This window comes from Apodemus sylvaticus, chromosome 5 (genome assembly GCF_947179515.1).
Source record: "Apodemus sylvaticus chromosome 5, mApoSyl1.1, whole genome shotgun sequence".
In the NCBI taxonomy this organism is placed as follows: domain Eukaryota; kingdom Metazoa; phylum Chordata; class Mammalia; order Rodentia; family Muridae; genus Apodemus; species Apodemus sylvaticus.
In genome coordinates, this window is record NC_067476.1 from 53,652,975 (window position 1) to 53,725,063 (window position 72,089).

The 72,089-nt window shown below is 42.3% G+C and overlaps 1 protein-coding gene across 3 annotated transcripts; it reads right to left on the bottom strand.

Moving 5' to 3' along the window:
* Positions 1 to 2,534: 2,534 nt before the first annotated feature.
* Positions 2,535 to 47,464, bottom strand: Gpr155 (G protein-coupled receptor 155). 3 transcript variants are annotated; one of them, XM_052182711.1, is made up of 18 exons: positions 47,266 to 47,464; positions 46,203 to 46,293; positions 43,456 to 43,618; positions 42,510 to 42,995; positions 35,296 to 35,695; positions 32,715 to 32,880; positions 31,732 to 31,887; positions 29,807 to 29,890; positions 28,775 to 28,892; positions 26,096 to 26,180; positions 25,881 to 25,971; positions 24,579 to 24,789; positions 17,212 to 17,316; positions 14,748 to 14,884; positions 13,063 to 13,158; positions 10,696 to 10,760; positions 9,502 to 9,639; positions 2,535 to 4,930 (listed from the first exon to the last, which is right to left on the bottom strand). In XM_052182711.1, exons 4-18 carry the CDS (start codon positions 42,961 to 42,963, stop codon positions 4,630 to 4,632), a joined length of 2,607 nt encoding a protein of 868 aa, XP_052038671.1. In that variant the 5' UTR covers positions 42,964 to 42,995; positions 43,456 to 43,618; positions 46,203 to 46,293; positions 47,266 to 47,464; the 3' UTR covers positions 2,535 to 4,629. The 3 variants fall into 3 exon arrangements, with proteins under 3 accessions (XP_052038671.1, XP_052038670.1, XP_052038672.1); XM_052182710.1 differs by lacking the exon at positions 46,203 to 46,293; XM_052182712.1 differs by lacking the exons at positions 2,535 to 4,930; positions 46,203 to 46,293 and adding an exon at positions 8,560 to 9,125.
* Positions 47,465 to 72,089: the final 24,625 nt, after the last annotated feature.

Genomic DNA, 72,089 nt, shown 5'->3' on the forward strand with positions numbered 1-72,089 from the left:
TGCTGGGGACCCAACCTAGATCCTCTGCAAGAACAAGCACTCTTAACCCTGAGCCATCTCTCCAGCCATTCCCACCACTCGTCTAAACCTCCTAAGAGCTCACTGATCTTCGGGTAAAGTCTCAGTCCCTAGCAGATGCCAACATAGATACTCTTGTTTATCTGCTCATGCCTCCATTTCAGATGAGTAGGTCTTTTTAGTCTTAGAATTTGCTAACAAATGAGTTTCTTAGGTGTTTTCCTTCCATATAATGAAGATTCTATGTGGCTCCAAATTAGTCATACATTTAATTATTTCACAGTAGAATAGAAGTTCCATGAAACCCCATCATTCAGTATTATATTAGGATGCTTTGATATTATATAATATTTGCTAAATGAACATTCAAATACTGGTGAAAAGAATTTATACAGCAATGTAAGGTTGAGTGAATTAGCTAGCTAATTTATCTGTATAACTTAATAGCTTATATAGACTTAATAGAAACTTAATAGAAGTTTCAAACCCAGAAAATACAAGGATTATATGGATATGTGAGTTCACTTGTAGAGATTTTCACTGCTGGGTACTCATGTTGGTAATTAAGGCCTTGGAGTGTATTTTAGAAAATTTAATGTTTTCTTAAATTTCATCTGTTGTAAAAATAAAAAATAATAAACTTATTTTACATAAAATTGGTTTGATCTTTGATAAAAATGTAAGTTTATAGCTCCAAAACATTTTCTTAAAAATAATTATACAGAATGAAGTCTTGGAAACAGAGCTTCTTTTTGTAAAATTGGTTTTTTGTTTGTTTTGAGACAGGGTTTCTCTGTATAGTGCTGGCTGTCCTAGAAATGGCTCCTTAGACCAGGTTAGCCTCAGACTCAGAGATCCACCTACCTCTGCCTCCCAAGTACTGAGATTAAAGGCATATGCCACCATTGGCTGGATACTTCTAAACAGTATTTTACAAAATACTTTTACAATGCTGAGCCATACCTTTAATTCCAGCACTTAGGAGGAAGAGGCAGGAAGATCTCTCTGAGTTTGAGGCCAGCCTGGTCTACAGAGTGAGTTCCAGGACAGCCAGGCCTACATAGAGAAACCCTGGAACAAAATTGAATTAATTTCTTCAGTTTTTATCAAAATGATTGTGGAAATGTAAATCTGAAGAACAATGAGATCTTATGAGCATGGACTTAGCTTCCAGCACCGCCTGTTACCTGACCACGGATATCCAACTTTAAAAAGTACTTATAAAAGTTGTTTACTGACCACGGCCTGGTTGCTCCAAACTCTGCAGAGCCAGGCCATACTCACATAAGAAAGTTTTGTCCTGAGTGCAGAGTATTCTGGGACTGAAATGTAGCAGAATCATCAGCAATTCAGCAATTGATGGGAGCAGATGCAAACATTAGGCAGAGCTTAGGGAGTCCTGAGGAGGAGGAAGAGGAGGAAGAAGAGGAGGAGGAAGAGGAGGAGGAAGGATCCAAGGAGCAGGAAGGAGGAGAAACCAGAGACCCCTGGAGAAACCAGAGACCCATGAGAACAGAGTCAACTGACTGGGACTTACGGGTGCTCTCGGAGATCAGGGAGCCTCTAGGGATCTGCAGATATGTTATAGCTAAATAGCTTGGTGTTCTTGTGGGGATCCTAACAGTGGGAGCAGGGGCTGTCTCTGACTCTTGCCTACTTGTGAGATGTGACTTAGATTTTTCAAAACCTACTTTAATTAGGGTTCTTAAAGGCTTCAACCTCCCTTCTAGGCCACCAACCAGAGGTATCGGAGAAAGAAGGTTAATAGGAAAAGGGGGTTGTGGGCCTGTTTAGAAGTAATCCTTTGGGGTGATTCCAATCTTTGTTGTCAGGATATCAGCAGTCTAGTCCAATAGCAAACACCAAACAGTAATGGGTAGCCGCAGCTCAATGCAGCAGAAACCTCAAGGCCCCACCAAATTGGCAGGAGTCAGTAGAAGTGGCAAGAGTCCGTCAGAATACCACAAGAAGTTCTTTGGTGTGTTTCTTCTCTATGAAGTGAAGACCAGCAAAGACCAGCGAAAACCAGTGAAGACTGGTATAGCAATGCAAGAGCATCCTTTCACCGTGGGATTCTACGAATACTCTTCTAAACATCACATGCCCTTTCACATGTCTGTTTCAACAAAACAAACTCTCATGCAACAGCTTCCAAACAAACATCATGTGACACACCTGAGTTTCCTAAGTTCTCTCCACTTCAGTGGGACCCCTTTCTTCCTACAGGGTGGCTTGTCCAGCCTTGATAGGGTATGTGCCTGGTCTCTTCGAAGCTTGTTATGCCCCATTTGGTTGATGTCCCTGGGAGACCTGCTCTTTTCTGAGGGGAGCCAGAGGGGGTGTGGGTCTTGGGAAACAGGGAGCGGGTGACTGGGGGAAGGGGGAAGGAATGGAAACAGCCGTTAGGATGGAATATATGAGAGAAGAAATGAGATTTACAGGCAGAGAATTCACAGACAAGAATTGTGTGGTATCATCAGCATTATGTGGATTATTCGAGGGAAAGATGTCGACAATACAAGTTAAAATAGGTATTTTATTGAGAAACGTGCTGTCAGTGAGAAAGTAACATACAAATATTTTCATTTAATAAAATTAGCTTATCCTTAATCCTAAAAACATGGCTTAAAAGCCTTTAACATCTGAAACTTTAAGTCACTCTGATCTATGGTTTTCTTTTAGAATCTCCCATGGACAATAATGTTTCAGATTCCTTTTGTGCAAATGAAAGAGCATAGTTAATATGGTTATTCATAAACAAAACAAATCCCTCATTGAATCTGCGTTGTCTGAATACGTGTGAATTCTGTCTTGTCACTCAAGGCTACTGAGGCGGGTGCTTCTGCGTACCTCTGGCCATTAGGAGCACAGTGCAGGCATGTCTCTTTCCCTCCTAAGTTTTATGGCGATATAGTTCTGCCTGAAACATCCCAATGCTATGATCACAACATAAGATAAACATCATTTCCTTTATATACACTAGGCTTCATGCGAGGTTTCCTTTTAATATGTATTTGCTACATTAAAAAGGCCAGGGCACTAACCCCATAAATAGTTTCCTAGATGGCCTGTATATACGAAGCACTAAAATAAGATAAATAACATTTAAAATAAGTTAAACCATCACTGATATCTAATAATTAAGTAGCTAATTAAGTAATTCAAAGAATGTGCAAATTATCTGAGAGTGAAGCTTTATCTGAGGCTGTTAGGGTCTGGATGTGTCTCTTCAAAACCCAACCCCAGTGAGGTAACCTGGAGAAGTGTGGCTCATGAGAGAAGAGGTGTCAGCATGTGGTTTGCTCTTCAAGAGCCCTTCCCTTCCACCACAGTGGCCACGGCTCCGGCTCCGGCTCCGGGGCTCCGGCTCCGGGGCTCCGGCTCCGGGGCTCCGGCTCCGGCATCAGTGGACCTGAAATGGCGCCTCACCAGAGGCTGCGCGCTGGGCTGCTCACTCTTACACTGCCAGCCTCCAGACCTGTAAGAAAGCCTTTCTGTTGCCTAGGCACTCTCTGCGTTCCTGTCATTTTGTTTTAAAATCTTAATGGACTAAGCAACACTTAACTAATTTTTAACTTATAATATTTTTAGACATGGACACAAAAAAGGCTAAATTCTAAAGGTAAGATGCTAGGTTTAGAATTTTAAGCTCCTGACTATATACTTTCTCAAAGTAGGTTTTTTCTTTGACAGTATACTTTGAAACTACCAGAAACAGTACATTTCATGGCCTTATTTCTTATATAACATTTAAATGACTATGTTCAGATTACTTAAAATTTTTACCTTGAACGATTACAGAGATAATAATCATGTTCTATTCTCTTCTTATTGGTACACATTAGTAGTTTAGATAGAAGACAAGAAAAGACAAACCTTTAAAATTGGTGTTTTATAAAAAATAAATTTAAAAATTACTTTGAAAAAATACTGGGATTGGCCAGGCATGTTGGCACTTACCAATAAGCCCTGAACTCAGGAGGCAAAGGCAAGAAGATCAGGAGTTAAAAGCCATCCTTGACTACATAGGGTATTTGAGGCCAGCCTGGGTTACATGAGACCTTGTCTCAAAAACAAACAAACAAACAAACAAACAAAAACAAAAAAAACAAAAAAACAACAACAACCAAAAAACCAGTAGTTATAATTTTTGAATGGGCAGTATTTGTCAAAGAAGTGGGAAGGAAAATAAAACCTTTTACGAGAATGAATAAAAATCTGCCGTAGGAAGTGTTATTGATAAATGTAAAGTTGTCTTAAGGTTCATTTTGAAAGCAGCGAACCTGCCAAATTTGGCAATTTAAAGTTACAGCCAGTTGTTTACTGGCTTTGTAATTATAACAAACAGTTTCAGAAAGAAATTATTTTAAAATATTGTGACAATAGTGGTATATATAGTAACTATTGTATTCATTATCATAACTTTTAACTTCATGGTTTCTCTTGTCAGTTTCCTATGTGTTTTATATGCACATAAAGTTATAGCATGTCCATACAGGGTAGGAATGCCTTTGTCATTTTACAGAAGAGAAGACCTGCCCAGGGTTCCACAACTAAAAGGATCAGATACGGGGCTAGAGGATATGATTCCTGTGGGGTTCTCTCTCTAACTTAAGTCTTAGGGGAGACTGAGGGTGGAGATGAGTGACTGATTTCTTTATAGCTTTCCTGTTGGTGGTCGCTTACAGTGCCGGCAGGAGGACTCTGCTCAGGACTCTTCTGAAGAAATCGGTAAAACAAATACTCGTCCCGAAACTCATACTCATTGGTGATGTGCTGGATGACTCCGCCTTGCACCAGTCTGTCTCCATAGATCACAGCTTCACCACGGTCAGAAGCAAGGCCGACTTCAATTAGCCAGTTCACCAAGTCACAGCCACAGAAGGTCCCCGCAGACGTCTTTGCACCACACCTGTATGTCAAAGCAAGGATTCAGCCATATGCTCTGTAATTCTGGTATCAGCACTGCATGATAGAAGATGAGCAAAGAAAAACAAAAGGGAAATGAGGAAAGACAGTGTGATAGGAGTGTGACAGAAATGGAGCTGCTCTAAACATGAAGCATCTGTTGGCTTGCCTGACCCTAGAAAGACCCTCTGGTGAAAAAAATATGCCAGAAGTGCTTGTGAAAACAAACACTTTTAAAGGTGACACAGGTAAGTACTGCCTGAGAAACATTCTTCCTGGAGGGAAGCACATGCGTCTATGTAAAAGTAACTTTTATTTGCTTGATATAATTGTTGTCTTGGCTTACTGTCTCAGTCTGCTAATCTAGGCCTAGTCCTGGAAGCTTTCTAACCTCCGTAGAAGCTTATCTATGCATAGAGTGTTTCTGAGCCTCTGAGACTTACTTCTGAATAAGCTCATCCTTTCTTGTTCTTTCTGATCTCTGACTGCTTGGTTCAACTCATCTGTTCTGGCTCCAACTCCTCTCCAAGCTGACTGATTGAATCTGGCTTCTTTCATTGTCTGCTGAATTGTTCTGCTTGGCCTCAAATGAATTCTAGCAATCTGTTCTGATCTTCTGGCTCCTTCTCATCCTTTGGTTCATTCTGTCTTCACCTGTGTCTAACTTGTTCTCCCTCTCCCTCCCTCCCCCTCCCTCCCCCCTCTGTCTCTCTCTCCCTCCCTCCCTCCATTCTTCCTTCCCTCCCTCTCTCCCTCCCATGTCTTTGTACAACTCTCTCTGTGTGATGCTCTCTTAAGTAGCCTCCCTTTCCTCTCTCCTCGAGATAGTTGGACAGATCCTATTCTGTCAACTCTTTCTCCGATTCATCACTTAGTCTGCCACTCAATTAGACATCACTTCTACAAACTAACTTTACCCTCATTGTTTGGGACTAAAGGTGTGTACTAAAGGCATGTCTGTATTCCAGCCAGAGGGATTAAAGGTATGTGCTAAGGCTGAGCCACACCACAACTAGAAATAGCTTTTTTCAGTAAAGAACACAATCTTGGGGCTCACAATGTGACTCAGTATCCCGTAACACGTATATGTGTGTGGTGTGTATCCCTGTGTTTATACATATTTAAATGTATCATATGTGGGGTATATGTATGTATACATACATGTGGAAACCTGAAGTAGACAGTGGGTGATTTTGATTTCTCCTCACTTTATTTACTGAGGCACGGTCTCTTACTGAACTTGGAGCTCACCCAATCTAGCTAACCTAACTAGCCTAGCTCGCCAGATGGCTCCCAGACATCTGTCTACTTACTGCTGGGATTACAGGCAAGCCACCACACCTGCCCAGCTTTTGTGTGGATCCTGAGGATTCCAAATCCAGTCCTCAGACTCCCCCAAGAAGTTTTATTTTTAAACTTGGTTTAATTTCCTAGAATTTAAACAGCTATGTGTAACATGTGGATACTATATTAATTAGCATAGATTAAGATAATAGAGCTCCTCTAACCAGGCTGCTTTTTACAGTGGATTTATAATAGTTTTTAAATTAATTAATTAGTTTGTTTGTTTGTTTGGAGACAGGGTTTCTCTGTATAGCCCTGGCTGTTCTGGAACTCACTCTGTAGACAAGGCTAGCCTCTGCCTCCCAAGTGCTGGGAATAAAGGTGTGCACCACCACTGCCCGGCTTTATTTTTTCATCAGATACACATATGGAAGTTTTGTCTTCATTTATGTCTGGTGGGCACCACATGCAACAGCCAGGAGAGGGTGTCAGATCCCTAGGAACTGGAGTTAACAGATGGTAGTGAGCTGCCATGTGGGTGTTGGAAATCAAACCCATATCCTTAACTACTGAGCCAGTGCTCTTACTGCTGGGTCATTTCTCTACACCCTTCCAGAAGGACACCCTTTAATAACAGCCCGTCTCCTCTCTCTCTCTCTCTCTCTCTCTCTCTCTCTCTCTCTCTCTCTCTCTGTGTGTGTGTGTGTGTGTGTGTGTGTGAGTGTGTGTGTGATAATGTATGCATACGTGTGTGATGATCTGAGGTCACTACTGGTGTCTTTCCTTGGTTGCTCTCCCTTTTTACTGAGACAGAGTCTCCCTGAGCCTCACAGAGGCTCCTCTGGCCAAGCTTTCTCTCCACCAGGCCTGGGGTCACCGGCATGGGCCACTCACTGGTCATGGTCCAGCTATCACATGGGTTTTATAGACCCGGAGTTCTCCCAGAAGGCCTTTTATCTGTTTACAGAGAGCTATTATATAAATGACTGTTAGAGGTGTGTGTGTGAGAGAGAAACAGAGACAGAGGCAGAGGCAGAGAGACAGAGAGAGACATGACTATAATCCCAGGGCTTGAGAGGCTGAGGCAGCAGAATCAGGTTTGTGCATAGGCTACATAATGAGACTCTATCTCAAAGGGGGGAAAACCTACTCTTATTTACCTAGCTTATTAAATTAAAACAAAATTAAGCTTTCTTTTCAGCTTATAGTACCCCAAAATAGTCTCTGTCCCTCTGCAGTCAGTAGAGCCCCTTGCTTCATTAGGAATCAGAGAGCAAACAAGTGAGGTTGGTCCTACAGTAAACCCAAGATCTTAAAAGTACAGTTTGGGACTGGAGAGATGGCTCAGTGGCTAGAGTGCTCATTGTTCTTCCAGGGGACCCAAGTTCAGTTCTCAGTATCTCTACCATGCAGCTTAAAACTGCCTGTAACTCCAGCTCCAGGAGAATCTGACACCCTCTTGTGACCTCCACAGGCATGCATGCTAATAATAAAAACCAATCTGCTTTAAGAAGAGTGCTTTGATTTTTATTTAAAGCTTCCTGATTGTTTAATATTTGTCTTCCTAATGCAAATTTGGGTTGCCTTAAGTATGAGCAGATACAGAAGATAAAGATATGCAAAACAAAAAACCCCAATGACATGAATTATGAACATTTTCATACAAATGTGCACTAGACAGCAAGAATCTTCACAGGCGTCAATCAAGCTGTGGAATCTAAAGTGCCTGACAACAGGAAACAGAGGGTGAGGGACGAGATGGAGTGACAAATAGGTGTAGAAACATCTAAAGCATTTTTACCGCAAATACAAAGTCCCACATATACGAATCAGAGAGAAGTTAATGATGCAGAAAGCTTTTCAAACACATAAAATATCAATGGCAGAGTCTGTGTCTGGGCCTTTTAAACAGCGAGGCAATGCCTTCTACCCAAGCACTGACTCTTCAGTATCTGGCCCTCGATCTCAGTGACCAGGCAGCTCTCTCAGGAGCCTATGCAATAGAACAGAGCATCAGTGAGTGTGACAGCTCAGGCTGTAGATCCTGGGCAGGGCAGGGATGAGCCGCTTCATACCAGCTGGGCCCATCTAGCCATCTGGGACCTGGTAACTCAGCAAATGCTGAGAGCTCTGCTTCCTGACAGTTGGCAAGCATAATAATACCCTGACAGATAATGTGAATTTTCTCTAAAAAAAATAATTTTTTTTTTTAAGATCTAGCCACAGATCCTGAAATTGTGCTCAGCCTTTCAAGTCAGAAAAGTGGCTTTTCTCCAGAGTTTATCATTGTTGGCCATTGGGCAAGGCTCATCACAGACATCAAAGGCCACCAAAGTAAGATTTTTCTCTAAGGTTTATCTATCATTATTTTATGTGCATGAGTGTTGTGCCTGTATGTATGTGTGTATGCCTGGTGCCCAGGAGGCCAGCATAGGGCATCAGAGGCCCTGACAGTGGAGTCACAGACTGTTGGGAGCCTCTCTGTGGGTGCTGGGGACTGAGACGCTGGGTCTCTGCAAGAACAAGGGCTTCCAGTTGCAGAGCCTTTTCTCCAGCGCTCCAAGCAGGATTTTTCAAGGAAAAGGAAATCTGACATTTTGAGAGGTGAACTTGCCAAGGCTCACATAGTCAAGAAGTGCCGGCTCAGGAGTGATATCAACACTCAGTGAGCTCCTCCCACTTCCTCCCCAGGCTAGATTCTTGTGGTTGTGATGGCTTGCACGCTGAGCACATGGTTCGATGCTTAAAAATGAACTATCTCGAATGCTAATCTCCAAATTTTTTATAAATACACATGAAGGTGTTAAGTTCTTCATATTACTTTTTATTTCCTCTCTCATAACAACTAAAACTATGGAGATTGTAATATTTGATTATTCATAGTTCATCATTTCCTGCTGCAGCATATTCTGTACCTGGGGGATTAGAAGAATAAATATATTGTCAAAAAATAATGACTAGGACTTGAGGTGAAATAAAAATCACAGAATTAATTAAGAGGCAGAAATTTCATTTCGTTCTCTTGACAGCATCATTAGTAACAAGGAACGGCATACCACTAGGGGATGAGAATACAAAATCTCTCCTAGAGCTGGTGCTTGTCAGTGCTTTGTAGGAGACACTATGGCCAACATGTAGAGAATGTTAACCTCCTGCCACAATTCTGCAGCTCACATTTTATAGAGAGATCAGAAGCTGCCTGACAGTGAGTGCAAGAATCAACCATCAGCTCATTAAAACCTCGTGTTCAGAATCTGGAATCTATGCGTCTGAACCCTGTACTGACTTTACCTTCTTTCTCTGACGATGTTTCGGATGCACAGGTCACGGTGATAATGTACAAATTGTTGACAGGTCATTTTTATTTCCTCAGAAACCGGGGATTCTCTGTCCTCTGCAGCTTCTTTGTTGTTCCACAGGAATTCAAGCCTGAAAACCAAAATTTAAGCAGGCCATTTTTTTAAGGAGAGAAGACGAGTATGTGAAGAACCTATCTCCTCAGCAGGTGGCTGATCCAAGACCTGTCATCCACACCAGGATTTCACTGATCTCTGAACGTGTAGAGCCCTTGTAGGTTCTAAACACAGAGAAAACTTAGAAACTAGGCAGGATGTCTCAGACTGCCTCAGAAACTAAAACCGGATCTAATCCCAATCCAATGTAGGGATTTTATTTCACCACTTCCAATATTAGTACCACGGAAACAAATGCCAGGACTTGTCCGTTCTGTCCGTCCAGCCAATACAACAGTTGACAGACTTGGGCAGCTATGTGAAGCCGATGACGAAGCTGAAGGGCTGTCCTGTTACACTTTCCTTTTGTAAATGATTATGACCCTTAGCAAAGACAGCTGAATGAGATGGTGGGGACCGTGGTGACGGTGATGACGATGGAGAGGAAAGGGAAGGATCCCAGGAGCACGGCTCGTGTCTGTGCATTTTGCCTCCAGAGCACATGAAAAGCAAACACTCTGCCTGCCTCTCTTTCCACCCCTGTGCTGAAACTTTTATATTGTTATTTTTCATAAAGAAACATTGATTTTAATTTTAAAAAAATTTACAGGAAGCCAATAGAACCTGCAAAGTTGAGAGGATCCTTAAATTTTCTGCAAATTCTCAGTTTGATAGGAGGAGAAAGCCTATTGTCAAAGGAAGAGAGACAATCAGGTGTAGTCTTTAATGGGGGAACACACCATCGATTACTTCCATTTGCAAGTTTCATTTCACTGTATGTAGTTAATAGCATGGATAGAAGTCTGTGCCTGTCAGCTCTTGTTAAAATGCAAATTACATTGCTGGATTTATAATACTTCTTCCAACACGTTCTTTGCAATTATTTGCAACAAATACATGATTTCACAGGTAACCTTTGTGTGGTATTTAGTGGTCTCCTAGTAGATATAAAAGTATGAAGGTATCAATATTTTAATAGAATGACCTTGTCATCACCTTTAGGTACCCAGGCTTATTTCAAAACTTAATTTACCTTCTTTTGAAAGGCAGGATGATTAAATGTTTGTCCAACCCGAAGATTCCAAAGGAAATAAATCCCTGGGGGAGAAAACAGTTATTCTGGCTGAATTCAACAGTAAAACCTTGAGACAGAGATCAAGACGGTTAGTGAGTGAAGAAGTAGTCGATAGTGATCAGAGCAACGTCACGATGAGTGAGGGACGCCAGCGCTGGGACTGCATCTGCATGGCAGCTCACGGAAGAGAAATGGAATTTCTTCAGGCCTCCACGCTTCTGTCTCCCCCTTTTTGAAAAGAAAAATCCCTCTCACTGTGCCTAAGAACTTATTGCTTTTTCTCTTGAAACTTCATAAATATAATAGCAAGGATTGTAACATCTAATTGTAGTATATTTAGTGTTATGTTGTAGATATGAAAGGTTCCCCAAAGACTTATGTCTTGCAAGTGTGGTCCTTTGCACATGCTGTTACATGAGGCTAGTGGGCAGCAGGTCCAGCAGTTAGGAGTGCCCACCACAGCTGGGCAGTGGTGGCACACGCCTTTAATCCCAGCACTTGGGAGGCAGAGGCAGGCAGATTTCTGAGTTCGAGGCCAGCCTGGTCTACAAAGTGAGTTCCAGGATAGCCAGGGTTACACAGAGAAACCCTGTCTCCAAAAATACCAAAAAAAACAAACAAACAAACAAAAAAAAAAAAACGGAGTGCTCACCACGCTTCAGTGCCCAGCCCCCACACTGAGTGGCTCAAAACTGCTTGTAGCTCCAGTTCCAGGAGATTTGGCACCTCCTTCTGGCCTCCTGTACTCAATACATACCCTTCCTTACACACACACACACACACACACACACACACACACACACACACACAGACTTGATTGTTTTTAACCCTTAATCTACAAACAGAAGGGAACACCTCACTACACCAAGTCCGTACAAGAAAAACAGATTGGAGAGGGAGCCGTGTCTCCTACTGCCTTTTGAAAGGCATAAGCTGTGTAGGCAGAGGCATTTGAAGGGCAACATTCCTACCATAAGTTCTGTTCTTGACAAAGCCCTGTGGACTGAGCTCGCTTAATTCCTACCCTAGCTCGGCTCAGCCTGCCGTGGGCTTTCTGAGTGCAAAAAGCTAAGGCGAGGTGGGGCGTGGGGGGGGGGGGGCGTACTGTGAATTTTCAGCCTAGCATTCTATAGTTGGTAATGTCAGATCTTAAATAGTATCACATAGGGAGACTGGTATCAGCTGACTCTGGGCTACCCATGTTTGTCTGTAATACACTGATTACATAATGTTTCCTTATACTTTGTTAATTTTCTTCCAATAACAATGTCAAAACGAACAGGGAATGAGCTGAGCGGTCAGTGGAAGGCAAAAGCATTTGGGAGCATAAGTTGACAAGTCTTGACTATGGCAAATATGGCAACATATTTCATATTTAATAGGCAGTCATTTCCAATACGGTAGCTTTCAAGTTAATATTCAGTTTATGAATGAATGTTCTCTAATCAAACAATATTTGACCTGGGGATATGGTTCAGAGTAGAACGCTTGCCAGTATATATAAAACCCCAAGTGAAAATTCAATCCCCAGCACCTTAAAAAAGGAGGGGTAAGAAAAGCAGGCTGATGAAAAGATAAATTTTAAACTTTGCACATAAAATATTTTCCAATATTAAATGTTATTTTTAAATTAAAATTTTTAAATTTTTCCAAAATTAAAATGTTATTTTTTTTTAACAAGTCCCAGTGCTTGGGATTGACCTAGAGCCTTCTGAATGCTACGCATTAAATATCAATTTTAATAGTAGCATACCAGGGGAAAATGGCTGTATCTATTTTGTAGGTATTTTGGTGTTGATATGGGATAATGAATGTAAAATCCTTAACAATGGTTAGTGCCTAGTAGACTCTCAAGCCCTTTCTGCTAAAATTTATTTACACCTCACATGGTTTTTAAAATACTTATTTAAGTTCCAGTCATTCAAAAAACATTCAGTGTTCAGTAGTATAAGTGGCTAGACTAAAGGCTCAAGAAGCACATTATTTTCCAAAGTGAGTTATTAAAATCATAAGAAATTTAGGAAGAATTTGAGGACATCTTGTTCCTACTTAAATTATTGTTCTTCATCTCAACACCAAAGCAAAAACAAAGTATTTGGTATTTCTGCTTGAAACACTCAGCGAACATTCTGATGACTTTAACCAATATAATAATTCATCTCTACGGGAGACAGGCAGCAGCTGTCAGCTGTCATGTGCGTCAGCAGCTGACAGACAAACTAAACCCTTTTGATTTAAAAGAAAACAACATCTGCACCCCTGCCCAACCCCCCAATCAACTCACCCAAGAAAACAGAGCCCTCTCAGCTCTCTGTAAATAAATACCTGGCCAAAGTTAAACACAGCACAGAAAAACTGTAATTCAACATAGAGTCGTCCCGTCTCGTGGTTGAACAGCCACCACAGACAGCTCGAGAGATTCTGTAAAGGGAAGCAAAAGGAGCACTTGAGAATTAAGCAGGGAATCGTCTCTCTTCATCCAGCCCACAGTATAACTTAGCTAGCTAATAATTAGGGTGGGGAAAGACTAAAGGGGAAAAACATCGAGAGAATGTGGAAGCTTTGTCTTTCAAACAAGAGGTTTCAACCTCTCCCCCTGACAGATGCCATTCAAACAGCATCTATTCTGATCAGATTTGAAGCAAGAAGACATGCGCCATACATAATACAGAAGCTTACATAATATATCAGGACCGCCAACTAGCCTACACAGGGCAGGTTTTAAAATCAGTCTGACACAGTGAAAACAATTACATCACTAAGCAGCAGCTCTTGGTCGCATTTCTTGTTTTGTGACGTTTGCTCTTAGAAGGTGGGTAAGGGGTGCTGGCTAGTATTGTGCTGTGTAATGACTGTCCGAGTGTAAGGGCCAGAAAGGCTACAGAGGCTTCTGGCCCATCTCCCATCTCTAGAGAAGTCGCACTTGAACCATCTTAAGGAATTATGTATGGCAACTGATAATTCAAAAGTGAGAATGACAGATAAAAGCCCTTCTGCAATTAAAAAACTGTATACAATAAAGTACTGTACTTATAAGTTATAATATTAAAAATCCTTCAGTATTTGATGCTGTCATGAAGACTCTATAAATATACATTAACCCTTTGGGAAAGGGTCAGTATAACCTTTATTATAGAAATACAGATGCTGTATTGAGCAGCAGGTCTTTCAATTTTGGGACTCTACCAATCAAAAACACAGTGTCTGGAGGTGGTTATTTGGGCATTTTGAAAATTTATGAACAATTAGAAATAAAGAAGTACTTGAATCACATGCATGATGTCCTGAGTTCAATATCCAGCATAATAATAATAATAATAATAATAATAATAATAGCAACAGCAACAATAATAATAATTATAATGATGATGATGATGATGATGATGATGAAAAAGAAAAATTAGAAGGCATTAGTGTGATAGTTATTTTTCTTATTTCCTCATCAGTATGAAGATTTTCATACTTAGATTTTTTTTAAAGATTTATGAATATGAGTATTTTTCTGTGTGTATGTATGTTTACCATGTGTTTGCCTGGTGCACACAGAAGCCAGAAGAGGGCGCCAGATCCCCTAGATGCTGACAATCAAATGTACGTGCTCTGCAGCAGCCAGTGCTCTTAACTGCTGAGCCATCTCTTTAGGCCCCAAAAACTTACTTTTAAAAAGTTATTTGAAAAATACCTTTTGGGAGATGATTCAGCTATTTGTCCACTGTCAGGAGTACAAGTTCTGCATAAATCATGGAAATACTTTGTTTTGACAAATTCTAAGTTCAATAGTATAGACCAAGGAAATGCTTGAGGGGAGCAGACCGTTGGGACCGAGGAAGTGCAGTGAGGGGAGCAGACCGTGGGTCACTTGTCTCTATCCTGTATCTCAAAACATTTAGCTAAATGCTAAAATTCAGATGACCTAGCCACCACACTTCTGCAAAGTAGCAATGAAGCTTTTTGGAGAGAAGCCAAATCTTAAAGAAATGACCCCAGCTAGAAGCAGAAGGAAGCCTTACAGCAAACAGGCCAATGATAAGCAGCAGGCACAGCAGGACGTGCCGGGTCAGCTGGGGGTCTCCACTCTGCAGGTACTGCTCTTCTTCCTGGGCGAGGATGCAGCTCTGGGAGGCACAGCGGCTCACACAGTGGTCGGCTGAAAAACAGGGAGCAGAAGTGGAACCATCAAACCCAAGCTGACATCGTCCAAGAATCAGGCTCTCACCGCCAATGACCCTGGGGACGCCCTCATGTTAGGCTGGAGAGTCTCTCGCACACAAGCGGAATGCAGTAGCTCCTCCTACATATTTAACAAAGGTCTTTGTCTACAAAATTTATGTTACATAATTATGATACATAATTTGGAACACTTTATGTAGTTTACATATAATTTATATAAATAATCTTTTTATTTATTTTGTTTATATTATTTAGTCAGTTGACCTCTGATCGCAGCTCCCCTGCCACCTACCCTCCCCCAGTCCCACCCTTACACCCCCTCCCTCATCACTCTTTTCCCTTTAGCTCAGAAGGGAGCTGAGGCAGCTGAGTCAGTCATTGACTGCCTGGGCCCTCTATTTCTGCTCTGTCTTTATCCCTGTACATCTTGTAGGCAGGACAACTTTTGGCCAAAAGCTTTGTGGGTGGATTGGTGTCCTCCTCCCTCCAGTGCAAGCCCCGCCTGTATTCCCTGCTGCAAGGAGTCTCAGCTAGGGTCACTCCCACAGCCCCCAAGGAGCCTTTCTCATGCCGGGTCTCTCCGGCTTGTCCCAGACATACCCTCACACACACCAATTTCTGTTCTCTCCCAGCCCCCACAGCCCCACACTCTTCACACCTGACCCCCATAAAACTGAATCTAATAGAAGAGAAAGTGCGGAATAGCCTTGGACACATTGGCACAGGGGACAACTTCCTAAACAGAACACCAACGGCTCTGGCACTAAGATCAACAGTTAATAAATGGGACCTAATGAAATAAGTGTCTGTAAGACAAAAGATAACAGCAATAGGACAAAATGGCAGACTACAGATTGGGAATCTTTACCACCTCTACATCCAACAGATGGCTAATATCCAAAATATATAAAGAACTCAAGAAATTAGGCAGCAACAAACCAAATAACCCAATTTAAAAAATGAGGCACAGAGCTAAACCAAGAATTCTCAGCAGAGGAATCTCTAATGGCTGAGAAGCACTTAAAGAAATGTTCAAAGTCCTTAGTCATGAAGGAAATACAAATCAAAGCGACTCCGAGATTCTATCTTAACCATCCCCCCCCCCCCTTTAGAATGGCTAAGATCAAAAACTCAAGTGACAGCACATGCTGGCAAGGATGTGGAGCAAAGGGAACACTCCTTCATTGCTGGTAGGAGTGTAAGCGTGTATAACCACTTTGGAAATCTGGAGATTTCTCAGAAAATTGGGAATAATTCTACCTCAAGACCCAGCTATACTACTCCTGGGAATATACCCCCAAAATGTTCCACCATCCCACAAGGACACTTGTTCAACTATGTTCATAGCAGTTTTATTTGTAATAGGCAGAACCTGGAAACAACCTAGATGTCCCTCAGCTAAATAACGGATAAAGAAAATGTTCATTTATACAATGGAATACTACTCAGCTATTAAAAACAAGGACTTTGGGAAATTTGCAGGCAAATGGATGGAACTAGAAAATGTCCTGAGTGAGGTAGCTCAGACACAAAAGGACAAGCATGGTGCGTACTCACTTAATGGATCCTAGCCATAAAGTACAGGATGCCCAGGCTTCTACCCATAGACCCAAAGAAGCTGAGTAACAAGGAGGCCGAAGGGAGGGCCTTGACTCTAACTTAGAAAGGGAAACAAAAGACATCAGCAGTGGATGGAGAGGGGGAATTGAGTGGGGGAGTTTATATATAATTTTAAAGGTTGAATTAATAAAGTTTTATCTGTGATAAATCCACATGTGCCCCAAATATACTATAATGTCTCATTTTGACATGAAACTAATGTACTATTATTACCTCTTGAATTTTATGAAAGATCTGAGCTAATTAATTAGTCCTGGTCCTAGAGACTAAAACTAAGGGGCAGTTCAATAGGTTTCGGGGGGCCAAGGGGGGTAACTTCCTGGATTTATCACTTCAGTTACTCTTTGTTTTTGTTTTGAAGGTCCTGGGACTTGAACCTAGGGTTTCATGCTTGTTGGGCAAGCACTTAACACCTTCAGGTGTGTGAGTTAAATTATTTGGAAGTGTGTATGTATATGTCTATTATAATACTATGTTTAAGAATTTTATTTTTTAAATAAGTGTTCTGTCTCCATAATTATGATCTTCTTATAACTTCCCCCGTCTCACTGGAAACATATTCTCAAGCCATGTGCCACAGTGTACGGCTTCACTAGAAAGCCTGGGTAGTGTTCTTTACACATATAAAAAGGTTCCTTTTTTCCCCCACCCTTAAGTGCGTCCTCACCGTCCCTGGGCACTTACTTTTCTCAAAGGAAGAAGGCACAGGCCCACTAGAGCTTGAATTCGTTGCCGGCTCTATTGATGGACAGCGTAATTCACCATTTCCCAAGGAGCAGGAACAGCAACCTAGAAAGATAAAATAGAATGTGAAGGGAGAACGCACCCACAACAGGGACCAGCAAGTTCAATGGTGCCAAACCATGGCCAAGCCATTCCTGCTGTCTCCGTGGAAACATTTTCTGTATGGGCACTCATCCGGGGTGCAGGAGCAGTTCAACAGCGTCCCCTCCCTGTACGAGACGGGAGAAAGACTTCTATCAACCCCGCTTCCTTTCCACTGCACTTTGGAAACCGAGAACTCAGAACCAGTTCCTAAAACACCAGACTCTTATTCATCGCTTTCATAAACACAACGGCTCTGCTGATTAGCGTGGAAAAGTCAAACCAGCGTTGGCCGAAATGAAAGCCACCTGTGAGTCGGACTCTCGTCTGCCCGGCCCAGCTGTTGGACGAAAGGCATCCCCTTCCTTCTGGACCTTTACAGTCCTCCAGAAGCCACATCTGGACGCTGTTGATGAAATCCTCTTCTGGGTCCAACTCTTCTGGGTCACGTCCCACAAGCGCCCGCATCTCATGAGTCAGGCAGATGCAATCCTAACGCTTCTCTGTTTTTTTCAAGCACACAGGGCTGGAGCTCTGGCTGGCTCACAGGCAGGCTGTTCTCCACGAGTCACCGGGAGACGTGTGCTGCACGGCTGTAATTTTTCTCGGTTTTTGTTTTTTAATTTATTTATTCATTTACTTATTAATTATATTTACATATTTGTTTGTTTAGAGGTTTATTTTATATATTTATTTCCTCGGATAACTATACAGAGTGCCCTTTAATTTTTTTTTTTTTTTAGTTATAGAGAAATAGTGCTTCCTGACATAGATTGCAATATTAATAGAGTAATAATTTTGGTGATAAAACTATTGAAATGTACATGTTAGAAAAATGAATAATACTTAGGCTTAACCTCTCATTGATAATGTACTTAAGTTCTTCTGTGATATTCTTAAAAACAAAAGGATTTCAAAGTAGAAAACTTATTAACGTGTAGGTAATTACAAATGTCTTTTTTAATTAAGATAACAATGCCATCTCAGGGTTAGAAAGAGAACCACAGAATAACAGAAGAGAAAATAAATTATCTAGCCTAGCTTTTCAGAAACTGGAGGTTTAAATAATAAAATTATATAAAAAGATATAAAAATTAAGAAAACACATGAGGCCAGCACATTACAATGGCATATCTAAAGGAAATGAACACACACACACACACACACACACACACATGTGTGTGTGTATATATATAAGTAAGCAATATGGCCTCTGTTAAAAAAACTGTTTTGCAGTTTCTTCCTTCAAATATAAGGGCTTATAAGAAGTCCATCAGATGTCTCTTTATTAGTCAAACATGTTTCTATTAAACAAATGGTGTTTTATTTATTTTCAAGATTTATATATTTCTGTTCATGTGCATGAATGTTTTGCCTACATGCATGTATGTGTACCATGAGTGTGCCTGGTGCCCAAGGAGGCCAGAAGGCATCTGATCCCCTGGACCTGGAGTTACAGAACCCAGGCAAGAGCAGCAAGTGCTCTTAAACACTGAGCCATCTCTCTCTCAACATATTAACCAATTCTTGAGAACATACTACAACAACGGGATGTAGTGACAACTCTGGAATTTTGGTTTCTTTAAAAAAAACCCACAGAACCATTGTAAGAATGTGTTTTCATTTTAATCCCATGTGTGGGGCTTGGGGCTGCTTCAAAGCAGCTGACTATGATTTACCTCGTGCTCTAGGAGAGGCGAGGCTTTTGACAGCTGCAGATACTGTCAGCGACTGGGTGACGTTTGAAATTCTGGGACCGTTTCAGAGGTAGATAATTGCTAAGACCCTATAACCTGGGCGGGTGGTTTTTGGTTGTTCAGGGGTGTTGGTTGCAGTTTAGTTAAGCGTCATTCTCAAAGAAGAATCAAGAAGAAATTAGATTCAAGCCGGGCACTGGTGGCATATGCCTTTAATCCCAGCACTTGGGAGGCAGAGGCCGGCAGATTTCTGAGTTCAAGGCCAGCCTGGTCTACAGAGTGAGTTCCAGGACAGCCAGGGCTACACAGAGAAACCCTGTCTTGAAAACAAAACAAAACAACCAAAGAAACAAAAAAACAAAAATAAAAAAAGAAATTAGATTCAAGGATCTCTATCTCTCTCCCAGCTCTATCCTTCCTCTCCTATTTAGTGATAGAGGTGAAACCAGGGGGTAAAGGGTAGGGAAAAAGAGGAACCCACACAGTAGCAAAGTCTGACTGCAATATAATCTTAATTTTACACTGTTTATAATGCAAAGGTCATAGGACTCTAGCAAATATGTAAGGGACCGAGATAGAAAAACTATGTTGAAGTACCAAATGAAAGTCAGGATAGCCAGTCAGTGGTGGCACATGCCTCTAATCATAGCACTTGGGAGGCAGAGGCAGGCGGATTTCTGGGTTCGAGGCTAGCCTGGTCTACAGAGTGAGTTCCAGGACAGCCAGGGCTACAGAGAAAGCCTATATCGGAAAAACAACCTAAATAAATAAATAAATAAATAAATAAATAAATAAATAAATAAATAGTCAGGATGAGCAACATCTGAGGTGTTTTGTGTCTGCGCTTCTGATAAGAGAGAAGAAAACAGGATTTAGGGAGCCATATAAGCAGACAGATTTTGACTCCCTGGGAACACGGGTAAGCAGGTAAATTAGCAAGCATCTCACTCAAGCAGCTCTCACAATAGCCTGGGAGAACCCTGGCATACCCACCCACCCGCTCTTCTGAATTTCCACAGGAAAATAACGTTTCTAAGTACGCACAGTAAGCCTGGTGCCTCACTAGGAACTGAAGGAATAGAGACAACGCAGAAGCGGTATTTACAGGCTATGGGCCAAATAAAGAGGAGCAGTTATAAAACAGGGAGATGGGAACAGGGGGGAAGCTGTGGATGTGGCTCAAGGTGGGGTAGAGAGGCTGTGGCTACAGTGGGGTTTGGGGGACTACTTCCCCAGAATTCATGAGGCCCTGGGTTCAACTTCAGTACCCCAAAAGGAAATTTAAAAAAAAACTGTAATGAAATTAGGAAATAAGGAGATGAAAGCATAAATACTGCAGGTTTCCTATGGGCATAGCTGATAGCTGTCCTACTTACAAGATAGGTTTAGATCAGTTTTCTTGCTGGTGATGATAGTACCTGGGCTTAAAGTCTACGGCTCAGTCTTTTGCTCTTTCTGAAAGTCAGGTGAAAGGTTAACGCATGCCAAAGTCTCCCAAGGGCCTCTTACAAACTTTGTTTAGTGCTTTGTTTAGATGTTAACCTTTGGCAGCCAAGCTAAAACATTATGGAGGAAGACAATGCAGGCTATGTGAAGGAGGTGGTCCTCTAGCCTGACCTGCAATCACAGTGGTTTAGAGTAAAAATGCAAAGTGCAAATAAAATGAGAAAGGGAAGGAGGTTAGGCACAATCGCAGAAGTAGCCTGGGCTTAGGGAAAGCAGCCTCTAGCATTTTAGTAAAGATGTCATTAAACTTCAGTGTGATGGTTTGTATATGCTCGGTCCAGGGAGTGGCACTATTAGGAGATGTGCCCTTGTTAGAACAGGCATGTCACTGTGGGTGTGGGCTCTAAGATCTTCAACCTAGCTGCCTGGAATCCAGTATTCTGCTAGCAGCCTTCAGATGAAGATGTGGATCTCAGCATCTCCTGCACCATGCCTGCCTGGATGCTGCCATTCGCCTGCCTTGATGATAATGGACTGAACCTCTGAACCTGTAAGCCAGCCCCAACTAAATATGGTTTTTATAAGAGTTGCCCTGGTCATAGTGCCCTGGTCTGTTCACAGCAGTAAAACCCTAAGACAGTCAGTTTTACAAGGAACATGATCAAGAGGCTTGGAAGGATAAAATTCTGATGACATCATTAAAGATTGTCAGTGAACCCAGGTTTAAGGGCTATGCAGCAAAAGCAGGAAGGAGAGAGATGACAGGCGCCAGTCTGGGGATAAGCATGGAAAGTTTGATAGTGTACACAGGGAGAGGAGGAAGGACTAGGGCTGGGCAGGAGCCATCGGGTACTAGAGGGACTTGAGGGTTTCCCCCTGTACCACAGCAAGGGCCTGATATGGAAGCTCATGAGGAATGTTAGGTTGGACATTTCACATCAGCTAGACTGGACCCAGAAATGATTGGGGAAGGGGGTCCTGTTAGAAAGGAATTCTAAGAATCTAGCAGACACTGGAAATAGAGACCAGGGTAGACACCAGACCCACAGGGGAAGAACTACTTACTCTGAATGACTCACTTGAGAGGGAAATCAGTGAGGTTTGCTTAGAAATCCTGAGAAACTAAGACAGGAACAGTGTGTCTGAAAATTAGAAAATGCTGCCTATATAGTCAAAAGGAGATTCCAGCAATATGCTTATAAGTCAAGGAAATCTGGAACCAGACCCACATAAGTGGGTTTGCATGAGCGTTTATATTTCCGATGACTCACAAATACCATCTTAAGAACAGTCTTGATGTGTCCTCAAGCATATATGAACACAGATGTTCACTGCTGCACTACTTCTAACAGAGATGTGTTTCAAAGCAAATGAAATGTCTCTCAGTAAAGAAACAGATGAATAAAATGCTAGCTCTCTTCCCACTGTGTGTAGGGCCACCCCTGGGCTGTGGTCCTGGATGCTGTAAGAAAGCGGGCTGAGCAAGCCATGAGGAGCAAGCCAGGGAGCATCGGTCTTCCATGGCCTCTGCTTCAGCTCCTGCCCTGACTTCCCTGGATAATGAACTATAAACTGTAAGATGAAATAAATCCTTTCCTCCGCAAGTTATTTTTGGACATGGTGTTTCATCACAACAATAATAACCACCCTAATTAAGACAGAAATTGGTACCAGGTTCATGGGGAATTGCTGAGACAGACCCTGACATGTTTTAGGGAGGATTGAGAAAGGGTTTTGGAATTTGGGGATGGAAAAGCCGTTCAGTGCTCAGAGCTCAGGACTGTTCTATGGGAACAGAAAATAGTACTGAGAGCAGTCCAGATGATGGAGGCCTGGTGCATGAGGTATTGATGAGATGTTTCAGGTTATTGGGGCCATTTAATATTTTGAATTAAGAATCAGTGGTTCTGGGAAACTAGGCCTGAAGAATCAGCTATGATTAACAAGAGACTAGCACCACTGAGTGAAATCTTTGCTTTCCTGGGACAATTGATGCTGACCAACTCGGTCTGAGAAATGATCTGTGATTAAGAAGAGACCAGAATCACTGAGGCTAAATCTTCTGATAAGTGTTTTCCTCAGGACCAGCACACAGAAGCTGTGGTCCAGAGGTCACCAAGTCTGTACTTGGTAAATGAACTGAGTGATGTGTAAGAGTCTTCCAGGTGCTGGTTTTAAAGGCATGAAGGGGTCATGGAGAGCAGCTGAGGTGGCACTAGAGGCCACTGAGGCCTTTGGTGAATGCAGAAGTCCCAAGACTGAAGAGGTCATAGAGAGAAGTGAGGCTTGGCACTGTATGACTCTCTTCAGGGTCAGAGTCCCTAAAGAAGGCTTGGAAGAGACTTGGAAGATGAAACGAGGTACAGTAGAGACCCTATCATTTTAGAGATGCCAGTACCATGGGATGGCCACTGAAGTAGCAGCCGTGGAGTGGAGCGGGCCTGAGCCTAGGAGGTAAGCTGTGTGCCATGGAAAGTCCTTTGGAACCTGGATCGTGAGACTTAAATGTTTGACATAGTTGGACTCCGCTTTTGCTTTGGTCTAAATGTGACTGTGCCCTGGCTCTCTCGGGGTAAAAAAGTACTTAATTTATTTTTAATTTTACAGGAGCCCACAGTTTTGGAAGACTTTGTTATTTTAGAGAGACAGTTTCTTAAGAGACTGGACTTTTAAAGTATTTTAATTATTAAAGACTGTGGGGGCTTTTAAAAATTGGAATGTTTCATATTATGATAGTAATATTAACATAAGATCTTGGAACTAGATAATAAAGGAAGAGATTTTGGTTTGACAGTGATATGGTTGTGTGTCTAGGTGACAAGGAATCAATCCTGCCAGCCAGTTTTATGTTAACTTTCATACCAGCTGGTGTCATTTTGGAAGAGAGAACTTCAATGGAGAAATTGTTCCCATCACCAGACTGACCCACGGCCAAGCCTCCGGTGCATTTTTTTTTTTTTTTTGGACTGGTGATTAATGTGGGAAGGCCTAGCTCACATCCCTGGTGGTGCCATCCCTGGGCTGGTGGTCCTCCATGCTGTAAAAACATAGGCTGAGCAAACTATGAGGAGCAAGCCAGAAAGCAGCACCCTTCCAGATCCTCTATGTCAGCTTCTGATCCTCTACGTCAGCTTCCGCCTTACGTTCTTGCTGATGGACTACATGCTGTGAAATGAAATACAGGAGCACATTCTCATTACAGTGGGGAACCCACTCGGGCTCTGTGGCAATGATTCAACTCTGCCATTCCAGCATGGACACAGCTGCAGGCAACACCCAAGTGAATCCTTGTGACTATGCTTCACAGCATTGTAGACGGGAAATTCGAGTTTCATAGAACTTAAAAAAAAATCTCTTCAGTTAATACCAATCTTTTAAAAGTGTTAAAAAGAGAGAGGACAAACAAAACAACAACAAAACATTCTTAACTGAGAAACTATAGAAGATCAGTTGGTAAGTCTGATTTGGCTTGTGGGCTATAGTGTGTAGATGGATAATTTATATGATAAGTCTTTAGTTAGTCCTCTCCTTAAAATTCATTTTATTGGTGGTACTTGCCTGATAAAATACTGTTATAGTGGGAAATGAATGTGTTTAATATCACAGAAAGAATATTCGTTCCCTTTTACTTCTTCTAACATTCTCAGGTCAAAGTTGGGAATATGGCTTTGAGGTAGAATATTTCCCGAGTGTGTGTGCAGTTCGGGGTTCAATCCCCAGCCTCTACCTAGCATGGTGGCTCATGCCTGTAATCCCAGTATTCAGAGACATAAGCAGGATGATCAACAACTTGAGGCCAGCCTGGGTTTCAGAGTAAGACCCTGTGTCAAGCATCAAGCCAGCCAGCCAACCAAACAACCAACTAACTAACCTCTCTTGGAGGTCTTAGAATTCAAAAAAACATTAATCTCAGCTTAATGAATGAAGTGCTAGAAAAGCAAAGCTCTAATAGAATTATTTAAGTCATTCCCTTGGCAAATAACTATACTATTTAGAGCAGTGTAGTGACTTTCCATTGAACAAAAACACCTAGAATACATGTGTCAGTTTTTGTAAGTTTTAAAATACATGGAGGGCTCATACTTGTTTCTGGGATAGAACTTGGGAAGAGTTCCGGCTCATTTGTTGGTGCTGGGTTCTCCTCAAACGCAGTGCTTCCAGGCTCCACGGGCTTGTGGTTCTGAGACTGGCCGAAACCTTCGTAGTGACCAGCTTGGGTCGTACGGTTCATGCACATGAGAGACACCCCAGCTATGAGAATGCTGCAGAACAGGGTGACTGCCGTGGTGATCATCTGCCAGCATCAGAAAAAGATGTTAAGCTGGTTTTCAAAACCTCGTCTTAATAATCTTAGTACAGTTTAAGAACACTTTGGGTCAGAGCAGGGCTGGAAAGATGGCTCAGTGGTTAAGAGCACTGGCTATTCTTCCAGAAGACCTGGATTCAAGTCCCAGCACCCACATGCAGCTCATATCTGCTGAGAACTCCAGTTCCAGGGGATCTGACACCCTCACACAGACTTACATACAGGCAAAACACCAATGCACATAAAATAAAAATTAGTCATTAAGATTTTTTAAAACGTTTTTGATAGAAAATATCTGTATAGCTTTAAATACTATAGAACAATGTTTCTTCCAAATGAGAAGTAGTATGGAGAAATGTGACTTATAAAGAAGTTATGGTTTGCTTTTAATCATATAAGCTTCTTAGATGTCTCGGTGTATGGCAAGTAATTAACAATAAAGTCATTGGTTTCCTTTAAGTAACCAATTGTTTCTTACAGACCCTTTCTTCTAAATGTTGCATGTAGTTCAACTATACTTCATAAAAATAAATCATTTAAAAAGAGAGTAACATATTTGTCATTTGTTATTACTGCTGTTTACTTTTTTTCTTTCAGCAGAGGAAACATAGTTCATAAATGTCTCTTAATAAAAATCAATTAAGGGGCTAGAGAGAGCTCTCAGCAGGAAAGAGCACTTTCTGCTCACAGAGGACCTGGAGTCACTGGGGTTCCAGAACCCAGATGACAGCTCAGAACAGTCTGTTAGTCCAGTTCCAGGGGATTCCGCTCCCTCTGCCGGCTTCTACATCTCCAGCACACGCCTCATGCACATTAATGCATTCAGGCAAACCACAAATATACAAGACAAAAATAAATAAATCTTAATAAAATAAAATAACCAAGTAATAAGCATTTAGAAATCTTCAGGTTTAAAAAAAAAAGTTTATATTTTGCAGTGTCCAAAGGTTATAGAAAATCACCCAATGCCCTATATAATCAATTAAGATATATTTTTCAATTCAATTTCAGTATCAAGGTACACAAGCTAGCTAAGATGTGACACTCTCAAGAAGAAACTGCCAATGAACTCTTCCCACCTGCTCTTTTCCGTAAAAGAATGCTGAGTCAATGCTGTCTCCACTGTGTTTTCCAGTTATCAGAAGCACGCCCACGAGGAGAGCAGGGATTCTGTAAGCAGGGCCATTGGAAAGAGTGAGCCAACGGAAGCTGTGTCTGGACACACACACCCCCCCCCCCAGCAAGCCGGAAGCAAGCCGGAAGCAAGCCGGAAGAAGACCGAAGGGGCACTTACCCCCAGCCAGATATGATGATGATTCCCACGGGGATCTGAACGCTCTCACGCTTCTTTAAAAGAAACAAAGAAACCGCTAGAAGGCCTAGAAACAAGAAAGAGTATAAAAGAAATGATTACTCTTACTTTTACTCTTGGCAAGGAGCGAGGCAGCAGCCCTTTCCTCTGAGAGCCTCCTTACTTGGGTACCTGGTGGTCCGGTTCTCATTAGCCTTGGTGACTTTACTGGGCTGGTTTTTGAGTAGCACAGCTAACCTGATGCCCTCCCTCCACTTCCCAAGTCCATTTTGAGGACCGTGAGGTAAAGTTCTGAATCTATCCAGGGTTCATGCGATGCACTCTTCAGGATCTGGTAATAATGATGTCAGTCTTTTTGGCATGTCTTCAATGATAGCCACCTCTGTGCCCACCATATAGTTAAGCAGTCCCGTTCTTCAGAACTTAGATTTCGATTTATAGATTAAGTTCGTGCTAAGTGAAAGCCAACTGATGTTACCAATGAAGACTCTCTAGCAGTCTGAAGAAAGGTAGTGAGATAACCAGCTCATAACCCTGTATGCCGACGTAGCCTTGAACAAGTTAGCTGGTGCTAACCTTAAAAATCAAAAGAAGAAAGCAAACAAACCGAAAACCAGCACAGGGAGTTTGGATGTACATTTCAATCTGTGAGTTACCTTAGCAAAATAAGATCCTTTCTTATAATTAACATTGTAAGTTAGAATTAACATAAATGGGCACTGATAACTAGCATTTTAAGTTAGAATTAACATAAATAGGTGCTGAGGTCCTGAGGAGGGTTTGGTTCTCTGATCCCTCCCACTCTGTGAAGAACCACAGCTGTCAGGTTGAAGGCGGTCTGGCATCCCTTGCTGAGGTCTAGGAGAAGATCTGCTTGAATCAGTTCAGCTCTGTGGGCTTGCTTTCACAATTTGCAAAATGAAATACTCAAACTGGATCAGCACAGAGATGGAGGAAATGACCATCAGCACATTTAATGTATATTTGAAGTTGTTTAATTAGCACATAAAGCTTGGGGCTTCACAGACATAGGGCTTAGCTGAAGTGTTAAAAAGCAATAGGTTTTAAAGGAAGAACAAAGCAGGTGGCTATGCAGGAGGGTGGAAATGGTGAAGATAATTTGTAAACCAATCTGAAAATGACTGGACATTAGGTTTTCAAAGACACCGAATGCCTCTGTAATTTTGCCTTTTTTGGTTGTGAGCCTAGCCTTGAACAAGTGAGCTGTAAAACTGTGCTGTATTTATAATAATCTGATGATCACAGGACACCTTCACTGCACCAGTAAATCCTCAGTTCTTTAGATAGATCTCAGCATGTATGTTTAAAGGTTTGGGAGGTAGCTGGGGCTTTTTGACAGATGGATCTATTTGCTATTCTATTACTCTCATTACAAATTCCACCTGAATAAATGCAGGTACTAGAGATCAGTTTGAGCCACCTATATTTGGATTTACAATCTGTAGGATCTTTTAACTTGACATTTCATGACAAGTCTCATGATATGACAGGTATACTTGCTCAAAGCAGCACAAGTCGTCTTCCGGTAGCTCTGAATTTGTCATGTTGAGATCCCTCCCCACTGCGCTGCTTCACTTCAAAAGGCTCACACAGGGTACGCTTTTGATCCTTGGGGCATGAAATCAAAGGTCTTTCTCCCAGTCACTTCCTGACCCTTGATATTAACCACTGTACAATGTCCCTTCTGGTAGCATTTTGCAACTTCAAGTTTGTGGTATGAACACAACATTCAGACAGTACCTTTCACAAACATACCAGAATGTCTGCTTCTAAACGAAAATTCAAAATAATAATGTTAAGCATTCTGCTGTCCTTTCTGGAGCCAATTAAAAGAGTATTCTTTCTCATTGGGTCCTCTATTTTTACATTAAAATTTTATCTTACTTTATAGGAGTTTGCTTGCATGCTGTACACTATATGCATGACTGGTGTCCATGGAGGCCAGTAAAGACTTTTGGGTTCCCGGGAACTGGAGTTACAGATGGTGTGAGCCTCCACTCGGGTGCTGGGAATCAAACCGAGGTCCTCAGGTGCAGTCAGTGCTCTTAACTGCCGAGTCGTTTCTCTAGCCCCTTCATGTCCTCTTTCTGACTTACTCCTCTTGTTCTTATATTGCCTCTTTCCCTCTATTGAATAACTCACAGATTTCCATTTGTTGAGTGTCTATTGCGTACCAGATATAAATATCCATACTTCATTTCATCTTCAGAATATCTCTGTCATGTGCTGCTAGCCAGCTTTAGAAGAAATGAAACAGGTGACGAATGGTAGTTAATTTGTATGAGGCAAGACCACAGTTTGCCATTCCACAGGATTCCAGCAGTGAGCTCTGAGACATGTCTCTTCTCTGCCTTTTCCACCCTGTGTCTGCAAGGAGAAACTAGGTTGACAGAAGGCTAATGAGGGCTCTGAGCCAAGCATAAATAGTGTACCTAGCAGATAATTCAGTCATGTGTGTGTGTGTGTGTGTGTGTGTGTGTGAGAGAGAGAGAGAGAGAGAGAGAGAGAGAGAGAGCATGTGTGTAACTGAGTAGAGACCTTGCCCTGTGTTAACAGACTTCAAATGGATCAGTAGCTGCTGAGGTCTTTTAGAGGTGGGGGAGTGGCAGACTTTAACCATCTTTTCATGAGCCAACTTACCTGTCCACAGGTAGGTGCTGTACAGGGAGCTGTACAATAGAACAAACACCAAAATTTGTCCAACAAAATTTTTTTCTTTAACAAAATTCCATATCATCATTCCAGCACAAACAATAGTCTAAAGAAAAAATTATTAAAAGATTTTATAAGTAGCTAAAAGTAAATCATATGACAATGCAATAACAAAGAAACAATCTAATCAAACCTATTAACTTTTTTTTTTTTTTTTAAGATTTATTTGTTACATGTAAGTACACTGTAGCTGTCTTCAGACGCACCAGAAGAGGGCGTTACGGATGGTTGTGAGCCACCATGTGGGTGCTGGGATTTGAAATCAGGACCTTTGGAAGAGCAGTCAGTGCTCTTAACCACAGAACCATCTCTCTAGCCTCCCTATTGAAGTTTTATTCACAGGAAAAAAATCATTCTTTTAAAATTATTGCTGATTACCAACTATTGTTTTACTTAAATTTCAAACTTTATGATTAAAAACCTGTCTTCCATAGAGCCTCTAATGATGTACATATTAAATGGAAATAAAGCCTATATTCTGAATTTTAGCCTTCTATCGTAATGATTTACATGGACAATGCTAAACTTCTTTCTGTTATGACCACATGCGAGGACCTAACTGGAAAGTAATGTTCCAAGTTCTCTTTGTGTTACTGTTTCAGCCTTGGAGACAGCCCTACTCCATAGCACAGGCTGATGTCACTTATGCCACATTCCTGCTTCAGCCTCCTAAATGCTCAGAATTAGAAGTGGGAGTCACCACACTTCACATAAGAGTTCAGTTTTTAATGATTCACTTGTTCATTGTCATTGATTGTCATTATTAATCTAAAAATTAAGACATGCTGTAATATTTAATATATAAGCACTAATGGATTCTAATTAAATTATATTTGATCATATCTGCTAATAATTTTGATTTTGTAACTGAAAAAAAAATCCAACAAAGCACTTGTTTCTCATATAGTACAATAACCCCGGGAGAAGGCATTGCCTGTAGCTTCCCGCAGGCGCGCTTACCTGGGCAATGAGTAAATTAGCCGTGAGCATATGAGGGAGCTGTTTATATTTCTTACTCAAGAGAAGAATAGACAGAGACCAGATCTTGAAGATAAAAGGTTCAAGTTATTTTTTCTCATCTTTACAGTTACTTATTAAACAGAACATCAAAAATCTTTCTATTGTGTTATGGAACTGAACTCACGGCCTTATCGATGACGGACAAGCACTCAGCCTCTGGCTACGTCCTAGCCCTTGGCTCTTTGAGACAGAACCCTGCTGTATAACTCAGGTTTGCACTGAACTCCAGATCCTCCTGTCTCAGCCTTCCAGTGCTTAAGGTAAGGTGTGTGTGCCACGGTGCTTGGTCCCATGAGTAATATTTTTAGAGAATCCTCTTTATCCTTGTCCCAGGAGAAAGTTCAAGGTTTCATTGAAACTGAAGATTGTTAATATAAATTACTGTATCCACAGTGATATAAAAGGCCTGGGGAGATCCCATGGTTAACAAATTAGTTCTTGAAGAACTAATAGCTTGACTAAGTATGCCTACCTACAGTGGCTGGGATAGGACACAATGTCACAACCAATTATTTAGGAGAGAACGTTTTAAATGTTTTTCCTTTCTGTATTCTATGATACAGACTCGCTCCTGAGGAGTCTAAATTCCAGGTAGTCTCATTTCAACAACCTCCCACACCAAGATTAATCTTGTATTCCTAGTGTTTAAAAAGATTGGGTTCCTCCTCCTCCCCTCCTTCTCCCCCTCCTCCTCCACTCCTCCTCCCCCTCCTCCCCCCTCCTCCTCCTCTTTTCTTTTCTGGCTAGTACCCAGAACATAGGAACTCATGAATGCTAAGCACGTTTTCTACAGCTAAGCGACACCCCAGAACAAGGATTGCATTTCTATTTCCACCTTTATAGTACCCAGAAAAATATGCTGGTTAAGTTTCTTCTTTTCCTTAACTGCCAAGAAAAGTTGACACCTTCTCTCTCCCCAAACTACCTTCTCTCTTTTTTTTTTAATATTTATTTATTTATTTATTTATTTATTTATTTATTTATTTATTATATGTAAGTACACTGTAGCTGTCTTCAGATGCACCAGAAGAGGGTGTCAGACCTCACAACACAATTCCCATGTGGTTGCTGGGAATTGATCTCAGGACCTTTGGAAGACCAGTCAGTGCTCTTAATGACTGGGCCATCTCTCCAGCCCCAAACTACCTTCTTATCAAGGAATATAGATTTTTTTTCATAATATGTAATAGATAAGAGTTTTTCTAAAAATCTCATTAATCGTGCATTTATTTGTTGTTAGTATATGTATCCATTCCTTAAAACATTATCTTTTTCTAGTCTAGAGTTCTGACTGAATTTAGCAGGCAATCTGATCGATGTGGATATTCTAATTGTTAAAAACATATATATTTGAGGTAGCAGGATCAAGTTTGAAAGGGTATCTGAAGTTTCACTTAAATAAATAGTTGATCTTGATCCCAAAGACCTTTGTTGATCCTATGATGTTAGAATAGCTAGTTATTTGTATGGTGATCATTAATCACAGAATGCTTATCTCATTGTCTAAACCTTAAAACAAACCATGAAACTGGGTGAAATGATCTTTGTAAGTAAGAAAACTAAGCTTAAGGGAGGTTAAGTTTCTCCAAAGAGATACATAGAGAAACTGAAATAGGACAAGGAATCAAATCCTAGTCAGGCTGAGTCTCACACCTTGCCCACTATACTGCTCAAAACTCCTGACTGTAAAGACACACTCAGTTAATTACAAAGTTGAGACTACACCTTTTTTTTTTTCCACATAGGTTTTACTTCTCTATTGTTAAACTTTTGTTAAATAGTTTTTTTTAAATAATTTGTTATTAGTAGTTACTTTCAAAGTTATTTTGAGGTTTCCATTCAATTTGACACTGAAACACACTTACCAAGGAGACCAGGCTGATAATACTTATATCAAAACTAACATTCTGAATGGCATATGCCAATGGCTTAGCATCCATGGTAGGAAAGGTTAATAACCAGGCAGAAACATACATGATCGGAGCAGACACAAATGTACTTATTACCATTCCTGAGGTTATCTGCAAAAATGAGATCAAATTAAGGAGTCATAATCGTACTTAAGCAATTGTTTAAAAACTTAAATACTCATAATACACTATTGCATTTTAAGCTGAAAATGAAAACCAGTAAGGACATTATGGAGTCCAGCATATTATCTGATGCCATATTTATTTCTTCTTCATAAGAGAATGTTCCTTTGGTCCCACTTCCTAACCTAAGTCCAAATGATATTTATATATAAAAATATTATAAATTCTGATGTTGATGATTTAGATTCTAGGAAAAGAACCTGTCCAATGGTCTAATTAAATCTATGAGCAGTTTTCTCCCATACTACTTCACTAACTATGGGGGGAGATCAATTGACCGAAAACTACCAAACATGATATAGATCAATGAATGAAACTGACCCTCATGATGTTTTCAGAACCTCTCAGCACTGTGTATGCCATGCACAATATACATAGGCACCGTTTATGCACCAATTTTCTCAGTTTATTGTGGGGTATTTTCTTGTGGTGATTGAATTAGAATGAATGAAAATGATTTATTTCCTCAAAATTTCAAAAGTTACACCTCTGTAAATAACTTTAAAGCTTAAGTATAAGTACTTGAAACAAAGCAAAATAAAGGCTAATTTTTTTTTAAAGCACAGGTTTAAAAAAAAATAGAAGAAAACGTGTAACTAAGGTTCCCATATTAAGTAGATGTGGCTATTTTTCAGTAAGACAGCTCAGGAATCTCAAATTCTCACTAAAAGAACCCTGATTTCTGCATTTTACAACTTCTGTTTTCTCTTTAGCACAGAAACCACTCAACCTTGAGAACATCAGTGCATACATACAATCTCCACTTCCATGTTGAATTGTGTTGCAAAGATAGCCACTCCTGGAGCCACGGGGAAGACACCATACAGGAACGCATAGTTTGACAGACTTGTGTGGTTCACTAGGCTGTTCCCCTTGTCAAGGAGCTCCACCATTTCTCTGCATAGAAGGGGCAGCACCAGGCTGGAGATAGAAAAGATGCAGAATGTACTACTCAACACCAATGCCTGTCTGTCCCTGCTCACAGCTGCACAGGTGACTTTGAAATTATTTTACTACTGTTCTCTGGCCCAGAAGGTACATGCATATCTATGTGTATATTCTATTGCTGCTGAACATTTTGTTGAAAGTCAAGAATTCAGCTAGGAGCCATCTCAAGAACAACACTCTGGAATATTTTCAAACATTAGGGAAGATAAAGGGGAAAAGAGATTTTTACAAAATTTTCTTGCAAAAAAAGAGGTAAGCATTATAGCTGCTTTCTTGCAAAAAGTTGAAAATCTTAGTAACTTCTTTCAAGAATATTTCGAAACTTTTTGGAAAAACAGCTGAACTTTGTGATTAAGGGTTTAAATGGTTCAATTAATGCTAACAATGCAGCACAATAAGATTCTAAGAAGCCGTCGAAACTAGGCATCTTAATAATTAGTTCTTGCTATTTGTAAATAAAGATAGATTTAGCAAAGGGAACTGAAACAACTGTGTGGAGCAGAAAACAAAGGGAAGGCAGATCTGGTGAGCAGTCTATTATTAGCGTCTCCACTGTTCTGTAGAGAGAACATAGCACAGTTTCTAAGCTAACAGCTCGAGGATACATTGTAACAGGCTCGCTGATACATTGTCACAGCAGTGCCTAGAGCGGTACATTGGGATTATGAGTATGTGAACCTGTGCCCAGGTGTGCCAAAGGTTGACATGGGATGTCTTCCTCAGTTGCTCTCAACTTTATTTTTTGAGACAAGATCTCTCACTGCACCTGTAGTTCACCACTTCTGCTAGACTGGCTGGCCAGGAAGCCCCAGGCAATCTCCACCCTCCAAGCGCTGGAATTACAGGCACCTGACAAGATGTCTGGCTTTTTACATGCCTGCTACGGAACCAAATTCACAGACTGAACCACCTCCCCAGTCCAAAATTACCCTATCTGTTGTAATAATAAGTTCATGAAGCTAAGGCACTGTAATTCCTTTTCATACATTTATATAGTGTATGTATGTCTTTTATGTGTGTGGGTGTATTGCCCTGCTTGCATTTCTGTGTATCGTGTGCCTGCAGTTCCCACAGAGGCCGGAAGAGGACAGTGGATCCCTCTCTGAGCCTGGAGTTCGCAGCCATTTGGGTTCTGGAACCCAAACCCTGGTTGTCTGAAAGAAGAGTCAGTTCTGAGCCATCTCTCCAGCTGTGTTGTTTTTGTTTTTGTTTGTGTTTTTTTAATAAAAAAAATCAAATATCTAAATAGAATAAAAGACCTTTATAATTTTAATTAGCATTGAAATTACAACATTATCATTATTGAAACAATATTACAGTAGAAATACAAACTCATACATTCTGAAGAACATATTACCACTAAAACTATTTTTTGGAACTACTCATTTTTACTTATTTTGAAAATATAAATGTATAACATTGTCCCAGTTCCAGGAATTTCACTCTTATATAAGAGTTGAATTCTACATTTAAGCATGCCCTAATTATATAGAGTAAATATGAAGTAAAATTATGTCAACTCCACAGCTGACAAGCCAATAAGCTTAAGAACTATGAACTAAAAAGTATTTCCACTATAATGTAATCCCGATAATGATAGTATGTCTAAAAGTTTATATAAGCTTACCAATATTTAGAACCAAACTCATGGTCACTGAATAACTCCCAATTTCTTAAAAAAATACTGCATATTAAAAATTATTATGCTTAAACAATAAGGTGCATAAATATCTTATGATTTTGATGGAATTAGAAATTTTGCAAAATTTATTTTAAAAATATGATTTAGGCAAACAAACAAAAAACAAGCCGGACAGTGGTGACACACACCTTTAATCCCAGCACTTGGGAGGCAGAGGCAGGCAGAGTTCTGAGCTCGAGGCCAGCCTGGTCTACAGAATGATTTCCAGGACAGCCAGGGCTACACAGAGAAACCCTGTCTCAAAAAAACAAAAAAAACAAAAAAACAAAAAAACAAAAAAAACAAATAAAAATATGATTTAGGGATGGAGGATAGTTCAGTAGTAGAACAGTTACCTAGCTTGTAGAAGGCTCTGGGTTTGATGCTCAAAAGCATAAAATTTAATTATGATTTTACTGAGATCTTGAAAATATTAGGTAAACTTTACACAAAAGCTGAATGGGAAAAAAAGCCTGAAGAAAAACTGATAACCTTTATCTTCTGACAGTAAATTAGGAAAATAACCTACATGACATAGGGAAAAATGATTTTTAATATCCAATAGTCTATCTTCCTTTAAATCACAACAACTATATAAGGTAGGATTAATATTTAAAGGAAAAGTATGTGCCAGACAACACAATGGATTGGTTAAATAGGCTTTTCATTCTCAAACTAAAATTCTCAACTTAAGTAAACAAACTCACAGTTTGGCTGTGATGAGAAGAATAAGCACCACAAACGCCGACTTCTTCAGTCGCTTGATTTTTCCTACCATGGTCAGACCAAGATAAAACAGGGCTGATCCAGAGAAGGAATTTGCAAGCCCATCCAGAAAGTTTTCCATATACACAGGGATCTTTTTATCAAGAATAAAATTGAAGGCAATGCCAACAAAGACCATGAATACTATTGGGTTCTGTAACACGCGTAGAAATCCAAGTCCCACAATCTTTGCTTTATTTTGAGAAGCATTTTGAGTGTCTTTTGACTTCTGGATTTCACAGAAGATAAACCCAATGGGGTTTAACATCATAAGAGATATTGGTGCCACCAAATAAATGTACTGCAGATACTCTGGGTATGTAGTTTGGTACAGAGCTTCAACTGTAAAACAAGAATATTGGTTTTAAGATGAATTATAATACAGAATTACAAGAATATATGTACTTAACATTTTCTTGTTTGTATCATTAAAAATTAATCTAAATAGTGACAAATAACCCATTCAGTTATTTTTAGAAAGGCAAATTTTAGTAATAAAACTGACAAGAAAGAAACACTAGATTAAATACTAGCTATAAGCTATCCAGTGGACCAAAGCGAGGTAAAGCTGCGAGTACACAGCTAGGTCTTCAGCCTCCATTTGGACCCAGAGCTGGGGCCTCTCCAGCTGGGCGTACACGAAGCTCATTGATAATGGATGTGAGGTTGAAACGGAAAGATAAAATGAACTGCTGCAACTATTCCAAAGGCGGAGGCAATCATGTGAAAATAATGTAGATCGAGTTTCTTAATTTACATTAAGATAAAGTGACACAGGTCTCGAAATATTTGTTTACCTACTCGGGATTCAGTTAATGTCAGACACATGTCCTGTTAAAGTTATGTAATCAATTATATAACCTCAGATCTTCACCTTAATCTCATTAGCCACTTTTATTTTTTATAAGAGTCAAATCATTTTTTTTTTCTCTCAGGTAAGCACACACACAGGTCTGTAATGTTTCCAAGACAGAGCAGAGGTTAAACTCGTGGGATTGCATAAAACTTTATCAGTTCTCTTCACTGATTTTAAGTTAGATGTGTTGGCTTTATGACTTGGTGGCCGTGTTTCATGTTTTCTGGTGTTTTTCTTGCTTAAGTAAAAAGCCATCTTGGTAATCATTCTTACATAGCTACACTTCTTTTCTGGTATTCCATCTCTAGGAAAAAGGGGATCTGTATCTGCCCACCACTTAAATTTTCTACGTGGAATATCTACTTAGGGAATGCCTTATGGTTTTAGTGTGGTTTTAAGAATTTTTTCCTAAGTGGCCACAATGTAATGCAAATGTGTTTTCTGGGACAAGCTCCATCTCCAACTCCACACTTTCTTCAAAGCCCTGATATACACTGATCTCTTGAGTCCAGAGATTTCCTTTCCAGTCACATGAGTACTACTACATAATGAACAGCCTCTCTCTCTCTCTTTCCTTCCCTCCCTCCCTCCCTCTCCTTCCCTCCTTCTTCCCCCTCCCTCTCTCCCTCCCTCTCAGCAGCACTCCCTCCCCTGCTTTGGCTTTCTACATCCAGGCGTAGCTAGAACAGTGAGCAGCAGACAGTGTGGCAGCTTGAAAGACAAGGACAGAGACCATAACCCACATCATCTTTACAGTGTATTACTGTTCTGTCTTACTAGTTACTGAGAAGGTTCTGATGTATCTAATTTATACATTAGACTTGATTATAGGTATGTATAAGATAAACTGTATTGTATGTATAATACATATTTATATAACTGAGAACCTCGTCACTCAGATGCTGAGGCAGGGGCTGATCCCGGGAGTTCAAGGCCTGCTACTATATATAGGGCTCAGAAGGAGGATCTTGAAACATGTTCCTGTCAGATATGGAAGACTGTTGTCCTTCCTTCCTTTTCAGAGTCTTTTGTATTTTCTCCTCTTGGTTCTTCAAGATTAAAGTCTAAAAACTAGGCTACTCAGTGTACCTACTAACCAATGATCTTTTGTGTTTCCTCAGCCGCTTTTTGCAACCAAAAGAGGATTATTAACTCCAAAGAGTACCATCTACATGACAACTATTCAAAGTCAAAACTTTCAAAAATTAATATTTTTCTATCGTTTCCACCATCACCGGAACAGCTCTGTGGCTTTCTTTGAATGAGCGCAGCCAGTCTCCATAATTATCCTCTTATTTATCCAACACATCTTTTACTGCTCCATAAGGCGAAGACTCCATCTGTAAGACCCGTGTACAGGCACCGCAGGCGGACGCCACGCTCGTAGTTATAAGCTCCACTTGCTGATCATGCCTCTGCTCTCTGACGCCTTGAAATGATTTGGTCCTTACTGAAGTCTGCCCACTAGTTGAGCCTAGCCTCTTGTGGACTCCTCTACCAAGTCTTCAACCTACACCACTAAATCTCACCCTTTCTGGATATCTATGATATTCTGTTTGGTATCCATGCCACTTCAAGAAACTGAAGGCATCATTTTATAATCCACAGACTCCACCCCACGTAGTGATGAACAAATCTGATGAACAGAGTTAACTGGTAAATGCTAGAGGCTTCATATATAGTAAAAATGTAGTTTGCAGCCTACAATAACTTGAATCTGCTATTGGTTAACCTCTTCTGGGATCCATAATTTTTTTCTTTTGATTTTTCGAGACAGGGTTTCTCTGTGTAGCCCTTGGCTGTCCTGGAACTCACTCTGTAGACCAGGCTGGCCTCGAACTCAGAAATCCACCTGCCTCTGCCTCCCAAGTGCTGGGATTAAAGGTGTGCGCCACCACAGCCCAGCTGGGATCCATATTTTATTTTTAAAAATTATTACCTTAGTTGGCCTTTTTTTGATGCGTGCGTGCATGTGTGTGTGTACATCATGTGTGTACATGTATGTACACTGGCATGTGTGTGTGTGTGTGTGTGTGTAGGTCAGAGGTGATGCCGAGTGTCTTTCTCAATCACTGCCCACTGTACTCTTTCAAATAAGGTCCCTCTGACCCCGGAGCTCACTGACACAGTTGACTGACTTAGTCTCTACCTCCCCAGCACTAGGATTTTACATTCACACCAGGCTCAAGCTTGCTAAGCAAGCACTTCACCAACTGAGCGGTCTGTCACCCTAGCTCCATATTTTGTTGTTTGATACAGAATCTAGCACTGCAGCTGATGCTGGCTTTGAACTCCCAACAGTCCCCTTGCTTCAGCCTCCTGAATGATGGGATTACCAGTTCACTTTAAATTGGCAGATAAAAATGATACGTGTTACATAATACATGTCATTCTAAAATTTATCCGTTTTAGAATGGTTAAATTAAGCTCACCAACATGCATATTTTCTTATATAATTCTTTATGATGTGAATACTTACATTGTTATTAACTGTATTCATTATTTGTACAATAGTTCTCTTGAACTCATTCCTCCTATCTCACTGAAATTTTTTTCCTTTTTACACATTGTGAATATTTATAATGCAGGTTACAATTAGAGCCTTTTAAATCAGCTGAATGAATGCATAAGGGCAAAAGAAGTAATGTCGACTGGGAGAGCACATAATTGTGATTAAATAAATACTTATTAAATCCCTGGAGAAAAGGGGTTCAACATGGGAATTTTAGTCTCTTTCCCTCTCATTTCCATAATTACTTAACATTCCATCTTTATCCACTGGCAGTGCCCTCCTTTGTTAGCAACCTGAAGACAATCCTTCCAGTCAGAAAGGAAAATACCCATGAACACAGTGACCTATAGCAACTAAAATTAGATTTATAATCATGACATCAACTATTAGGTCCTAATTAATTAATGATTATAAATAAGGCTCTTAGAGGGAGGGGGAATCCCATTATGAGGAGTTATTATATAGCTTGGAAGAACTAAGATAAAATTAGCCACCTGCTGTGTCTCCCATTTTGATTTCTGCAGGGTTTCAATCTCTAGCGACGAACACAAAGGCCCTGACAAGATCATTCCATTATTTAGTGGCGTATAGTTAAAGGCTTCATCTCCTTTCTGTTTACAGCTTGAGCACTGGAGCATAATTATGATTAGTCAGGGTACTTATGCTATCAGCATTGTTTGAAGAATAAATTATAGGACTTAACTATGCCCTATTAGTATATTTTAATGACAGAGGCAGGGAGTCCATTCTGATGTGCTGACATTGGCATTTTATCTTAGTAGATTCTTGGTCTCCCCTCTCACCTGGATTTTTAAAAGTACCTTTGGAAAGAATGGTCCTGAAAGACAGCATACTCATTTTAGTCTGTAATTCATTTGACTTTGATGTAAAAACTACACAGTAATGCAGCACTGCTTATTTTCTATATACCACCATAGTCACAGTATACAGAAAAGCTAGGGAGCCATCTTTTTTTTCTTTATTCACTAACTTTTCTGTCTTCTCTCCATGACAGCATTTCCCATGTCACCTTTAGTAAACTGGGAAGATGAGGAGTCAATGCAGCCTTAAGAAGAAGGCTGTTTCCTCCAACTCATTATCAATACTCTGCTATGCACACGACAGTGGGAATATCTAGATGTTGTAAAACAAAGTGAAAGAAAGGTCTCCCTGACGACTGACTTCTCTGCTCACCACGAACAGAGTGGAAGACAGATGGACACAGACGGTATTAACAAATACCCTAGTAGGGAGAAGACACTTGGCATAATGTTCTGTAGCACATCTTCCATTTTACAAGCCAGTGAGAAAGCTGTGTATATGAATGGCTTTTAATAAAGCAACAGTCCACAGCCTGATGTCACAAGAGTTATTATCTGTGAGTAACACAAACAGAAAAAATGATAACCCCAAAGTGACCAACACATTCATCAAGGCAATTTGGGTTGCTATACTGCTAAGAACCTGATTATTACCAATTTAGTAATATAACGAAGAATGTAAGAAAAACTGTGATAAAACCAGCTTGGCATACATATTTAATTTGAAAAGTGTCTCAATAGAGAAAGTAGTTTATCCAGTAGTTTTTTTCCACTTCTGTTCTTCCCCCCACCCCCCTTTGTGGGCTCACACACATGTGAGGGACAGGTCTCTCTCTCACTGAACCTGAAGCTTGTTTCAGTTATGTTGACCGGCCAGGGAGCTCCGGGGCCTGCCTCTCCCCATCCCCCAGCATTAGGGTAACAGGTAGGAAAGGCCCAGCTGCCTTTTTTTTTTTAAGCGGTAAAGAAAGGCTTTTATTATGGGCGAAGAAACACACATAAAGCAAGCCCACGGAAGACAAGACCATTCACAAAGTGGAGGAGAGTCTCCAGAGGCTCACGCCCTCACGCCTGGCCTTTATGTGGGCGCTGGAGGTTTGAGGTCAGGTCCTCCTGCTTTTGCAGCAAACATTCTTACTAAGCCACCACCTTGCCCCCTCCTGGACATAGTTTTAAGGACAAAATCATCTGATTCTATCTGAACGTGTTGAATTTACACAGGTTGGTTGGGTCTTCTAAGATAGGCTTAGCCTGTTATGTAACTGTATGGGATAAAAGACCGTCTGGGATGCAGAACCAGAAAGCCTAGAGCTGGCTGCCTGGCACATGTCAGCCGCGTGACCCTAAGACAACCCTGTAACCCTGTCTCCTTATTTGAAAGTGATAATATGTGCCCTATTCAAATAATAAAGCCCCCTGTAAACTATAAGGTTACAAAGTTTCTGAGCTCACTAGTTTATAAAGGCATGAAACTATATACGTCTAGCTCAAGTCTAAAATAAGAACAATATTTACCAAATCCTTAGTCAACCCTGTGGCCACGAGGCCATTTATGGAGTCTTTATTCTACAAATCCTTGACCAGACTACATTCTTGGTTCCCTTAAGGAGATGGACAAACATTAACCTCTGCTGTGTAATTTCAGTGTAAAGTTTAGTAAAGGAACATCTACAGAGTTTTTATTTATAGGTAATTTCCTGAGAGCCTTGTATTCCTCCCTCTGCCCCTTGCTTTACTCAGTGTTATCTGATCTCTTTGGTATTCTTTTCCATGGCTAAGATGGGGAAAAGGTGAAAAAGCAGAGTTCTCTGGGATCTTTTTGGTGCGGTGGTGAGCTGATTGGGTGGGGGAGGGGATAAGCTAGGAGGCTTGAGAGCTCACCATCGGTTACATCTGTACAGTGTGACATCCCACTGAGTCTCTGCTCACACTGCCATCTTCAGAGCAGCCCGAGGCCAGCACTCACACCTTCCCCTCATGCCTGCCCCTTACCTATTCTTCTGGCCCCGGCTGACTCTGACTAGGATCTTAGTTTCAATCTTATAACTCGATTTTTTTTTCCTCACTAAAGTATACATTCAGTGTGTTTGAGAACGTTGTTCGCAGGGCTGTGCCTAGCAGCTGGCTCAGTCACTGGCATGTAGCCCTCTCCCGTAAGCGACCGGATAGAGACAGGCCCAACCGCCCCCATGCTGTGCTGCGTGGTTAAAATACACACAACTTGAATTTTTAAACATGAAAATGTGGTTTCGAGGAATGGTCGTATATTCTAAAAAGCAGAATGTATTTCCTCTCAGGAAACCTCAGCCTCCCAAATTGGTGTGTCTATTGTTTTAGCAGAAAAATGTAAAACTTGGCTGTGCACACAACTGCAGATGTGGCAGTGTCTTTGGCAGCTCTGACCTTAACTTCAATAACGAGCTCATAAACAAATTTTAATGTAGAATTAATCTGTGTGTTCTAGAGCCCAGGAAGAAGAATGGTGTGGGGAAGCCACTTACAGATTCCCACAGCTGACATGTGGTGACGGCACTTTCACAGAGACATAAGATTTTATTTTTAGACTGAATTTAAATCAGGGTGTGATCCCTTCTAGGAATTAGATTTCTTTACATGAGATAATTGAGAAGAGATAGAATACTATTAGAAAGATTGCCCCCCTAAGGTATTAGGATATGGCCACTTATTTTAGGTAGATAATTAAGTAGTCCTTAAAGTCTGAAATTAAAGAAAAAAGTATGTACTAATTTAAGTTAGCTTTAAGTAAAAAATGATGGGTGAGTAGAGGAGGGTCTGGGAGGAGTTGGGGGAGGGGAAGCTATAATCAGAATATATTATGTTACTAATATAGTTCTAAATAACTGATATAAAGCACTAACAGATGCTTAGATAAATCAAAAACATATGTTACCACATACAATGCTTGAATATTGTTTTTTAAAAAACTGAAGAAGAGAAATAACTTACCTATAGGGTATCCCAAAGCGAAGTCATTGCTTTGTGTAGCAAAAATAGGGAACAGGCCAGCTTTGCTAAAGCGACTGTCAGGACTGGCGACCAATAAGGTTAATACACACACAGTGAAAAAGACCGAGGCTTTGCCGATCAGGATACTGTATAGGAAAGCCCAGTCCACATTGGAGAAGTTGAGCACAACCATGTTTTTGAACAATAAAGCCGGAAGGGCAAACCTGGAGACAAAATTCCCCAGGCCTTTGGCCTGTGTGGATGTTATGATGTTGGCCCTTCCTGCTATGTAGCCACAGAGGACTATGCCAAAGCACTCGAGGAGGGCTGGGAAAAGCCTGGTTATTGACATTGAAGGTGGGTCATTGGTGGAGTTAAACCCATGAGGGGCAGACAAAGTCTCATTCAGAGCAACAGCAAGAGTTGAGTTCTTTGCTGAGAAGTAAGAATCCATTTTCTCTCTCCCTTCCACTTCCAAACTGGTCTCTGCAAAAAAGAAAAGAAAATTCAGTGTTATGCCCAACCAGAGTTCAGACTGAAATAGACGGCGGCAAACCTGGACCCTGGACATACTCACGTATCAAATGGCAGAATAAGCGTCCGTCCATGCCCTCTTCAGTCCCCACCAGGGGGGACTACAATGGAAAAGGGAAGGGGAAGGACCCTCACTCTCAAAGGTAGGTCAGCTCAAAAATATTTTTGCTACCATTCTATTTTTAGAGTCCGACATGTGTAAAATAAGATCCACAAACGATACAGCTGCAGAGATGTCCCACAGTCCCTCTCCGGGGACCCACAATCCACCTCCATCTGATGGTCAAGAGGAGGAGGCCCATGGGGTGCAAAGTACCCACGTTCACCCAGAGTCACACTGGAACCAGGCGGGCCCTTCCAGCCTGTGGCCCTGCTCAAGCATAAGGGAGAGTCACAGCAGGGTATGACTTACCAGCTCTGAACCCAAAACTTAAGTTTCTGTGCTTCACTCTATCATTTGTGAGGTGTCAGCATCAGTATCTACTTCAAGCAGAGTCCTTACAATCTAATCACAGCCGGTACATAGTAATCACTTATCCGAGCTGAATATAACTTTTGGTGGAGTATGAGGGAGCCTACGAAAGAAAAAATGATGGAAAAAATGTCAGTCCACCAGCGTTCTCTTAGCTCCTTTTACATAAGCGTGCACATTGGCCTACAGTCCCTTGGTACCACAGGGGACTCTACACGTGGAGCTCCCTCTAAAAGGCACGTGTGCTCTCTCTCTCTCTCTCTCTCTCTCTCTCTCTCTCTCTCTCTCTCTCTCTCTCTCTCTCTCTCTCTCTCTCCCATTTGCACATAATTAGCACCTACCCATCCCCCCCCAAACTCAACCATATGGTTCAGGGACCATTCCATCAGGTGAGGTTTCTTTAATCACAGCTAGGCTCGATCTGTTCACAAACAAAATCACGGTCTGTTTTCCTCAGTTTGCTTATCCCAAGGCCTTCAACGACTGACTTGTGCCTGTGTCCTTTACCAGACTTTAAATGTCACAGAAGCCTTTAAATGTCATTATACACTCTTGTGTCTCTAATATCCAGCACAGTACCTGGTACATTGAAAGCACTAGAGGGAAAAGAACTTGATTCATTAAAATTTTTCATTAAATTCATTAAATAACAACCTGTTCTTAAATCAGCCTCCTCTCCCCCTTTGTCCGTTCCCTCTTAGGTATTATCTAGTACATGAGTGGATTATCTTTTCTAAATGATAAATGTTTTTCACAGCAGTAACAGCCCCCCCCCAAAAAAACAAACTGTATTCTAATGTTCTAAAGCTGCTTATGAGACTTTAAAGAGCAAGTTCTGTGTGCTAACGTGGCAACTGTCACACTCCTCTGTGTGCTAACGTGGCAACTGTCACACTCCCCTCCTCTTGCTGCCAACACACTGAGCACAAATTGTAGACAATCCTGAGGTAAACTGGCTTTGATTCGACATTAATATGGTGGTGATTGCCAATTTCTAAGTTCTTGTTCTAGGTTTACCATCTAAAGTAGCCTTATATAAGATGGGAGAGAAAAAAAATCTGGTGTAATTTACAATGCCTGGGTTAAGATCTCAAACATCCACACCGCATTCAAAAGACTTGGGTGGCGAACCAAAGATCAACTAACACACGGGGTTGTGTAAGAGAATATTTCCTGCGTTGCTCTTTATAAGCCAAGCCCTTTAAAAGGCTTACATTTAATTGGGATTAAGACAAGCATTTCCTTTTTTCTACCAGAATTAAGCAGGAGTGATCAAGAGAAATAAATCCTACAATGCTCACATACTTGAACTTTCCAAATAAGCACCAAATTATACTGCTACACACAGGCAGGTTCTGGTTGGGACACACAGCCAGGTTCTGGTTGGGACACACAGTCATCCTTGAAGGACTTGGTCAACAATCAGACTTAAGTATTAAAACAATGGAGGCCTTAAGAAATGTGTCCACAGAAAGGTAGTAGGAAAGGGAGTGAGGAACTGGTCCAGCTGTCTGATGCTTTCCAAAATTCCCTATATTTCTTTGCTTGAATAACTCACAATCCCTACTTTTCTTTGCTTGGCTATCTCACAATCCCATATTTGAACAATATAAAAACAACATGTAGCCATATATATATATGCTTAAACAATAATCTTAATTAACAATAGTTAAGTGGAAAATGTAATAGACTTTGAGCCTTAACATTTATCAACTCTTTGGGTCAATTACTTTACCTCCCTGAGTCAGTTTCCTTAACTGTAAAATGAGTGGGAAAACTCCTTAGAGAAACACTGTATGGAAAAGATGTTCTGTGCACAGCTCATCACAGAGTAGGCCTTCATGAAACAGCAGCGATAGTCCTGGTGCCAAGCAAGTGTGGCGCCCCCTGCTGGAAACCCAGTCCTGGGAAACCGAAGGGTCACAAGTTCAAAGACAACTGGGGCTGTGTTAAGACACTGTCTCAAAAGACAACCAACCAACCAAGTAACAAAGAATAACCAAGGGGGGGAGGGGGTTTACAGAAAGTCTACAGACCTAGTGGTAATGATTAAAATGGTAACAAGGGAAACAGTATTCATTGTCATAAGTAGCTATACAAACACGCCTGTCATTAAAGATCCTCAATAATAGACATTCTAGATATTCCGTAAAGTTACTAGTTTAGGATGTGCATAAAGTTATCAGCCTCAGTTTCACAACCAGCAATTAAGAAGAGTTGAATTAGCCGGGCGGTGGTGGTGCACACCTGTAATCCCAGCACTCTGGGAGGCAGAGGCAGGCAGATTTCTGAGATGGAGGCCAGCCTGGTCTACAGAGTGAGTTCCAGGACAGCCAGGTCCACACAGAGAAACCCTGTCTCCAAAAATCCAAAAATCCAAAAAAACAAAAAAACAAAACAAAAACAAAAACAAACAAACAAAAAAAATAAACCAAAAAACCAACCAAACAAACAAACAAACAAAAAAAGAAAGAGTTGCATTGAGTTTGGTCTTAAGTGGCTACTGAGAGCGAACAAAGAGCTCTTCACCGTGATGGCCAAGAGGTTTAACAACTCCCAGATTCAACTTCCAATTAACTCAAAATTAAATGAAACTTTCAAAAAGTTTTCCCTTTTTGATTTTTTCAGTGTTAGAAACAGTTCCTGAGGCAAATGAAAATTAAAATGACTTCTAGTCTGACACACACCTGTAATCCAAGCACTGGTGAAGCAGAGGCAGGAAGACCATGAATTCAAACCCAGCTACAAAGAAAAGCCGGCCAGGACTTAAATTAGCAGCTGTTTCAAAAGAAGGGGGAATAAATTAAAAATAACTCTAAACTTTTATCTCATACCATTTTAAACATGAAAACAAAACAAAACGAAAAACCGCTTTGTATGCACATTTTAAGATTAACAAGAACCACAACAAAGGAAGTTTAAAAAAATGCCACCCAGTCCTTTAATCTACAAAAACAAGGTTTTTTAACAGAACAAGTTGACCTGTCACTGCAAAAGCCAGTTCACTGGGGCAGACACTAGAAAACGAAGTATGCAAACCGTCTGTCTAGTCACATTATATCTGACTTAGATAACATCACCAAAGCACTGAAATTGTAGGTTAATTGCTATTAAGTTGAAATGTGGTGCAGCGGTAACTTGAAAGAAAAAGGCTTAAATCTGAGGCTGGTCTCTTTTCAAACACTACTATCCTTTCTAAATGAGAAAAACCTAATGCCTTGCGGCACTATAAAAGCACTCTTCAACATCAACAGGCAAACCATTCACTGCCTTTCCCCTTGTCTATCTGCAGGGACAGACTTTGGCCCGCCAAGATAAGGAGAGCATAGTCCCTAACCAAACAGATGATCCCGAGGGCAGCTGACACCCGTGGAAGTGGCAAGCCAGGGCATGGGAGTCCCAACGTCAGGTGCTCCGTAAAAAAGTAAGGCAGAAAATTTGGCGCAAAGCACCAGAGGCGCTCAGGAGGGGGAGACACTAAGGCCACCTTGGGATGAAGTAAAAAGTCCGGATGACAGTGTGAGCGCACGTGCAACGGGGACCGCAGCTCTAGCACCAGATGGGACAGTCGTCCCTTGTGAGCAGACCACCTCTAGTGTTCCCGCAGGTTTCAGGCGCAGGCTATGCGGAGCAGAGGCGGACACGCGCAGCAGCGAGCCGAGGCTCCAGGGCACCGGAGCCTGGCGCTGCCCACTGGTCCTGACCCCAGGGGCAGGGACCGTTTGCAAACGCAACCCGGGCTCATCTCACCTCCTATGTCTGCAGCAAGGAGAAGGAAGCCGGTGCTCTCAGAGGGCCAAGCAGCGAGCACACCGCAGTCATCTCCCGCCCCGAGCCCTCTTCTAGCGGTGGGTGCCAGCGGCAGATGCCCAACCACGTTCCGAGAAAGGGAGGGGTGAGCCGCTGCGGTCCTGTCAGATCGCCTTGGCGTTGCGGCCCAGTGCCTCCTCCCCGCCTCCGCCCCGCCTTCAGGCCCCGCCCCTCGCCTGGAGGTCAGAGAAGCGGGTCTCCACTCTGCCGTGAGGCTCCGCCCCCAAGCTCTGACAGGGCTCCGCCCCACACGAGGCCCCGCCTCCAGCATGGAGGTCCGCATTCCGAATCTCCACCCCAGCGTCAAGGCCACACCCTCCAAGCTCCAGTGATACAACGCACTCCGCCCTAGGGCTCCACCCTAAGGCCCCGCCCCTAGCCAGAAGGCAGGAATGAGGGTTGCCACCTCGTCTATAGGCCCCGCCACCTCGCCTATAGGCCCCACCCCCAAGGACAAGCGACAGCGTTCCTCCCCGGTGCCCGAGGCCCGCCCACACAGCCAGAGCCACAAGGCCGCGGGTCTCCAGTAGCCGTACTTCCGGCTTTTCTCCTCCTACAAGATGGCTGCCGCGGTGGGGATTGGCAGTGTTGGTTTCCCCCGCCTCTGCTCAGACTCAGGAAGGCCTATCATAATCCTTTCGGTTAACCTCAGCCTCTAGTAATCCTGTCAATTCCTCACTAGGTTAGCCCTGTCATTGCATAGTATAGAGTTATAAATGTAAGGATGTGAGTTCAAACCCTGCCTTCTACCTTTCTTAAAGGTAGCATGATCTTGAGCTTCCTAAATCAAAAGAGATTAAAATATAAGCTTTAGTTGTGTGTTTGATTTAGAATACATTGCCAGGGGTGACTGCTTCTATTTCTATTATGGAGGAATTCTGGCTGTATTGTCTTAGCTTACTAACAGGAATCCCTAGTATTCTTGGAAATCTACTGGGGTTTCTTGAAGTCAACGTGTGAAAATGAAGAGACAAAATGACTTCTAAGTGAAACAATTATTTCTAATTAAAGTCTGATCTCAGTGATTTTGCAAGTATTTCTTCAAAAAAAAAATCTTGCTTTGCAAATTTAACTGTTTTGTCTGGCAACTACCAGGTCCTATTAATCTATGCAATTTTAGTACAAAATACCATACTATTTGCACTTTTAAATTAAATTACTATATGGTTGATAAGAAAAAGCCTAGTATGTCAAGAGCTGGCTGAAGGATATGAAGCCTAAGGACGGGGAGCAGAACTGAAATGATTTTAAAATGTAGCCTACTCCCTTTTGGCTCATTCTTTGTCTTTCTCACTTTAACCTGACTACTTTTAAAAAAAATCAGTGCATCTGTTATCTCAAGGCTAAATAGATTTCTGCTTAGAAACTATGAAGATTAGTTAAACTAAATATTCAGTGAACTTTGACTTTTGAAAGATGATTGAAAGATAGGCCTAGAAAGGAAAGTTAAGGCTAATCTGTGGGAGTTCCTTGTGTTTAGCTTAGCTTAGTTTATCCTTTGACCACACAGTAAGATTGGCACAATCCCCCCCCCCCCCACTGGAACATTTCAGTGGATTTTGTGCTATATGATCTGGAAGCTTTCTCAGGGCTAGTGGAGAAATGAAAGAAAGGCAGGAAAAAGAATATGGTGGCTTTGGGACTGGCCAAGACAAGGAAATGACCTACTCTGGACTAATGGCAGTAAAAATGGAGTAAGTTTGAGGAGTATTACAAAAGAATAGTGCTATGTGTAGAGCTGGACAGCTGAGAGAGGTAAAGAAGAGGAGGTAGTAAATGTTCTGGGTTTTTTTTTTTTTGTTTGGTTTGGTTTTTTTGGGGGGGGGGGATTTGGTTTTTCCGAGACAGGGTTTCTCTGTATAGCCCTGGCTGTCCTGGAACTCACTCTGTAGACCAGGCTGGCCTCGAACTCAGAAATCTGCCTGCCTCTGCCTCCCAGAGTGCTGGGATTACAGGCGTGTGCCACCACTGCCCGGCTGAGGTAGTAAATGTTAACCTTGTCCTCATCCACTAAAATAAAGAGAAAGAAGCCGGATAGAGTTTCTAATATATTTTCTAGCTCTAAAATTCTGCTATCTGTAAGTGAAAAACTATTTCAATGCATTTACAAAGGAGGAAGGGGTTACAAAGAGTAAATTTGGTTACCTAAAATCAGAAACCCTGCGGCATTATGTATAATAATTTCTTAGAGTTATCCTTCCTTCCATCGGAGGTCCTGGGAGTTTAGACATTTGGTTAAAATCCGCAGACTTCAGAGCCCACTCCTAGAGGAAAGAATGAAAGCACTTCAGTGTTCTGTGAGCTGACAATACTTAAGGCATCAGCACACGTACACATGAGTGTTCACAACCAGTTATGTCAGCAATCCATTGCTTTACACTTGATATGTCAGTGTCTGCTTATAGTTAGCTCTCTCACCTTCGCCTGTTCACTCAATCTGAATTATGATTAGACTTTGAAAATAAAACTCAAAAAGACCAAAGTCTACAATAAGTCATAAGGCACTTTCTTTGGTTATAAGGAAATTGTGAACAAGACTTAATAATTACTCTTTTATTCAACTACTATTTGTAAAAACAGGTAAGCATGAAAAACCACCACACACTAGAACAATTTAGGAACATTGACACAGTGTGGTATATAAACTTAGAGAAGGCAAAGGCCTGCGCTTGTAATCTTTTTATCCTTAGAGCTTAGATGAGTGCTTTCTTTGACATATGATAGGCATTCTATAAATGGCTTTTGAATGGCTGAATAAATTATAATTGCCTCCCTTGCCTACCAGCTAACCAGGAGGTTGAAGTGTTCTATTCAGTGTGAGTTCCTTGCTATAAAGAACTGTCATGTAGCTATTTCACTTCAGTAACTGATTTCTTCTTTTTCCAGCTTTCCACTTGGCTTAATTTTGCAGCCTGATTTTAAGATGCATCTAAATGGTTTACTTCTTTGTCGCAAATGCTCTAACTTAACTTAATTTCAGGTCGTTTTAAGGCCTCTGCCCTGTGCTCACAGGTATGCATGCTTTCACCTAAGACATCATTGTCTCTCCTCTCCCTTTCAGGGGGCACTGAGATACCTACACAAAAGCAACAAGAGGAGGTGGGGCCTGACCGGCTCACCAGGCTATTGATTTTATTACTGACCTCCAGCAAGGTTCAAATCTGAATAAAGAAGGGGGGCCAGGGCCTGCACCAGCACGTACAAAGTCAAGCAGGGAAACCATGAAAACAGAATTAGGTTGTGAAACTTCAAGTAAAATCAGTGACTTAGATTAGGACAGGATGCAGAAACCATCAAGTAGAAAGTTTAGAGGCCACAGACAGTCTGTTTCAAGTCTTAGTTTCTTCATACTTGTGGTTTTCTTTTGACCACTTTATTTTGAAAGAACGCAAAAAGAAAGAGACACACTTGTCTCCTTTTCTGAGCCTGCAATTGCTCGCTGACCAACTTAACCGGCAGTTCCAAAAGACAGAACCTGCACAAAGCATTTTTAAATTCAGGTGGTATCTAAGATTAGGCTCTAAAACTAACCAGTTTTGTATACCAGAAAGAGGAATTGAGGAAAACTTCAGATTTTTTACCTTTGCTTTGGAGTAACAAGGTTAATTTTTTAAAAAAAAAATAAAAAAACTTTTATTTGGAAGATTCTAGGTAGAACACTGGGGTAAACCACCCAAGGAAGGAGAAAAAGTTGGGGAATTAGAGATTTCATATCTTTAGCTCAATCTATCTCTACCCCTGGAAGTATTCGCCTAAGCAAGAATGTCAAGGAAATGCATTAGGGGCCCAGTCTCTGCAGGAAGGTGCAGATCCTTCCCTTCCCTTGGATGGATGTCCACGTTGCTTCTCACCATGCTTTTGTGTACTACTGATTGCCATGACTTGCCATACAACAAGTACTTGATAAATACTTGCTGGATTCTGACTCTTGGGGCAAAACCTAACAAACCTGTGAATGCTATAATGTAGAGAGTCATTTAAAAATGGAAATACCTGTTTTGCTCTTTCGTAGGCTGCCTCCTTCACTGGAAAGGAAAGTAGCAGTAGAGGGGGAGTTATCTAAATATAACTCTCTGTTTGGCAGAGGAGTAACTGGATGGTTTTGGAACTGAGAGTTTCCGGGACAATAAATGAGAACTCATCTTTGGCTGTGACACAGAGTAAATATGATGACCAAATCTGTGTGGAACTCTGTTCTTAGAGAAGAGATGATTGCCCATGTCTTCACCATGTTGAGCTCTTAACATTCTCTGGCAGGAGTGGGGGGAAGGGTCACTGACCCTCACCTGAGATCACAGCCATGCCCCTGCTCCCAGGTGTCCCCCACAGCCATGCCCCCGCTCCCAGGTGTCCCCCACAGCCATGCCCCTGCTCCCAGGTGTCCCTCACTTCCAGCTGCATATAATCTTTCCCAACTGTACCGTCTGAAAAGGTGCTAGAGAACAGAGGTTGATGGTTAAATGAAAATGACTTTGCATCAACGTAGCTTTAGGAGTTTGTCACTCATATTATGCTGACAATTTGGGACGCTATCTATTCATATGCAGGACGCCCCGTGGAGTTGGTCTGGCCTTGAGGTCTTGAGGTCACAGGTTTTTCAGGGTAGAATCTGAGGCTCCTGGGGCCCTATAGGCCTTTCAGAGTTTGAGAAATTCCCTTAGGCAGTGAAGTGTTCATGGTGTGTGTGTGTGTGGGGGGGGGTTGTTTGTTTTTTTAATTTTCTTTTTTATTAGATATTTTCTTCATTTACATTTAAAATGTTATCCCCTTTCCTCATTTTCCTCCAAAGGCCCCCTGTCCCATCCCCCTGCTCACCAACCCATCCACTCCTACTTCCCTGTTCTGGCATTCCCGTACACTGGAGCTGATTTTTGTTTTTCTGAATGTTCTTTTAATAGTCAAGGAAGCATGGAAGCTTGATGGGAGAATTGCTCTTAGACATTAATCTTGTACATCCTGCGAACTTCATTGTATCCCAGTAGCTACAATTGTATTGATCCTGGCAATCACCACTACATTCTATTTCTGATAAAGGTATAGAAAGTCTAATTGCTCTCAATAAATTTGTCACAGCTTAAATTTTGCTGTGGATCCTCCGGCTGGCCTGATTTAATTTGTTGTAGTCATATTGGATGACCTTGGCACAGTATGTAAACACGGGCACTTACATACAAGCACAGATTCCAAGAAAATGGAGACCTGTTTACCTTTCCCTTCACCTATTCAGCATGAGTATTTTGAGTACAGAGAGAACCACCATTTTCCTAGTCTGTCCAAAATTCTTTTGCTCCTGTGGGAAGAGCAAAGCCAGGAAGGGAGTGTGACTTCTACACAGAGCCTAGCCTGTGAGGAGACTGGAAAAGAGAAAGTTTTCATGGAACTAGCTAGATACCTCAAGTGGTAGGGCACAGCATTGAAAATAATTCCAAAACAACTCAGGAGAAGTCTCTTCTCTGCTCTTGGAAAAGGAAATAAAGAGCTGAGGAACAGTTTCACTGAGCTAAACAGAAAGCTGTGTCGTAAGAGGCATCTGGGGTGGGACTTAGATCGAGCTTGTAGGGGCTGACTGCTTTGCCAAACAGCATTTCTGTAGTTTCCTCCTTATGCCTTAGACTTAACGTGCTTTCAATATTTTCTTTCTTTTTCCCTCCTCCCTGCCCCCGACCTCGTGTGTGTCTCTCTCTGTGTCTGTGTCTCTCTGTGTCTCTGTGTATCAGTGTCTCTGTCTCTGACTCTCTCTTTCTCTCTTTGATTTTTTTAAGACAGGGTTTCTCTGTGTAGCCCTGGCTGTCCTAGAATTCACTCTGTAGACCAGGCTGGCACTGAGCTCAGAGACCCGCCTGCCTCTGCTTCCCTGGTGCTGGGGTTAAGGTGGGCGCCACCACCGCCTGATCCTTTCATTACTTCTCATTGTTTCTCATTCTCGCCATCTTTTCATATGTCTCAGTGCTGCCACCGACAAAGCTTGGGCCAAGAACGCTGACTAGGAGCATTGCGGGAATGAGGAAATTATGGACACGCAGGTACACACACAGAAAAGCTGGGGCCAGGGTGGGTGCATGTGCTCTGATAGAGAGAACGTACTTCAGCCAGCAACCTGGAACCTTAGGGTGTTTACTACGTATAACACAGAAGGAGGAGCTGGCTGGTCTTCACAGGCGATGTCTGTGACATGCAGTCTCAGGCTGTAAACATCTGGCAGGAGGAAGCTGTAGTTCCTAGTCTTTGTATAAACTGGTTCATTGCTTGTAAACATGCATACTTGGTCCAGGAAAAGAAGGCTTTGCCCCTTTTGAGCTTGACCCATATGGGGAAAGGCTTTGCCAGTTTCCCCTGGGTCCCAGGCCTTGGTCCTCACCATGACTGTAACCATGTCCACAATACTCACTCACTCACTCACTCACTCACTCACTCACTCACTCACTCAGGGCTTCCTCTGCTCCTCAAATCTCAGCTTTCTCATCTCTTTATTGTTATATGAGGGCAGCAATTGTGGCATCTCCACATGATTCTACTGTGTTGGTTTAATGAAGTCCTAGAAAAATCAAATGAATAAAGAGAAAGAAGAATGAGGTATTGGTGAGCAGTTGTAAGGATTAACAGTTCTCTTATTTAGTCAAAGCTAAAAATCTAAAACTCTGTCCTGCTAATTCCTAACCAGGCCTTCAGACATGAAGGACACACAGATGCCAGGCCTCCAGACAAAGTTTCTAAATCAACACCATTGCCATCATGTCTGGGATGTGATATATGTGTATATGCATACACGTGAACACGTATATATTTATATATAATATATTTCAGCTTCTACAGATGATTCTAATGCAAATTCTAGAAATCGCAAATGTGCTTCAGAACAGGCATGCATATTTGTATAAGAAGAAGACAGAAGTATTTTTCTAGAGTATCAGAACCCTCTTGGGGAGATTCCCACACTAGGAAAAAGGCCCACAGCATCTGGCATCCTTCAGAGCTCTGCGGCAGTGGCGGCTGCTAGTGCTTTTTTGGTTTGACCTTTGTGTGGAAAAGCAAAGCAAAACAACTGCTGTCCCCACTCCTGTCGACCTTCATGCCCGTTGTCACTGCAGTGCCATTCCTAAACCCCACTCAGAAAGTCCATGTCATAGGTGCAACTGGATGAAGTAATTTTCTGATCCATAGGCTGTACTGTGGGTTATGCAGGAAGTCTCCAGTGCGGTCATTTCACCATCTCTTCAAATTTTAGCTTTTGAGAAATAGTTATAATTCCTCTTACTTTCCCCCTAGAGATGTTATTTTCTAAAATATGGCTCTTGTCTAATCTCCTTGGAGACTTGTGTGTTTGTTGTTTTATGTAAGAAGTCTTTCTGCGCCGAGTGTTTGACAACCTCCACTTACATTTTTCCCCCTTGAAAGTCGTGCCTTTTAAATTTTTTTCCACTTGGTACCATGCCCATCTGTCACTGAAGCCCCATGTTAGATCCAAAGCTTAGAAAGCTCCTTCACACCTCAGGAACTCCTCATACAGTCAACATCAAAAGTCCCCCAAGAGAAAATCAAATAAAATAGAAAAAATGTACAAAGAGATTTTAAAATCTACAAAAGGTGTTGAAGGAAGATAACAAGAACAGTATCAGCGACTGGAAATACAAGTTATCTTAAAGTCAACGTATTTTTTCCCACACTGAAGATACAGGGCTGATAGCATGTGTGGTCCCTCTCACCATGGGTAGGTGATTAGATGTTTGTCAAATGTCTAGTACAATTCTCACCCTATCTAATGTCTGCCAGGGCCTTGGAGATGCCCTTGTACAAGTCATTCCACAGTTCCACGTTAGGTCTAACGAAAAGCCAACCGCCTCGCAGAAAGAAAGCTTTAGATGAAATTCCTGGAAGGTGTTCCCACAGCTGCACGCTGTTCTGGCCTCTCACATCCTCCGGCCCTCCCCCGTTCTCAGGTCGAATTTGGAGTTAGTTAGATCGCTTGTGATCACTCAACCCTGCCGTCTTCTACCCGCCCTCAGGATCGATTCAGATTCTCATTGTTATCGACTTGGTGCATCTATGCACTGTGCTCTAACCCGTCAGAATCAGGGGTCCTCGGTGTCAGCTCCTCAGTCCCCTCTCTACCTTCTGGAGACTATCACTTACACCAGTGCAGCCAGGCTTACAGTTCTCCCCAGTTCTTCCAACAGTCAAAAGTCATCCTAGCAAAAGAGCCATCTTGGAAATGGAGTTATCTGTGTCGGGCTTGTTTTCCTCCTTCTAGGGGACTGGTAGTTATGTGGGCCCAAGTGATGCTCTTCTTCCCACTTCCCAGTGCCACCGCAGCCCTCCCAGAGTAGGAGGGAGGGGAGGGGAAGGTGCGATGGGATGGGAAGCGCTCCTTTGGCTGCTGGCAGGTGGCAGACAGTCCTTTGCTGCCTCACTAACCTGTGCCCTTCTCTCCCAGGCCAGTTTCCTCAGTATAAAAGCACAGACTGATACATATGCCTACCATTTGGAATCTATCCACCCTGGAATAATCCAGAAGTCCACTGCCCTGAGATCTTGGATTCCAAGTCCCTGACTCTCCTCTGTGCCGCGCTGTGAATCCCTTTGCAGCATTCTACATAAAGGCAAGGTTTATGATCTATAACATCTCAGGCCATGTAGATCCCACCCATCACGGAGTCCTAGCCAGACACAGAATTGCCTGAAACAGCATCTGGAATTAAGTGGCTAGGGCGGGGAATGTAGCTGCGTTGGTAGAGTGTCTCATATGCATGGAACACTGGGTTCCAGCCTCAGGACTACACTTATGTCATCAACATTTAGGAAGTAGAGGTAGGAAGATCAGAAGTTCAAAGGTCGTCTTTGGTTACAGAGCAAGTATAAGGCTTTGTCTTATAGAAAGGAAGGAAGGAAGGAAGGAAGGAAGGAAGGAAGGAAGGAAGGAAGGAAGGAAGGAGGGAGGGAGGAAGGAAGAAAGGAGGGAGGAAGGAGGGAGGAGGGAGGAGGGAGGAGGGAGGAGGGAGGAAGGACTGGTTGTGGGTCTGAATCTCTCTTCCACTTTCTTATAGCCAGATGTAAAGTACTCGGTGTTCCCTCTTTTCATGGAAACCTCAGCCCAGCCCAAGTTACACTTTTTCTTCAAGCCTTGTGAGTCACTGCAGTCACAGTTTGCAATTCTGTCCTGGGCATAAGCACTACATTACTTAGGAGTGGCAAACTCAGTGTGAGGACTTCTGCAGGAGATTTAGGCATCTTTTCCCAGGAGCCAGCATGTGCCTTGACCCAGTGAATGGCTGTCTTAGTCAGAGTTTCTATTCCTGCACAACATCATGACCAAGATGCAAGTTGGGGAGGATAGGGTTTATTTAGCTTACACTTCCACATTGCAGTTTATCACCAAAGGAAGTCAGGACTGGAACTCAAGCAGGTCAGGAAGCAAGAGCTGATGCAGAGGCCATGGAGGGATGTTTCTTACTGGCTAGCTTCCCCTGGCTTGTTCAGCTTGCTTTCTTAAAGAACCCAAGACCACCAGCCCAGGGATGGCACCACCCACGAAGGGCCCTCCTCCTTGATCACTAATTGAGAAAATGCCCCACAGCTGGATCTCATGGAGGTACTTTCCCAACTGGAGCTCCTTTCTCTGTGATAACTCCAGCCTGTGTCAAGTTGACACTCAAAACCAGCCAATACAATGGGCCTTCTGCCTAGCCAGAAAACTTTCTGACTCCAGTGGAGTAGCCACTGAGGATTCCTAAATGGTGTATCTCCTGAGGAAAACCCAGCCACAACTAACTCTTCAGAACTGTTGGGTTCTTTGGTAGGCACTGGGGAGTCTAGAAAAATCTTAAAGCATATTGTGTTTGTTTAATTTCTACTTTTATATAATGAATTACAAAGCTTGTAGTGACTTGAAAGCTTGTGAACTTATTGCTTTACAACTCTAGAAGTCAGTGGCCCCACATCTGGGTTAAAGTCAAAGCCTCCACCGTACTGGTCTCTTCCAAAGGTTTTAGGGAAGTGTCGCAGCCCAGGTTCCAGAAGCCACCCACATTCCTTGGCCTTTGAACCTCTTCCTCAATTTTCAAAACCAGCTAGGTTGCAAAACCCTGGCCTTTCTTCCATGGAATCATGTTCCTGTGACCACAGCTCACAGACACATTTTCTACTTTCAATGTTTAGGCTGGGTTCATCTGGTTAATCGTGGACGCTCTCTCCATCTCAAGGCCCTGGGTTTAGTCACACATTGGCTTTGAGTGCTTCCTTGAGTCCCTTTGTCATGTAAGCTCACAGACTCTGCACCCCCTCATCCAAATGCACTGGTTTCTGTCTCCATCTGTATCCCAAGACTCTGCCTCTCTGATGGATCTAGTGAAGTTGTTGGGTTTTAGGGTTATTATTATTATTATCATCATCATCATTCATTAGAATGGGACTTCCCAGATCCTTCCTTATTTGTTGAAACTAGAATCAGACCCAGACTTCTCCAGCTGCCCTCTTTTTAGCGTCTCCCCTCTCATTGCTGTGTGTTCAGAAGCTCAAAGAAGGAAGTTGTCAGACTTTCTGCCAGGCACATTGGTTCTTCATAACGTTTGAAAATTTCTTCTTGTAATCTTTTTCTCTCCAGCTTTTCATTTTGACATTTTGAGATACTCTGAACTTAATGTTACCTCATGCCTTTTAACTTGAAAATAACAACAATGCCCTATTGCATAACTGAGATAATTTAAACGTAATACTTTGTCTAATTAGGTATAAAACGGAGGTAGATGTGCAGAAAAGTAGGTCCTCTTCACTATCTTGCACCCAATGAACCCTGAATTCCTGAGAAATGGCCTTCCTCTGCCTTTGACTCACCCTCACTTCTTTTGGAAAGCCTCTCTGGCTTTCCTCTCATGACCCCAGACTTCATCTTTCTTTCCTCAATTGCCCCTCCTTCTAATCTCCCTTTTTCCATTTTCACTCCTCTTTCCTATAGTCCTCTTCTTATCGGTGGAATTTGAAGGGTCTCAATGAGGCTGGCCTTTCTTCCCAGCAATTCCCATCCGTGTCACCTGCCCACTCACCCCCTGGGACTTTCAGAACTTTCATATCAATGGATTGGTCCCGATCGGTCCTACCTCATCCTCCGAGGAGAGCTTTGCCAGCTAGCATCTGGGTCCCCCTCCTCTCCCTTTTTGTTCTTCATCTAGCACCTCCTCCATGCCAAGCTACAAGCCATGACTTCTTCCTAGTCATCCAGGTGTTGCAGGTATTTCTTTTTTCCCCGTCTTCTTCCAGTTCTACACAGCGTTTTATAGACCTGGTTACAGATTTTGTGGTGAGCTAGTTCATTTCTTTCCTTACAAGGGTGAGATCATCTATTGGACTAGGATTGCATAAGCCCTCAAGTAAATGTCTGTTTTGTCTTTAACATTCTGGTTTGACATCTTACATGGGTTTTTTTGTGGGTGGTTGCAACTTCCCCACGCGCTGTTCCTTTGTTTCATGTTCAGTGTAGAAAGACTGGCCAGACTGGTGTAGAGGAGCCTCCCGTATAGATTCTCCCTTTCTGATGACCAAGGTTGTCTAACGCTCTTCCTTTTCTTACTGCCACTTTCATCACGTTCACCAAGTTCCTTGTCTGCTCATTTCATACTATTTTTCAGGGACAATGGAATATCCAATTTTGAAGCAATAGAAAACTCAACTCAGTTGGACATCTGCAAGAAAAGTGTTTCTTTTCTAACAAAAACTGAAAGTCCAAGATAGATAGATGCTAGGGTTGTGTTTGGCTGGTTTTTCTTTCCATTTGCATGTGTATATATGCATATTTGTGAACATATGTGTCTGTGAACATGTGCAGACTGAGTTGATGTTAGGAATCATCCTCAATTACTGTTCTATCTCATTCATTAAATTCCCTCAGTCAAACCCAGGGATAGCCACTCAAGTCTTGCTAGCCAGTGAGCTCTAGGGATCTCCCGTCTCTGCCTTCAGAGGTTACAGTTACAGAGAGGCCATCCCAGCCAGCCACCCAGCACTCATGAGGTGACTGAGGAGCCAAACTCCAGTCTTCATGTTTGTGTGGTAACCACTTTAACCATGGAGGCAGCTCAGCCCCGGGGTTGCGTTTTAGTCTTGCTGCAATGAAATACTCTGGTAAAGACAATGCTAAGAGAGAAAGGTAAGGCTTCATTTACAATCCCAGGTTATAGTGCACAACGGAGGGGGAAATCAAGGCAGGAACTTGAAACAGCTAGACATATCCAACGACCAAGGGCAGAGAGAGAATGAATGCATCCATGCATCATCTCCACCGCTCACTTTTGTAGGGCTCACATCTAGGGAATGGTGATGCCCATGGTGGGCGGGGCTTTCCCATGCCGATTAACAAAGTCAAGATAAGCTTCTACAGACACCCCCAGAGGCCAGCCTGATCTAGGCAATCCCTCATTAAGATCCTCTTCTCAGGTGATTCTACATTCTGTCAGGTTGACAGTCGCAGCTAAACACCTTAGGGTTAGAGAGGCAGTGCAAGGCACTTGTGGCTCTCGCTGGGGCTTCATGTGTGCACTGGCCAGGGTGCTCAGCACCCACCCAGCAGCTCGCAACCAGCTCTTACCCCAGTTCCATGGGGTCTGCTGCTGTCTACTTACTTCTGTGGACACGGTGCACACACGTGGTGCACGTGAATACAGGCAAAACATTCGTGCACATAAAGTAAAACAGATACACATAAATGAAAGGGCCACTGCATGTTGGTTTGATTCAACATCTCAAGTGTCATGACAAACCTGCCAGCTTGTCAATTTTCTGCTCTGCCTTTGTTCTAAACACGGCTCCTCTAGTAACAGTGAAAATGAAGCCGAGTTATGTGCCTGTTCGCCATTTCTCAGAGGCAAGAGAGCATCCCATTTGGTGGCTCTGAAAAGAGAGAAAGCCTCTTTCTCAGACACACCAGTGAACTTAGGGCCTGAATCAGGCCACATGCCTTCCCGGAATCAACGTGTGCAACCTGAGATACACCACGTAGCAGCTGGCTGAGAATGAGCTGAATAGCAGGTGCTGTGCAGAGACTATGAGAAGCTGATGGCTCAGTCAGAGATGACTCCAGGATCTGGCAACGCATCTCCTCCCTGCCTATAGGAAAGAAGCAGGTATCAGACTGAAAGGCTGGAAATCAGGAAGAAGGCAGAGAGGGAACTCGGAGACAGACTAAGGAACCAATAAAGCATGCTGCCTGCCCACGGCTACATCATAAACCCTAACAACACATGTTTACTGGGTTACCTCACGTGTGTAGCCTGAGGTCCAGTTCTAGCCTGCCCCTATTCTTATGAAGTTTAAGTGACACAACCATGCTCATTCACAAGAGAGTCCTCTATGGCTGCTTTCATGGTACAATGAAAGACTTGAGGAGGCACGTGGTCTGTAAAATATTTTACAGCTGATGTGGTAGCACGCACCTATACTCCTAATACTCCACTGAGGCAGAAGGATTGCCATAGCCGAAAGAGCTAGCCTAGGCTACATAGTGACTTCTCGGGCCAGGGCTAGAGTGAAACCCTATCTCAAAGGAGCAGAACAAAACAAAGCCCTTCAGCCTCCGACCCTTTCAGAAAATGTCTGCTGGACCGTGGTTCATGCTTTTAATCCCAGCACTCAGGAAGCAGAGGAAGGCGGATTCCTGTGAGTTCAGACCTAGCCAGTTCCACAGTAAGGCTCTGTCTCAACAAAAAACAAACAAACAAACAAACAAACCGTCTATCATCTTCACTTTGATGACCTCAATTTATTAATGTTTTTTTTCACTTTATATTTATGCTATAAGCCTTTCAGATGAGTTTATTCATCTAAATATCACACATTTCCTGTCCACTTTCCTCTTTAGCTAGTCTGGAATGTGACTCTTCAAGCCTATGTATCTTCAAGGCCTGTCTCACAGAGCCTTCCTTGGGTTCACCTTTCTGGGTCTTTCTTTCCTGCATTTATGCACTGTTACATTAGGAGGCCCCATGAGTCTGTGTTAGAAGCGCATGCGGATAGCTTCCCTGTCTAATGCAATGTTCCTGGGCCCCAAGAGTCTTTATATAAAAGGGTGCATGTGTAAGTGTGTGTAGTGCTTTAGTAAAAATTTGAGTTGTGCTGTGGTAGCACACACCTTTAATCCCAACACTTGGGAGGCAGAGGTATTTCTGAGTTCGAGGCCAGTCTAGTTTACAGAGTGAGTTCTAGGACAGCCAGGGCTACACAGAGAAACCCTGTCTTGAAAAAACTAAAAACATAAAAATTTAAAAAGAAAAAAAAAAAAGAATGATGAACCAAGAGATAGCACAAAACCACCACTTACTCGTCCTATCAAACCTCACTTAGGGCCCAAACTAGCCACTTCTCCACAGTCCCACAGAAACGCATCTCATCTCCACTTTCTGTCATCTGGTCTAAGTACCCTTCACCTCACTGCCCCCTTTTCCTGCACAGCCTTACCTGATGTCATGTTTACATCACAGTAACTGTCTGGGCTCCTACTTACCATCCTCCCCTTGCACATAATGACCTGTCTCTCTTTAGAACTCAGCTTGGCTCCTTCTCTTCCTGAAATCTTCACAGGTTTCTGCTACCTGAAATGTTCTTCCCCGGGTTATATCTCCCCAATGACTCAGAGCTCATCTCTGTTTTACCTCTCACTCCAAACAGACTTCCCCACCCTTTGTTACTTTAGATCACACCATCCTCTAGTGTGTTTTCAGAGACCCGATCTCACCCTCCATGTATCTCACTCGACTCTTCCATAAGAGCATTGGCTTGGTTTAATGTGCTCACCAGTGTGTCTCTCGTTTCAAAGTGCCGAGAGGCACTCAACAGCTGTATGGGAGAAATTAACTAAATGATCCATTATGGAGGGATCAGTATTGGCTCAGGACTCACAAGTTCTTAACACAAAGGAGATTTATGTACCTGAAAGAGAAAAGGAGCCTGGAATAAGAAACAAAGACAGGAGATAGAGGACAAGGGAGAAGGGGAAGGAACAAGGGAGAGAGAGAAGAAGTATTTGTCTTTGAGGGACAAAGGCTTGCCACTGGATAGAGAGGAGACAGACATGGGCTATAGGGAAATGACTTATAAAGGGGAAATCCTGTGTTAGGATGAAGTGTTTGACTTTAATTGGGTGCGTTAATTAGGCGAGCCAAAGGGGCTTTTGATTGCTTGACTTCAATATTTTGATCGCTGGACCTTGGGAGTCAGCCTCAGGAAGAAAAACTGGCCAAATAAGGGAATGGACCTTGGGGCTAGGTTTAGGAATGTAACCCATGGAGGGAGCCATGGCTCCAGCTGCATCTGTAGCACAGGATGGCCTTGTTGGACATCAAAGGGAGGAAAGGCCCTTGGTCCTGAGAAGGCTCAATGCCCCAGTGTAGGGAAATGCCAGGACAGGGAAGCAGGAGTGGGTGAGTTGGTGAGCAGGGGGAGGGGGGATGGGATACGGTGTTTTCGGAGGGGAAACCAGGAAAGGGGATAACATTTGAAATGTAAATAAAGAAAATATCTAATTATTTAAAAAAAGGAATGTAATCAAGGCTGAGGGAATGGGGGAGGGAGAAGGCCTGCCTGCCGGAGCTGTGTTTGCCAGGCCTGGGCTGGCTTGAGGCCCTTCCCCATGCACTAATTTTCTTTTGAAACATAACCCCTCGCCTGCCACCCATTTTCATAACTGTGCCCTGTGTTGTGATGATTCAGATGTGACTGTGTATTGCAGGTAGGGTCCTTAGAGTGGTGGCAGTGGTAGGTGAAACAGCCTTTTAAAAGTGGGCCCAGTGGAGGACAATCAAGTCATGAAGGCTGTGTCCTCAGGAATGGATTCACGCCATCTTGCAGGAGTGGGACAGGGCCCGTGTGATTGGATGGCTTTCTACAAAACATGCTGTTACCGTGAGAGGCCACTCGACAAGCCCAGCCCTTCTGTATGTGGCTTTTCCCCTTTACTTCTATCACATGTGATACAGTCCAGGAGTGGGGTGGAGCTGTACTCACTCACCAGACTCCATCACTACTGTGTGGGCCTTCCAGCTGCTACAATCATGAGTCAAATAAACCTCTCTAATGAGTCCGACAATTCAGGTATGTGTTTATACTAACGTAAAATCTAAGACACCCCTCCCCCCCCCCAAGCAAACCACCTATATCCATGGCATTACCAGTTAGGACTTTACACAAGGAAACCTCTTAAAGCTGTACTAGTTTCCAAGAAGGACATTAAAAAACAGCCATAAACTGAGTAGCTTAAAACAAAAGGTACGTATTCTTGTACCGCTCAGGAGGCCGGAAGTCCAAAACCAAAGTGTGGGCAGCGTTATTTCCTTTGGAGACTCTGAGGGAAATAGCAACTCTAATTCCTCATAGCTTCTAGTAGCTGCCAGCCATCCTTGGTATTCCTTAGCTTTAAGATAACTTGCTCCAATGTCTGCCCTCATCTTCATGCAGGCCTTTCCTCTGAGTGTTTCTGTGTGTCCTGTTGTGTCTTACTAGAAACTCACTGGATTTATAGTTTCCCCGACTTGATACAGTAAGAGCTCAATTTGAACCTTGACTAATTACATTTGTGGCAACTCTTTCCAATGAAAGCCACAATGAAACATTGAGTCTTTTCCTATGTGTATGTGTACGTGTGGGTGGGGTGGGCACTACTCAAACATTCTAGCTTTGTAGTATAACAGATGCATGCAATTCCCCCTGTGGTGTGTGGATGCATGGGGCTGTTTTTAAGGTAATAGGATTTCCCTTTTCCCTTTACAGGTAGTCTTAATGAGAATGAAACTTGGTATTTCTCATCCTACAGTTCAGGGGTTACATCTTACACGACTTAAGACAATGGGACTACTGAGCAGTTTCTTTTTGTAAACTTGTATCATTTTATGTTTATCAACCTTTCAAGAGATGCCTTTTATTTCAGACTAAGTTCCCCCTATTTGGGGGACTATAAATCTATGAATAAATGGAACACACTGAAGTGATTTCACATTTAGCTAAGAAAAGTCAAGTTTCCCTGACTCAGCACATAGGCGAGGCAGCTCCGTGTCAGGGAGAATTGCTCTTTCTTAGACTGTTTCAGATGAGTCTGGATGGCCATACCCTTCATCTTGAGGGGAGGTACACAAGGTTGGGGACATGGGGCAACAGTGCCCAGATAAGTTGCTATTGCTGCCTGGAATCCAGGAGTGTCCAGCCTTGGCCCCAGGCTCCCATCTATTCAGTGACTTCCTGAGGAGCACACCATGAAAGTCCCTTTGTGCTTAAGTTATCCAGAACTCATTCCTATCACCTGTATCCAAAGACTCGGATTTACTCAAATCTAAGATGTTTCCCAGTCTTGCCGCTGTTTTGCATATTTAGCTCTCAGTTATGACATCTTGAGTTTACTATTCTATGAGATACTACTTTCAGGATGTCAATGTCATCCTAAACCTACAAATTAATGCAATTATAAGACATCATATTAGCACAATTATTATTTATAGCCCATCTTGTTCCCAAAGAATTTCATTGTGTTGAATTATCCTAGAAAGCTACAGCAATGGAAAATACATTTAAAATAAGGGACAACCAAGAGAGAGAGAGAGAGAGAGAGAGAGAGAGAGAGAGAGAGAGAGAGACGTTGGAGACCCTAACACATAGACTTCCTATGCTAGCTTCACAACAGGTAGAGGTAAGATGCCACTCTGGGGCTGCAGGCTACACTTGTTGCCATGGTATCTGGCAACATTTTTTTAAAAATATACTTTAAATAGGAACTGTTTCAACTGGCATTTGTGTTAAAAGCTTACAATGTCTGTACATTAAAGTGGGACCAGGAGATCATTAAGCAAGTAGCCTAGTGAACTGACTACTGAACTACACAAAAGAATGTATGTGCAAGTCTTTGTTAGTGCTGTAAAGATGGTAAAACTCTAGAAACAACTGCTGTTTCCATTCCCTTCCCTTCCCTCCCCTTTCTTTTTTTGTTAATAGAACACAGAAATCCTTTAAGCTGTAATGCTTTCTTTTAAATTAAGGATAACTTATTTGGCTTCATACAGTAGATGGCCATCGGAAACCTATTTTGCAATTCATTATTACAAATTGAAATATTGCAAGTGGAAGAGGGCAGCCATTAAAAACACAAGCCTGCAGTGAACCTCTGTATAAATCAAACATTATTTTTCATTTTATTATTTTACTGATGAAGGGTTTCCATATATTAGAGATGTTAGTTCCCTCATGCAGTTCTCATAAAGCGAAGCCTAGATTTTAAATGCAAACACTGCATAAAGATATCGCTCATACATAGTAACACAGTAAACACAATCATAAGATACTGATCTTCATTATTGTAATGATGATTTTCCCATTTTAATATTTATTGCATCCCCCCCCCCCAACCTTATCCAAAAAGGAGCTGAGGCAACTATGGAACACATCACAAGTGCCATCTAGTGCTTTCTTTGAAAATAACATTTTTTCCACTTCAAAAAGGAGAGCACTTAAGATGCTGAACACTCCTAGTCCAGAGAGGGGTTGAACAGTTCTTTCCTAAAAGTGGGTGTGTTTATTTCCAGTCACAAAAGCCTTTGACCAGATGTGGAAATAGTAGTTGAGGAAGTAGAGTCCACTTCACTCTCCTGGTATTGCTGGGATGTCCATAGGTGTAATAGCTACATAAAGGATGTTGAAGGAAGGAGAACGTGTAAGGTGTTCGATGAAGAACTCAGCACTGCTTTCAGAATGTTTTCCAGCTCATGAGTTCCGTCACTATTATGCGTCCTGGGCTCTTCATTACTGCACTGAGACATCTTGCCAGCACTAGGAGTTGCCTGCTACAGAACCAGTGCCTCTGTGGAGGAAATACACATGAACTTTAGTCTCTGCTATCAAGGGAACTAGATAAACCCCAAACCTCAGACACATCCCCACCCTTCTGCAGGTGCCTTTGGGGTTGTTTTCTTCCATCTGTTGTGGGTTTATTTTCTTCCTCCTCCCTGAAGAATCACAACAGCCTCACCCTTCCCACTTCTCAACAGACTTACTGAAAAGCTGTCTTCAGCTTTCCTTCCTTTTCCTGAAGAGTCTGCAAGTTCTCAGGGTTCATCAGACTCTGGTTAGGGTTCAAAGCCTGGCTCCCAGGACCTTCCACAATCACTCAAACTGTTCAATCTTCCCGCCCAAGTCTCTCACTGCCCCCACCCCTTCCAAGACCAAACCTCATACTAGAGACAAGGGGACTCTAATGAGCCTTAGCTACTGGTGACACACACCCCCACCAGTGAACAATGCGAACCGGGATCGATTCAAAAGCAAGAGGAATTTATTGTTCCAGTGCACAGGGGTCATCCTGCACCTGAAGGAGAGGCAGCGACCTCAGGCAGTTCGTTTGGCCAGTTTTTATACAGCGTTCAGGGGTAGAATAGAGCTTCAGCCACTAGACACAATGTGATTGGCAGAATAGTGACTTTTAAACTGATTGGTCCTTATCAAGTGAGGTAGCAAGGTTATCTGTCGGTGGTCATCAGTTGGTCCCCTCTGTGGTCTTACTGAGGAATGTAATTCAGGAAGGGAGGGGTCTTTATGCTCTGGGGTCTGGTGGAACTTTCCAAAGGTCCTGAGCTTGACCTCTTCATTTTGGGGTGTTGCTTTGTATTTGTTTTTCTGGTTTTGTTGTGTCTTTTGGCCATTTTCCTTTATAATGTCTACTGTTCCCCAGATATCTCTTCTCATCTCTGTCTCTACCATTCCTCTCCCCCAGGCATCTTTTCTCTCCTCAGACATGTAGTTGCCACCCTGAGTTAGACTGAACTCATTGCTTTGTGGTTTGCTTAGTTGTTTCCTGGCTTTCCTCTCTTCCTTTCTCAGCCTTCTTTTGTTTTGCTACCCAACATTTTCAAACGACTTCCTCAAGTGAGCATGTATCGGAAGCCCTTTCCAAAGACCTTCTGGCTTTCCAGTAGACTGCACAGGGCTGGGGTCTTGTGGCCTTCCCACATGGGGCTCTGATAGAAGTCCTGCAGCCATCAGACTGACTTTTTGGAAGCAGGGAGACTATTTCTATTTTACCTAATCAAATCCAAACTGTAGGCTTAGATTTTTCTCTAAACCTACTTTAATTGGGATTCTTGAACCCTTCAACCTCCCTTCTAACCCACCAACTAAAGGTTGGGAAAAAAGAAGGTTAATAGGAAAAGGGGGTTGTGGACCCGCTTAGAAGTGATTCCTTGGGGCCATTCCATTCTTCATTATTCAGTCCAATAGGAAACGCCAAACATGAATCAGTAGCACCATCTCAATCCAGCAGAAACTGCAAGGCTCCACCAAATTGGCGTGAGTCAACGGAGGCAGCAAGAATCAGCTGTGGAATACCACAAGAAGTTCTTTGATGAGGTTTGCTCTACAAAGTAAAGACCAGCGAAGTGTTATATGGCATTGTAACATAAGAGCATCTTCTCACTGTCTGTCTTCATACTCTTCCCAGACATCATGCACCCTCTTAAGTGTGCACTCTAGCAAAACATCACATGGCCTCTCACATGTCTGCTTCAGCAAAACAACCTCTCACAAGACAGCTTCCAGAAAAAAAAAATTACATGACATAATTGAGTTTCCAAAGAAACCAGAAATTCCCACTTCATCAAGCACCCCATTTTCTGTTTCTAAAATTAAGCCCCACCCCTTGGCAGTCTATCTTTAATGTTAATGAATGACATTTCAGAACCTGGCTCTGAAAATACAGAATTTTATTATTTTATTAAAGTCTAATGAAGAGGTGGAGGAAAGGGAGTTTCCTCTCTACAGACTGTGCAAAGCGGGAGAGTTTCTTCTGCATCTTCAAACTTGGAAAAGGGTCCAGTGAAGTCAGGTGTGAAAGTTTGTGTAGAGGTTTGGTCAGTTGCTGTGCATTGTAATGCTAAATTACAAGGTCTTAGCCTACGGGTGAATTCTCGTGGATACCAGCTTTTTTTTGTGCAAACCTTGATCTTTAATTTACAACTGTTGAGGCTTAGTCTGTTGTTATGCATTGTAATGCTAAATACTGGCTCTGGTTGCCTTAGGGATGAGGAGATCCTCCTGTACAGCAGAGGATGATATGTGTAACTTTGCCCACCAAGTAACCCCTGATTGGTCAGTAAAGATGCCTACAGCCTATAGCTGGGTAGAAGAGAGGTAGGCAGAGTTTTTTTTTTTTTTTTTTTTTTTTTTTTTTCCATTTAGGGTGGTTGGGGTTTGAGGCAGGACCATGAGAGAAGGGAGAGAGGGTAGAGAGAGGATCAAATGCCGTGATGATGTAGGTGAATCTTAAAAACATGGCCATGAGGGCTGGCCAGTTGGATAAAGAGCAGCTCAGGCAGAACATGACAAGTTATAACTCAGGGGTTATTTATAGGAAAGTAGATGCTAATAGCTTAGAGGGTAGATATGTGCCCTGCTCTAGTGCTGCTAAGGCTTATTATAAATGGAAAGGTTTGTATCTTTTCTCTGGGAACTAAATGATCCAAGGTGGTATAGAAACCCCCACTTAATATTAAATATTTACCACAACAGTTTGCCACTCCCCCACCCTCTTCTGGCCTTCTTTCCCCAGTGATAGGAAGTCTCCTGGAAACATTCACAGCAGATACCAGCTCCTTCTGGTCTCTCTGTGTGTCCAGCATTTGTCCTCCAACAAAGGAGGCGATCAGACTATGACAGTTTTAGAAACTGTTGTGGTGGTATGTGAGCCCTCGGTAACACCTGCAATTCTGACTTCAGGTTGCTGGTTTGTTGCCCTAGTAGTAATGTTGGAGCTGCCACTTGGGTTCCCAAGAGTTATAAACAGGGAGTGTTGTGTATTCAGAACAGGACCTTGGTTCTCTCTCCTTTCCACTTACATAATGGACAAACAAAGGCCTGAGTCCTTGGCATAACAAAGCCCTTCAGAGTCCTGGACTATTTATGTTTCCACATAGGTACATGGTTGCTTTAGCAACATGGACCACAGTAAGAACCTCAGCTATGTGACAAGACTTTTCCTGGGGAGAAGCTACACACACATCCATCACCCCAGATAGGAAACCCATGACAGATCCAAGTATGGATACCACCAAAGTCCCACTTGGTGAACTATGAGTTTTATTGGAGTCCAGCAATCAAAAGCCCACTTTGGCTCACCTAATTAACATGCCCAGCCAAAATTAAACACCTTATCCTAACACGGGGTTTCCCTTTTTACCTTTATAAACTGCCATTTGTCTGCGGGCCATGTCTTCTCTCTATTCGGAGGCGGTCCTTCGTACCCCTCCAGGACAGATACCCAGCTCAGAAAGTTTTATTTAAAGCTCTTCTAGGTCATTCCACCTTCAGTATTTCTGAGCATTCCTTTCTTGAGCTGCTACTGAAGAGGTCAGCTCAGGAATTTTGGAAAATTCTATGAGACCCCTCCCGTCCCGGAAGAGAAAGGTCAGAGAGCACATAGGTACTCTTCCCCTCTGGAAGGCAGGATCTAGCTACATTACTCAGAAGGGGGAAGGGGGACCCGACCATGGGCTACCTGCGGGTGGGGGGTAGGGGAGGCCCAGAGCACCTAGACACATTCTGAGACCATTGAGCACCTAAAGACAAGGGAAGGCCTTGCCACCTCATTCCCTAAAGACCAATCAGCTTAAAAGCCACACCGTTCAGCCAACACATTGTGCCTAATGGCTGCTGCTCTGACAACTGTATAAAAACTCAATGAATGGGCTGTGCGGGGTCATTCTCTCTCTCTCTCTCTCTCTCTCTCTCTCTCTCTCTCTCTCCTTCATGTGCAGGGCAACCCTGGCATGCTGGAATAATAAAATTCTTCTTGCTTTTGCATCAATCCCCAGCTCCACATGGTTCACTCTGTGGATCTCTGGTAAGTTAAGGCTCCCCAGAGTCTTACACTATGTGGGTGTATTATCTGGGCTAATTCTCCATTCTGCTCTGTGTTTGTCTTTAAAAAAAATAAGATGTACTTATTCATTTGTGTATATGAGTACACTGCTGCTCTCTTCAGACACACAAGAAGAGGGTATAGGGTCCCATTACAGATGGTTGTGAGCCACCATGTGGTTGCTGGAAATTAAACTCAGGACCTCTGGAAGAGCAGTCAGTGCTCTTAACCATTGAGCCATCTCTCCAATCCAAGGTTTGTCTTATATTTCCCATTTGCTTTCCCTTTCTTAGAATTGTTGGGAGTTTCTCACCTTTATTTTTCAGATCTCCGGTGAAACTTTCAGTTGTATAAGCTCTAGTCATTGTTCATTTATTCAACAAATATCTAGTGAGTTCATGATGCTTGACAGACCAGACATGATTTTAAGTATAGTTATTTGGCATTGAACAAAGTTTTCTTATTGGGGTTTCCTTTTCTAAAAATCCTTCCTCCCTCCCTCACAACTCCCTCCGTCTACCCTTCCTCCCCAAGGCCTCACTGGTTAGCCAGCCGCTCTCCCACTGAGCTACAGTCTCAGTCCCTAAGAACTTTTTTATGACCTAAGTATTCTTGAATGTGGGCAAACTATGCTGAGGTGTCCTTGAGTGTGCCTGGATTCTTTATTGGTATCTTGATAAGGGTTTTTTTTATTTCTTTTTTTCTCTCAAGGCAGGACGGGTCTGTCCCAAAATGTTCATGGAACTGTTTTTATTTTATGTTTGTTTTTGTTTTCCATAATATCTGGTAATCCTGACTACCTATGAAGAGCTGGATTTACAAATAAAGACCAGGCCAATGCTGAGAGATCAGTGCCCCAGACTTTAATCTCTTGTGTGGGTGTACACCTGATAGGCTTTCTCACGTCTACAAGTAAGTTTCCTAGAGGGTGTAAGGAGATGTCCACAGGAAGCATTTGCTTACAGATAAGTAAGGGTGGAGCACACAAAAGACTAGTCGGAAGTCTTGGCTGTAAGCAATAGAAACTGATTGCTGTTGGCTGGAGTTTTTTGTTTGTTTTGTTTTTTGTGTGTGTGTGTTGCTTTTGTTTCTCTCTGTAGCCTTGGCTGTCCTTGAATTCACTTTGTCAAGAGGCTGGCCTTGAACTCGGAGATCCACCTTTCAACTCCTACTGAGTGCTTGGATCAAAAGTGTGCACCACCACCTTCCTGCTGATTCCTGTTAGTTTATACAGACGATTTATTGACAGGTTTTTGGTCACTCACAACATTGCCCAGAGGTTAAGAATCAGTCTTAGAGCCAAAGGATCCACAGTCCAGACTGGAGTACAGAAACAGCTGTCACGCCAAGATGTGGGAGCATCTATCAGGCACCTGCAATCACATAAGCTGGGCGAGACAATGCCCTGAGCCCATAAGCCTGTAAACATATTCCGCACTTGGCAAAAGGGACTTTGAAGATGTGACTGTTGAAGCATTTGAAACGAAAAGAATATCCCCAATTATGCTAGGACAGAGGATGAACAGGGAGAGGCGTGGCTACAGAAAAGCCCCAGAGGGGAGACAGAAGAGGAGGAACAAGCTGACGAGCGGGGTTGTGAGTGGGAACCAGGTGGATGGAAGAGCCTCCTTCAAACTTCGGGGAGGATGCAGCTCGGTTGCTGATTCTAACCTCTCGGGCTTGTGTTGTACTTCTGACTATAGAACTCTAAGGAAATAAATGTGTGCTGTTGAAAGCCGCTACACTCTCCATTTGTTTCAGCAGCAATAGAGAAATGAATGTGGTACATCTGCTGGCTTCCTCTGTGGGGATGCCGAAGAAGCCGACTGCAGTCGCCCCGCCTTGCAGACATCTTTTCCTAACACTGCTTCCTGAGTTTTGCCTCCCAGGCCTCTCC

Coding starts and splice junctions, on each gene's coding strand:
- Gpr155 (XM_052182710.1), bottom strand. CDS start 42,963: ATGGATTCTTACTTCTCAGCAAAGAACTCAACTCTTGCTGTTGCTCTG. Junction 29,891..31,731: donor TTATCAGCCTGGTCTCCTTG/GTAAGTGTGTTT, acceptor TTTATCTTCAAG/ATCTGGTCTCTGTCTATTCT. Junction 4,931..9,501: donor AACATCGTCAGAGAAAGAAG/GTAAAGTCAGTA, acceptor TTTGACATACAG/GTGTGGTGCAAAGACGTCTG.